We start from the raw sequence: 69656 nt of genomic DNA, 5'->3' as shown, positions 1-69656 counted from the left end.
AAAAATAACAACTAACTAACTAACCTAAATTTATTTTATTCAATTAGGGTTCCAGTAACTAAAGCTATGGACAAGAGTTGGATGATAAAGTCTAGATATACGAGGGAATACAGAGACGGGTGTAGATTATTCATGGACTTTGCAGTTATGTACTGTACAATCCCTGATAAAAAAATTCACTGCCCCTATAAGGCATGTCGTAATAAGTAGAGCCACCCGCTGGGTTTCGTACTCATCGATATATATTTTGATAAATTATTTGTGATTAATCTTCTTTACATGAGATACTAACTTGTTATTTAACTTTTGCAAATGCACGTTATCATAACAAAAAAAAAAAAAAAAACAACAACAACAACAACAAATAACAAATGCATTGGGTATGGTCGTTAATTTTTGTTTAGATTTTAAAAATTTAGAATAAGTATGTAAATGTTAAAAAAGAAAAACAAAGGAAAAAACAAAAGAAAACAAATAACATAACTAGCTGGATTTATTTTATCTACGATCCCCATATATAACAAATGAATAAATGTTATAATAAACGAAAAAAAAAAAAAAAAAAAAAAACAACAACAACAACAACAACAACAAATAACATAGCTAGCTAAATCTATTTTAGGGAAAAATCCACTTTACCCTCTTGAAGTTTCAGGAGTTTTTCAATTTGAATTAAAAAGTGGCAATGTACCCCCCCAATGTTTCAAAAATTTTCAATTTAAACTTTCTGTTAATAATTTCCGTTAAATTGGACAGAAATCTCTAAAATTACATAATTACCCTCAAGCTTTTTTAAAAAAAATTTCCATCCAATTTAACGAAAATTGTAACGGAAGGTTTAAATTGAAAATTTTTGAAATATTGGGGGGGGGGGTACATTGCCACTTTTTAAACTTTGGGGTTCAAATTGAAAAACTCCTGAAACTTCAGGGGGGTAAAGTGGATTTTCCCCTCTATTTTATCTAGGTTCCCCATATATAAAAAATGCATTTAGGTCATACAAATTTATATTATGTAAATGTCCTAAAAAAAAATTAAAAAAAAATTGCAACAAATAATCTAGCTAGATAGCTAGATCTATTTTATCTAGGGTCCCCATGTATAACAAATGCATTTAAATTTGGACCTTAATTTTGTTTAGGTTTTGTAAATTTAGATTATATAGATGTTATAATTAAAATTAAATGTATGTGTTTATTTTTTTTAAATAAACCAAAAATTGAAACGATGTAATTAAATAAATACATTAAAAAAAAAACAACTAACTAACTAACCTAAATTTATTTTATTCAATTAGGGTTCCAGTAACTAAAGCTATGGACAAGAGTTGGATGACAAAGTCTAGAGATACGAGGGAATACAAAGACGGGTGTAGATTATTCATGGACTTTGCAGTTATGAACTGTACAATCCTTGATAAAAAAATTCACTGCCTCTATAAGGCATGTCGTAATAAGTAGCGCCACCCGCCGGGTTTCGTACTCATCGATATATATTTTGATAAATTATTTGTGATTAATCTTCTTTATATGAGATACTAACTTGTTATTTAACGTACAAAAGAGGATGAAGGAATTGATACTTACTGACCCGGCATTGATGTCGAGCGTGACTGAAGGGACGGTATGGTGGGCACCGAATGACGCATTTGCTCAAGCGCACTGAAATAAGCCTGAGTACGTTGGCAGGGTCCGACAGGTGGGTCCAAATGTTCTACCGGTGCGGGGCAGCATACATTCGTACCATACACCGTCTTAGGCATGGTCTCAGAATCCTAGGAACTCCTCATTCTCACAGATGACGGATAGGATTAGAAAACTTGAAGAGGAGCGGACACAACAAAAATGTGCGATGGATGAGATGGCCAACAGATTGAAGAACAAAAAGCTCAGATAGCAAAGAAAGATGCCATCTTTGAGGCCCATTTTTGCCAGCTTGAGGTCATGCTCGCGTCGACATTTGGATCCGCGCCCGACTGAGGTAATGCTATATTTGCGTTGTTTTTGTTATTCTTCGGTTAACATGACTATAGCCCGCATCGATCACTTTAACTGTTAGAATTGTGTCTCCACAAAATTCTCAGGTAGCAACGCATTGTTCTCGTGGTTCATTTTAGAACTAACCTATATTTGTATCACTATATTTCTGTGTTTTGAATTTTTTTTTTATTGATTATCATTGGTTCACAACTCATTTGCAGGTAATGCGGGCTAGGCGTTGTGGGATGACTATGTTGACTTGGACTGAGCATGTGGTTTCTCATCGCTGTTTGTATATATATTTTGTTACTATTTGTTGATGTATTTGTTTGTATATATATTTTGCTACTATGTATAACAAGCAGATAGTTTGCTATATGTTTGTTGAGAGTAGTTGGAACAGAAATAGTTTGATTATATATTTGTTTTGTGTTGTGTTGGAACGTATTTTCGATGTAGATATTTGTAGTGTTGGAACGTATTTTCGATGTATATATTTGTTTTGTTTTGTGTTGTATTGGAACGTAGTATATGTGTTGGAATTTTGTTTAATTAATTTGTGTTGGAATTTCATAAGTATTGGATGTATATGCAAATTGAATTTGAATTTTATATGTGTATTGGGTTGGATGTATTTGATATATTTGATGTATTGGATTAATTGGATGTATTGGATATGTTTGAAATGGGTTGGATATGTTTGATGTATTGGATATGTTTGAAATGGGTTGGATATGTTTGATGTATTGGATTAATTGGATGTATTGGATATGTTTGAAATGGGGTTGTATAATATGTTTGATGTATTTGATTAATTGGATCTATTTGATATGTTTGATGTATTGGATTAATTGGATATGTTTGATGTATTTGATCTATTGGAGATGTTGGGTGTATTGGATTAATTGGATGTAAATGTAGAAATTGGATTGAATTGAATTGAATGTATTGGATAATTTAAATGTAGATATTGGATTGAATTGAATGTATTGGATAATGTAAATATAGATATTGGATTGAATTGAATTGAATGTATTGGATATTGGATATTGGATATTGAATGTATTGGATTGAATTGAATTTATTGGATATTGGATATTGAATTTAGATATTTGATTGAATGAAGATATTGGACTGAATTGAATTGAATGTATTAGATATTGGATATTTGATATTGAATATTGAATGTATTGGATATTGAATGCATTGGATATATTGGATATATATTGAATGTATTGGATATCAAGTTAATACGTAAATCTGAGTATAAATCTGAATAATTCAGAAAATATATAAATTTTAAAAAAATATATATATTTTTTACGTGTCAAACAGTGTGACACGTCAAAAATTTTTGACATGGTGAAATTCACTATGTCAAAAAAATTTTGACATGGTGAATTTACCACGTCAAAAATTTTTGACGTGGTAAAACTGGAACATCAAAAAAAATTTTTTTGACGTAGTGAAAATGCCACGTCAAAAACTTAGATTTTTTGACACCCGCCCTTTTAACCGTTGAGACACGTCAGAAATGGCTGGTAAAAAAAAATGTCGATTTTTGTAGTGAAAAAGGAATCCAAATCTTTTGTCAGGTAGACAGATAGATAAGATATTTTTCCTTGAGATAGATTTTATGGATATTGTTCTCAAGTCTCTGGCCAGAGCATTTTGGTGGGTATACCAAAATATATATATGCTTTATCGCATTATGAGAATATTATAAAATCAATGACTTCAGGAAAAGAGGTATAGAATTAAGTGACAGTATATTTGGCCTTAATTTTGCTACGGAAGTTTTCATGGATGAATCACAAGTTATTATTAAGTTAAAGCAATTAATTGTTTTTAAGCAAAAATATTTATTGGAGTGTAGTCACAATTATTTAGTGTAATTAATCATGATTAAAATATTATTGAATAACAAATGTCAGGTGACATGATTACGGAAATATTTAAGCCAATAATTATTTTTTCCTTTAGGTCCCTCACTAAGCTGATATATATGTTAACCATATAATAGGCCCTCTTATTTATATTTGGGCTAAGTGTTTAAGTGTTTTATTTAATTAAAACATGAGCTAGAGAAATTATTTAAAGTTAAGCTTGAGATAAAACTCATGCACTTTAAATAGAGCATGAAGGCATAAGGCCACAAATTAATTTATGGGCTTGTGCGTAGGACTGCAAAGAAAAGGGCCTGGGATTTAAGCTTTAGGCAATTAGGCCCATGCTCCAGGGCAAGGGGATGCACGGCCCACAGAGAGTTTCTCCCTAGGTCGTGCGGCCACATAGGTGGAGGCTAGGGTTTGCCCTAGCCGGCCACCCAGTGTCCAAGTCCGACTTGGACTCTATTTTGCATCCTGTCATACATTGCTTAGATTTTAAACTTCTCTTCCTAGCTGTGCCTATAAATAGAGAGGAGCTTAGGGCTCTCAAAATATTCAATCAAATGTTCTTGATTATAGTTTTCAGAAATTCTTTGAAAACTATATTAATTCTTTGTGTTAACTCACGAAGAACAAAATTTAAGTTTTGAGGAGCCAAGCAAAAGCCCACACTCTCTTGGTTATAATCAGTCATTGGTGAGAAGATCTAGAGGCTACGATCTTTCACATTCTTGAAGAACAAAAGAAAAGTTCTTCCGTCAAAATCCACAACACCAACTAGCTATCTAGGGTAGGAAATGAAAGGATTATTGTAATAAGTAAACAAAATGAACAATAATCAAATGCTTTGTAGCAATTCAATTAACTAAAATCCTGATTTTTAAGTAGCATAATTTGGCAGCTTTTCTTTCTTGTCTTCCGAGGTTTGATGCAGATCAAAAAACATGAAATGTATATGGAGCAACTCAGCTAATGGTGTTGGTGTGCAATAAGACGCCCAATAAGGCAGCTCTGGAGATAGTGTAACCGCAGCAAAGAGAAATTCAAAGAATGGAGATGGAAAATTGTATTACCACAAACTCATGCCCCTAACAAAAACATAGGAAAGGCATCCAAAATAAACATTGATATGACTTAGAGCTATCTGGAATTGCATGGAGAAATGAAAGCTTTTAAAGCAAAAAGTAATTTTTTAGACAAAAAAAAAAAAAAAAAAAAAAAACTTTTTGTTTAGCATGTTTGGGAATTGGGATTGTGTTTGAGAAATATAGCTTTTAAGTAAAAAAAAAAAAAAAAAAAAATTTGTTTGGGTCAAAAACTTCATTTTTAAGATTTTGTCAAAAGTGCATTTTGGCAATTTTTAAGGTAAAAAAGTCAAACAAGTATTTTTGAAATTTTTTACCTAACAAGGCAGCTTTTGTTTGACATAATTTTTGATGTAATAAAAGTAATTTTTAAGCTTTCTATCGTAATCCCAAACAAGCTGCTTTTTTTTTTTTTTTTACATGTCCACACAAGGAAAGGGGGAGGAGAGATTCAAACTAGTTACCACCGCTTCATAAGGCGTGGTCCACAGCTGATTGAGTTACCCCTTAGGGACTAACTCTTTTTTTTTTTTTCAAAAGTTAAAGAAGTACGTTTGGAGTTTTTTTTACCAACAAACTAGCTTTTTGTTCAACACATTTTTTTAGGTAATAAAAGTATTTTTTAAGTTCTCTAACGCAATTCCAAACATGCTAAGATTAGCTTTGTAAAGGAAATAGACAAAATTTTATTGATTCAATAACTCGTTCTTCCAAAAAAAAACTTCTTTTTTTTTTTTTCTTTTTTTTTGCGAAAGCTTAATTTTTTAAGTTTTTGCCAAAAATGCGTTTTGAAGCTTTTTCTGAAAAAAAAAATAAATAAAAAATAAAATAAAATAAAATAAACTATTTCTTATTTTAAAAACTCTATTTCCAAACGCAATCTCAAAGATACTTTAAACATGCTAAGATTAGAAGATACTCGGAGTTTTATTGATTGAATAACTCATTCTTCCAAAACTTTGATTCTTCAATACAATCAGGACACTTGAAAAAAAAAGGACCCACAGCCGAACCCAGGACGTGGTTGTGTGTCCGTCACAACCCACGGCTTGGCAATGGGTCATTTTTTTCCCAATCTTTTTTGCCTTCTTTTTTTTAAAAAAAAAAAAAAAATTATTTTACGAAAGAATATTTTTGTCATTTTTACTTCATTCTTGAGGATTTAATAAAGAAAATCCAAATGGATGGGAATGACCGAAAGGGGCTAATAAATTAAAACCTTGCATTACTTTTTAAAATTTAGAGGTACTTCAAAATTGGGCATAAATTTTCTACAAGCAAGATTGTAGAAAATTCATATTGAAATTCCAATAAAAAAATGTAGTCAATTATGACTTGTAGCATGGGCCAACTCTGAAAAGAAAAACAGAAGACAATTTTGTTAATATTGATTCAAGCAAAAGAACATATACATCAGTACAACGACTTTTGCGCTAGCGTGCTCATTGGTCATGTGTATAGAACCCTTTAACAAACCCGCATTTAAAGTGACATGTATAATTTAAGCTATTAATAAAGCATGTAAAAAGTATATATTATTAAAATAATAATAATAATAATAATTTTCCCGTTCTAAGGATATATATCATATTTGTAAAAAATTTCCTACCAACCAATTTATAAAAAATTCATGTTCTTTCAAATCTCTTTATAGAAAAGGAGACCCCTAAAAAGTCTCCTCTTTTTGTCTTTTGTTTTTTTTTTTTTTTTTTTTTTTTTCATTGATTGGTTCACTTTTGAGCAACCCTGCAATGCATAGCAAACGACATGTATATCTGCATTATCAAGTTGACACCCTTAATTTATTATGAATTGAAAGTGATGTAAGGCAAACAACTTCTTAATATTTTCATTTCTCTGAAAAATAAAAATAAAAAATAAAAAATAAAAAAGAAGAAAAAGTTAACTTCCTTTTAAAACTATTACTAAACAATTTTTTTCATAAAAAATTTAAAATTTATTTTTACTTTATATCATGTCAATATATATTTTTTTTTTATTAATACTCAAACAAAATATTCACGACAAAATTCTTTAACAAACGACGAGACCCTCCACATGAATATTCTATCATTTTCCTTGATATGAACATGAAAGAATCATCAAGTTTCTAGGACCATTAGCCGCAGTTGTTACCTTAATTTCCCAACAAGACAAAATAAATAAAAAACTGGGGGTTAATCATTTAATTTGTTGAATTTGGTCTCATCATTTTTTTTTCCTGAACAAATCTTCCGAATAACGAAAAGTTTTTCTTCAAAAGATTGCAAAGAGTATGATATTTAAATTCATCATTCAATTTTTTTTAATATTTTTTCTATTCTATGCAGAAAAGGAGAAAAATAGGAAAATTACAAAAAACATAAAAGACAAAGACAGACAACAGGACAGAGGGGCATTCAATTTCTGAAGTCTTTGCCTTTGCGCGCGTCCCCTACGGCTACGACCGACGACCAAGTCTCAAATGCCAATTTCTTTAGTCTTAATCCCACGTACGCTTCAAGACTCAAATAATTGGATGAATTTATTATAATCTTTTACCTCTCCAATTAAATTAAATTAAATTATATAATGAATTATATATTGATAAATTTCTAAGATTAAAAAAAAAAAAGGAATTTTGGACATACAATAATTGTAAAAGTGTGTCATGACCTTGGCACTAGCACATTAGTTAATTAGGGAAAAAAAATTTGACCTCTTCATCGGCACAACGGCACTACTCGGCCCACTCAATTTGATGGCCACAACCGCCAAATTTGAGCCATCTTAAAGTTGTCGTGGTTGGTATAACCTAGCCACCTAGGGGTGTCAATGCGGACGGTTAAAAACCGCCCACTAACCGCTAACTGCTTAACTGTATTAACCGATAACCGTTTAACCGCTAATCGCTATAACTGTTAACCGCTTAACCGCTTAACCATATTAACCGATAACCGCTTAACCGCTAATCGCTATAACCGCTAACCGCCTAACCTCTATAACCGCCTAGCGGTTAGCGGTTATTGGGTTTACTAACCGCTAACCGCCTTTTTATATAATATATTTTTATAATTATAATTATAAAAATATTTATGCATATAACACAATCACTTGATCATTAAATCACAATTTTTTAAAAAAATAATTAAATCACAATTTGAGTATTAATATATTATCACTATAATTTATATGATTATATCACATGATCAATTGATCATTAAATCATTTGATTATGTAATAACAAGTTATACATATATAATATGACATAACTCATAAGTATATCAATTCATACTAATACAACAATTAAATATCTATAGACTTATTTCTAATGTATGTTATAAACTTATAAGTCTATATATGTTATAAGTCTATATAAGTCTACATATGCATATGAATAATATAAATGTATAATACTTAATCATATGATTCAATGACAATTTAAATACTTTATTCAAGACTTCAAGTGAATCATATTATTAATGTACGATAATGATATGATTCGTATAATATCAAATTAAGTAATTGACATTGGATTAAACAATGACCAATATGTTACTTATAAACACAATTTAAGTATTAATGTATTATCATTATATGTTGTGATAGTTGTCTGAATTCTGAACTTTTTTTTATATGTTATGTTGAATTTTTTTTTTTAATATGTTTTTTTTAAAAAAAAAAAGAAAAAAAAAAAGAGTTAACTGGTTATGATTTAATATTTAAGGAAATTTTTTTAAAGTACAAATAAATGTAAATTTTGGGTCAAATATTTTTGATTTTTCAATATGGGCTATTTTTATAACAATTGGGCCCAAGAAGACACTAAAAATACCAAAAAAAAAAAAAAAAAAAGCACAAAAATTCAAAAAAAAGCCCAATTTTGAAAAAGCGGTTAGCGTGCAGTTATCTATTTCACTAACCGCTAACCGTTAACCACTAGGCGGTTAGCAGTTGCGGTTAGTGAAATCTACTAACCGCTAAGGCGGTTACGATTAGCGGTTATTGTCAATAACCACTAACCGTAACCGTCTTGACACCCCTAGTTTAACCATACTCAAAAGTTTGGTTGAGGTGATTGGACATAGGGCCGGCTCTATGTATTTTAATGTCTAAAATGAAAGGATTAAGTGAGACATTTTTCTTTATTTTTAAATATTAATTAAATAATATTTTAACAAATCTATTTAGAGCTCCTTTAATTTAATTTGAGATTCAAATAATTTTTTAGTTTCTCTCTCTCTCTCTCTTTTTTTTTTTTTTTTTTTTTTTTTTTGAAGTTTCTCATATCAATTTCTAGTAGACATCTATAATTAAAAATATTTAAAAATTAAAGAAGCACGATTTATAATATATATACTAGAATAAAAATAAATTTTAAAAATAGAACAATAAAACCTCATTTGTCAAATTAAATGAATTATTTCGAATTCACATTAATCTTTATGATAGGATTATCTATGGAGCCGGCTTTGGAGTAGTAAAAAAAAGGGCTTGTATTTAAATAATTTTCAGAAAATGAAAATTAGTAACGGTTGGGAAGAAGCAAAACATTAACCAGGAAAGCTACGAGTCAGGAAAAGCTGCAACGTACGCGTTAGACATAGGAAAACCCTTGTTGTATATATATTCAACTATCCCTGCCCGTATCTTCCCTTGAACTGAAGAGGACTCATTCAAAGTCTCTAGAGACAAGGACTGTACGGAAGTTGTCTTCTGGATTCTGTGTTCCGACGGAAAAATCAAGGTAATTTAAATGGCTCCCAAGCTATACAAATCCGCATGTTTGTTTGGAATTCTTTATATATATATAAATTATGCAGAGGTTAACAACACCCTTAATCTGGCATCATCTTCATCATTTGGCAGCAGTTCCAAAGAGGCCTACTTTTGGTATATCACATCATCCTCATCCTCATCATCAATTCATCATGCAGCTTCTCAAATATGAGTTTAGGCGGTTGCATGTTTGGGTTGTTGAACTTTATTTATTTATTTATTATTATTATTTTTTTTTTTTGCGTTGACTGATACCCAGATGGCAGATGCTGCCTGCCAGTATTTGTGTTTTTGCAAGATACTGCTGTGGTGGGTGAATTTTTTAGTGCATGATTGCTTTCTTTTTTATTATTAAGCGTACAGGTGAAAGATTCCCTTTCTTGATAAGAATTCGAAACATGTCGGCTCCAACAAGTGTCATGTCAGCAAGGAGGACTGTGATGGGGGAAAATGAGAGAGTTCAACAGGTGGAGTTGTTAAGCTCAGTTGATGATTTGTATGGAGGAGTTCGTGTAGACATGAAGCATCATCCCATGGATTCCAAGGCCTTTGATACTTTGCTCAAAGCTTCAATATCGCAATGGAAGCAACAGGTATATATATATATATATATATATTGATCAGTTCATCTTGCTCTTTTCACTATCCACGTAGAGCACGTTTTGATATATTCTTTTTGTTTGGTGAGAACACGTATGTTTTCACTTGAAATCAAAATTATAAAGAAAAAAAGAAGTATGAAAGCTCTATCGGTGGCCGACTACCTCACCCTAACAAAACATGGAGTCTATTTCCATTGGAATAAACTGTGTTTTCAAAAAACTAAAACCTTATTGTCCTTCTGTTCAAATCCAATTGTTTTTTGTTGTTAAATAAATAAATGAAATAAGGGTGGTCTGCCATCGTCTTATACCAAAACACGAGGGGTGGTGTGGTCACTCCCAATGAGCCTAAGAGGATGGCCAAAGGTACTGGCCAGGGAGTGATGCAACTACCCTTGAAACCTCTTTGGGTCCACCACAAGAGACTCTAGAAGTGGTGCAACCACTCTTGGTGTTTTGCGATGGGTGGCCAACCATCCCACCAATTGAATTCATTCAGCTTTTGTTTTGTTTTTAGTTTTCTTTGAATTCAGGTTTGAAAAAAGAACAAAAAATTAATGGTCTTTTAAATATATATATATATATATATATATAGTTTATTCCTCATTGAATAACTATCGGGGATATTCCCCGTTATCATGTAAATATCTATTTTATGGAATAATGCACAACCAAATAATAGAACGGTACTTATTCTATAGGAATAGTCAGTTCATTTGAGATTACTCGATCTTCCGCATACCTAATTTGGATTTAATGTAGAAGTAGTTGCTATATGCCCTAATATGTTATGGATTTGGAATATAATTTGCAGGGGAAGAGGGGTGTGTGGATCAAATTGCCTATCGAACAAGTAAATCTCGTTGAAGTTGCAGTTAAGGTAAAGACATTTCCAACTTAGACCATATGCTGGGCTGGCTTCAGAAAAAACATACTTTGGATGTAAAACTATGTAGTTATTGGTGTACAGTCTTTCCAAATCCTGCTTCATAATCTTGTTCTGCTAATTTTACAGGAAGGATTTAGGTATCACCATGCTGAACCAGATTACTTAATGCTTGTATATTGGATTCCTGAAACTACTGATACTCTTCCTGCAAATGCTTCACGTCGAGTGGGTATTGGTGCTTTTGTCATGAATAGTCAGAGAGAGGTATTTCCCACAGTTATCATCATTGTTGTCACTACCCAATAATACTCTAACTCTTAATTTTTAAATATGCTCATCCAAACAATACCAATTTAAATTCTAGATTATCTTAATGCTATCAATTTAAATTCTTTTTGTTTTGAAAATTCTGATAGTTCCTCAATTTCCATCCAATCATAATCTATATATATATATATGTTTGTGTGTGAGGGAGTTTTAAAGTGGCTAGGCTTGTGGCCTCCAAAGTATATAATTTTTACAAGAAAATGTAAAATAATTCATGGTTTATTAAATAAAGTTACAACTCGATCATGGATTACATATATATGCAAATTACTTAGATTGATTGGTCATTCATATGACTATAACCAAATGGACACCATAAGATTATCTCAAAGGCAAAAACACAAAAGAGGGAACTTCAAATTTTGATGATCAGAAGTTTAGTTTGGCCCCCAAAGATAAATTTCTAGCTCTGTCATGGTCTTCTGGTTTGAAAAGTTGAAAGCAGTATTGTTAAATATTGTAAAAAGAAAAAGGTACACTCTATGGATCAAACGGTAGTTTTCATTTGTTTCTCAAGTACAAATTGCTTTGTTCATATATCATATAGCTTCTCTCTGTTTCTTTTTTCCTTTTTGTCGAAAAAATCACCTGCTCCAGTGTATTTGGCTTGAAAATTTAAATTTCCCAGAAATGTGATGGCTTGATATATCTGACTACTGAAATTTTTGTTATTGTATGATAGGTGCTTGTAGTTATGGAGAATGGTGGCAGATTCAAAGGAACAGGCGTGTGGAAGTTCCCTACTGGGGTTGTTAATGAAGTGAGTACATTATGAGTGAGGTTCTTTATCCAATTCTTTAGAATGAACACTTTAGAAAAGTGTTTCACCTTGAATTGAAATTTTCCATCCACAGGGTGAGGATATAAGTACAGCTGCAGTTAGGGAAGTCAAAGAAGAGACAGGAGTAAGTCATAATTGTGCAATTGGTTGACTCAAATGAAATATACACGTGGGTTTACACATGCCAATGCAAATCTAAGACCATTCCTTATATTTTGTTTCAGATTGATGCAGAATTTGTGGAGGTTTTAGCATTCAGGTGTGAATCTTTCTCAGTATTGCATATATTGTTGTTTTAGATGGGTCTACAGAAAATCTTCCCTGTAAAAGCAAGTTTTACTAAGCTAGTGTTATTAGATTGATAAATTTCAATATAATTTGCATGTTGTTCAATCTCCTTTTTGATTTTTGGCCCTCATTACAGGGAAAGCCACAAGTCATTCTTTAGCAAATCAGATTTGTTCTTTGTTTGCATGTTGAAACCACGCTCCTTTGACATCCAGAAACAGGATCAGGAGGTTGAAGCAGCCCAGGTACTTTTTTTTTCAACAATCACACTATGCTTGTTTTGCTTTCAGTAAATTTGCATCAACTTGGATTTGGGTTTTGAGTATAAAATTGCATTAGTTTTGTTAATCAAAATGATTTTGGGCAAGTCACATTGTGGAAATAGGCATAAAATGTATCAAACTTTTGTCAATCCTACTAGCTGCTGCTACTCTTTGGATTAACTCTTCCAAAATCATACTAGATGGACGCAAGAACATGAGCCAAATTGATCAGTTTGCTATTTATTTTCTATGAAAGAAATGAATTTAAGGAACAATCACATGCTGGAGTCAGGGTCTAGTTGATAAGTCCAATTGGGGACTTTTTAACCAGGCCTTGTGGTTTGATGTTTTGCACTTATATTTAAAGTAATTGAAACGTAGGGCCTCCTAAATTACTGAAATATGAAACAAGGTTTCCTTATGTTTATTTTTTTCTTCTTTTCTATTCTCTAGTGGATGCCATTTGAGGAATATGCAGCCCAACCTTTTATCCGAGAACATGAGCAATTCAATTATGTTGCCAAGATATGCTTGGCAAAGTTAGATAAGAGCTATGCTGGTTTTTCTCCAGTATCTGCAGCTACATCTTCTGGCAAAACAAGCTGCCTTTACTGCAACAATCCGGATATACACCTATTAACTTCTGATCATCAGCAGTAGCTTTCAATATAGCAGTGTCAATAAATGATTTGATCTATGCAATTTGTCCTTATATATTTTGTATTGAAATTCAAATAAAAAAATGTAGTCAATTATGACTTTTCTATATTGATTCAAGCAAGCAAACGAATGCGCGTTAGGCTCCATTTACTTCAACATAAAATGGTTTCTAGAAATGATTTTTGCATTTTACGATGTTTCCTTCAACGTAAAATAGTAGTCAATGGAAAATATTTTCCTTTTAACTGAAAATTCTTCTTTAATTTTTGAAAAATGGTTTACAGTTTTGAAAATCGTAAACCATTTTTCGACTGTAAGCATCTCATTCTTAAATCGAAGGACCTTGCCAAGACCCACCCAGAACCTCGCCGGGACTTGACCGGGACTCGCCCAAGACCTAATCGGGATCTCACCAGGATCTGCCCAGGACTTGACTGGACATGAACGGGACCTGCCCGGACCTGCCCAAGACCCGCCCGAGACTCGCCTGGGACTTGCTCGGGACCCGCCCGGGACCTGCCTAGGACCCGCTCAGGACCCCGCCATAACTTGCCCGGAACTTGACCGGGACCCCACCAAGACCCTGCTGGGACTTGATCGGGACTTGCCCGGGACCTAACCGGGACTTGATGGACCTGCTTGGCACTTGATCGGACCAGCCCTGGACTTGCCCGAGACCTGCTTGGGACTTGACCGGGACCCGCCCGGGACTTGACTGGGACTCGCCCAGGACTTGCCCAGGACTCGTCTGGGACTTGACTGGGACCCGCCCGGGACTTGCCAAGAACACTCCCGGGACCTAACAAGGACTTTACAAGGACCCGCCCAAGACTTGCCCGTGAGGCCGCTGGGACCTGCCCGGGACTCGCCCTAGACTTGCTCGGGACCCGCCTAGGACTGGAACTTGCCTGGGACGCCGCCAGGACCTGTCCGGGAGTTGACCAAGACCCTCCCTGGATTGCCCGGGACCTTGCTGGGACCCACCCCGGACTTGCACGGGACCCCATCGGGACTTGCATGGGACTTGACCAGGACTTGCTTGGGACTTGACTGGGACCTACCCTGGACTTGATCGGGCCTGCCCGAGACCCGCTCGGGACTTGCCTGGTTGGGTATCCAGCGGGTCCAGGCCAAGTCCCATTAGGGTCCCAAGCGAGTCCCGGTCAAGTCCCAGGCGGGATCTCGGGCAGGTCTATGCGGGGTCCTGGGCAGGTCTCAGTCAAGTCCCGAGTGGGTCCCGGTCAGGTCCTAGGAGGGTCCCGGGTAAGTCCTAGGTGGGTCCTGATCAAGTCCCGGTTGGGTCTTGGACCAGTCCCGAGCAGGTCCCGAGCAAGTCCCGAGCGGGTCCCAATTAGGTCCTGGTCAAGTCCTGGGAGGGTGTCGGGCAAGTCCCGAGCAGGTCCCAATCAAGTCTCAGTGAGGTCCTGAACAAGTCCCAGTCAAGTCTCGGCGAGGTCCCGACGAGGTCCTGAACAAGTCCCGGGTAGGTCCTGACGAGGACCTTATTGGAAAAAAATATGTATATAAAAAAAAGGAAAATTACAATTTACCCCCTCAAAGTTGACAACGTTTTTCAATTCGAACACCAAAGTTTCAATTTTTGCAATCCACCCCCCCAAAGTTTCAAATTTTTGCAATTTGACCAATTTTATCCAAAACTTCACATATTGCCCCTAACTTTTATTTTTTTTATTTTTTATAAAAAAAAATTTAAAAAAAATTTGGGGTGGAATTTTTGCACCCCAGAAATTTTTTTTCGTTTTTCATAAAAAACAAAGAAATAAAAATAAAAATCAAGGGCAATATGGGAATTTTGGGATGATATTGGTCGAATTGAAAAAAATTGAAACTTTGTGGGGGTGGATTGCAAAAATTGAAACTTTGATGTTCGAATTGAAAAACGCTGTCAACTTTGAGGGGGTAAACTGTAATTTTCCCAACAAAAAAAATTAAAAAATCCGTGTGCGCGGTAAACGCTGTAAAATGTTTTCGACAGAAAACATTTTTAGGAAAAATGGCTTCCCTGAAAATATTTTCTGACGGAAACCATTTTACGTCGAAGTAAACAGAACCTTAGTGCAACGGCTTTTGCACTAGCGTGCTCTTAAGTATTGTATTTATAGAACTCCCTTGAAGGGTTGGTCTTACGACTATTCCAAAAAGCATATATGTTTGTTATGCAATGGATGTATGTTAAGATTCATTCTATGCTTTTTTTTCCACATATTTTGCAATGTTTAAAAAGGAGTACTCTATACCTTAAATTGGAGTCCATGTCTCAGATACAACACAGAGAGTTAACAAACAACTCTGCTTGGCACGACTTTAGGATCTTCGGTCAACATTACTGTTGATAAATGTTGTTCAAGGACCAACTATGCCATTTTCTCTTGTTGAGATGCTGATAAATGTCTATTATTTACCCTCATTTCACACTCGATGATGTGGTATATTTTAAATGGCTTTCTTTATATTTATTTTATTTGGTTAACGTGGAAAAACCATTTAAAGCACGCCATGTTAGACAATGATAAATATATGTGAAGAATATCACTACTCTGTTATGTAAGGTCTAACGACAAGAGAACCGGTCATAAGTCCTGTTTTTTATTAGCCGACAAATATTGAGAAATGAGTGATTAATACAAGGAAAAACTTTAAGATAGAATTGCCAAGGAATCAAATGCATCTACTTTATTTATTAGACAATATGGCTTTCTTTCTTTGCTACTAATACATATAGATAATTTCATTTCGATTAGTGGATCATTTACCCTATGTCCTAAGTGTTTTGATTCTAGAAACATTTTAGTATCACAACAAGGAATATGACAAGAGTAAGGCTTGCATCTTCTGATATGTGTGCATAAGAAGCAAGTGGAAGTGCATGCCACATCAATAATTTGAGACAAGTGACACCCTCAATAAATCTTTTGAAATAAAATCTCGAAGTAATGAAAAACCGGTTTAGTTTATCACATTTGTTGGGTCATGGATCAGTTTGAGAAGGCCCAACGGGCTTTCTGCCTAAAGCTCCATATAATACTGGGTTGTTGAGCTCTCGGTCGACTTAGCCTATGGAGGTCTCAGGCTCCTAGCTAGAGGCATTACTCATGGGCCAAGATAGTCAAAGACCGAAGGGTGAATTGGTCATTCCATCATAGAGATATGACTGGTTCTCCGCTATTCAGGTTATCCATGCCGATCAAGATATGTCAGTTGGCTTTAAAGCTAGTGTAGGTGACCGAGTCCAACTTGGGCATTCTGACTTAGCATCGCGCAAAAGCTATGATACTTATCCCTTGATCTTAGGCTACTAAGATCACGAAACAGCTAACAAACACTATCCCACTTTTCAAATGTTTGCACAGTAGATATTGAAGGATAAGATCCCTAAACGTATGGGAGATCAAACTCCTCTCATGCCCCTAAACGTATGGGAGATCAAACTCCTCTCATGCCTATAAATACAAGTCATTTATCAATACTAAGGTAATCGCAACTCTTGCTATCTAAGCTCTGTGTTGTTTACATCTTCCCTCACAGATTACTGACTTAGGCATCAGAGTATCCCCGCCGGGAAACTACCGGGGACTCTAACCCTATTGTTTGCTCTTATGTACCAGACCGACCCGTCCTTAGACACCGCAATACAACAACCGACCTGTCCTCGGACGCCACTGTGTAGCCCAGAAGTTGTGCCATGTCATCCATCGAAAAACTGTGTTCTAACAGTTTGGCACCGTCTGTGGGAAACGAGAGATTTTCATCAGTTCTTGACAACAATCCGAAATGGTAACTACGCGTGCATCACAACAGCAGCTGGAAGGCCGAGCCGGGGTGCCAGGCGTGACTACTACTCCTCCAGACCTTGCCAAGTTCATGAAGCAGATGACTGCTTCCATGGATGCTCTGAAGAAGCAAAACGATGAGCTTGCTACCAAACTCACCGAAGCTGAGGGCCGCAATGGCCAAAGAGAGCATGAACGAGAAGAAAGGCAAGAAAAGGAGCGTGAATCTAGGCGGGAGAAGGAGTGACGAGCACTTATTCGCCAAGGCAAGCAGATCGAAGGGAGTGCAAGTTACGTTCATAGCAGCTGTCATACTACGGTCCAGAGCGAAGGTAACCATGAAAAGTCCAATGCTGAGGACGAAAACAGTCACGGGGAGTCTAGTACTGATAGGTCCGAAAGACCTCATCGTAGCAGATCCCATCGGGAGAGATACCACGAAAGATCCCATGATGACCGATCTCATCATGAGAGATCCCATCGTAGTCGTTCCCATCGCGAGAGGCATCATACTCGCCACAATGAAACCAATGTAAGTGCAGAATTGTGAGACCTGAAGAGGAAGTATGCCGAGATGGCTGATAAGATAGCCAACGGGGAGAACGGAGTGATGGCAGAGGAACTCATGGATAACACCAACCTACCCTTCACAGATAGGGTGATGAGCTTCCCCAGCTTGACAAGTTCAAAATGCCTCATATAGATAAGTATGACGGCAATGGAGACCCTGGCGAGCACATGGAGGGCTTTCGAGCACACTTCATTCTTCATGGCACCCCAGATGAAATTATATGCCGGGCGTTTCTGCTAACTCTAACAAGAGCGGCTTTGGAATAGTTCGCAAGGCTTCCAGCTAAATTCGTAGATAACTTCAAATCCCTGGGCTGCCTCTTTCTTAGTCAATTCCTGGCTACTTGGAAAAGGAAGAAAAACCCGTCTTACCTCCTCACTTTGGTTCAAAGGAAGGATGAATCCCTGAAAGACTTCATGCTCCAATAAAGAGAAATTAACAGTAGAGAATCCGAATGAGCAGATGGTACTTGATGCACTGGTGCATGGGGTAAGAGCTGAGGGGCCACTGATGGCCAAATTGTCAAAGAAAACAACAATGATTGGTGTCAACCAATAAACTAAAATATTTGGAATAGTTGGAGTATCTGAGATATCTAGATCCCAATATTTTGGGATCTGTATACTTCTTATGAGAGATTTTGATAAATGCAGTTATTATCCATTCTTACGTTCAATGTAGCTGGAAAGATCGTATCTCGTTGATATCAGTCTCATAAATCTTTCGATTTATATTCCTCATTTAAGTGGATTTTGATGGATAATTGCTTGAGTGAGACCCAAGGCATGATTTATTCCCAACATTAAATAGAAAATGTAATTGATTCATTCCTAAGAATGCTCCATGCCCTGTATGTAGCCAAAGTGTTGTCTAGTTTATATATTATAATAATCCGGGAAAATCACTATTGGAATTTGCACTATTATTCGAAAGTGACTAATTAATTTGAAATTCTCTAAAATCATTTATAAAGTTCAATTTTTAATATTGAGAAAAGACAGAATAACTAATAGAAGATGAATTAGCAAGTGAAATGATGGGACCAAGTGTTTAATCTCATCATAGCATCCATGTCCCTAAATCATGTTAAAAATTACAAAATAACAATCAGATCAGTGACATTAAAAATCCGTTAAGATAGTTAAAGTATCATCATAAGGTTTTTTGAATACTTTTTGTTCATTGATTCTATTATGTATTTAATATTATTATTTTTTATTTGTGTAATGGGATTGTAAACTGGGATGTAATGGAAATTGTTGTAGCAGATGAAAAACTGAATTGAAATGAGAGATTTAGGCTATGAGAGGTGCCTGGGCCTCCAAATTAAAGTATTAATTTGAATGCATAATGGATATTTTCTTCAATTCCAACCCGCCAGCTAAACAACTAACAGGATGTCCAATAATAAATAATAATAAACTGATAAGTTTATTAATTAATAAATCTATCCTGCTTATATAGATGGAATACAAGACAGAATTATAGGCAATTTGATTCCCACGTGAAACTTTATTCAATTATAAATTCTCAAAATATGGAATTTAGGCTTTTTTAAGTATTAAAATGCTTGAAAAATGTTATCTATTAAAAATATAGCATATTATAGTTGAGAATTGAATATATTAAATTAAAAATTGTCTTTAAGTTTTCTTAAAGAAAAAACGTTTTTGTAAAAGTGAAGAAGTCATTTGAGAAGAAAACTATTTTTGATTGCTTTGATAACATTCCACTTATTTAATATGTGACATTTTAATTAATTTTCAAGTGTTTTTGTACTTAAAACAGTATAAATTTCTTTTTTTGAGAATTTGAAATTTCTTAAAATTTGTTGAAAGTCTTAATCCAGAGTGTAGACCCATAACATTAACGTTTAATTCCTCCAGACTCTTGAGATTTGCACCTTGTCAAATTGAGGGCTCTGATTCCTCTCCAGTCCATTATGAACCGAAGGGTATCCAGTTCATGGTTATGATTTCTTTATAAGACACTTGTTCTTATAATAAAATATTATTTAAAGTTTAATAAATAAATAAATAAAAGAATTAGGTGGCTGGCCACCCATTGGGGGTGGCCGGCCACCCACATTTTGGGTCAAGCCACCCCCAAGGCTATTGGGATAGTTCGGCCACCCCCATTTTTTAAGTTGGGGGTTGCCGAACCACCCCCATAGGCCATGGGGGTGGTTCGGCCACCCCTTGGCTGGCCATTGGGGGTGGCTTCCCTACCCAAAATGTGGGTGGCCGGCAACCCCTATGGGTGGCCAGCCACCCCATTTTTTTTTTCATTTATTTATTTTTTAAACTATATATATATATATATATATATATATATATATATATTATAAGGACATGTATCTTATTTGTGGCCCTACGATTTCTTTAAAAAAATCATAACCATAAACTAGATTCTCTTCAGTCCATTATGGACTAGAGAAGATCCGAATCCCAAATTGAGGGGCGGCCAATTTTATCGTTGGGGTGGCTCCTGTTCAAGCTTTTTTTATTTTGTTTATTTTAGGTTTTAGTTTTTAATTTTTAACGTTCAGTTTTTAGTCTTATATATTTGGATTATTATGGGCGACCCGTGTCTAGAATTAGAAGTGACCCGCTAGACTAACAAAATCCATCAAGATTTTGGACGAAATTTTATAATAGATATTTATTTATTATTTTTACATACCACAAGGAGCTCTCATAATATTTTAATACTACATAAAGCTTACTACAAATCAGTATAAACACATGGACTGATTTTATATTTTAAAAGGAAATGATATTTTTGATCTATGAAATACTACAATAACTTGGCCTATTTATAGCTAAGTTGTCTGATTTATATTGAGAGAACACAATAGTTGGAAAAGAGTAATGTTAGATATCATCTTTTTATCCTCCTAAAATCCTTATAAAGCTGATGTGACTTTTAAAATCACCATTGGATTTAATGGTGATTTTAGAAGCCGCATCAGCTTTAAGAGGATTTTAGGAAGATAAAAAGATGGTACTTAACATTACTCGTTGAAAAAATATGACTGTTGAGAAAGTATGACCATTGGTCAAATACGAATGCCGGAGATACGTGACTTTTTTTTAGTTGAAAAAAATATGACCATTAGAAAATATGAATGTTTAAAAATATGAGTTTTGGCTAAAATATAATAAAAACATATAAGACATAATATGTATATAAAGTATAGAAGAAAATAAAGAAGATATTGGAGTATCACTATGTATTAAAAAAATAGTTGATAAAGTAGATAATCATACATTTTGGATAGCAATTTTAAATATCGTTGTTGGAAATGTTTTAACAATATGGCCAATTTCTAATTCAGTATGTACTATCAAATATTAATACAGTTACAGGATCACCAAAAAAATAAAAGAGAGAAGAATGAAAATGTCGTGCTTAATTTGTCACAGAGTTTTATAAATATCTATAAAAAGAGATTATCCGAAAATGTATGAGAGTTCAGTGTGTCATCTGAAGTTTCTTCCATACAAATACCTCAATTCCCACAAGTAGCAAATGGAGTGTTAGTCGTCGGAATTGTCTTGTTTTGTAATCTATTTAAACCCCAAAAGTTTATTTCTCAAACCTAAAGGCTAAGGATCCTCTTAAAAATTCTATTGCTAATTTTCCAATTAGCAATGATAGGGTCAACCGGGGTCGAGAGGGGTCAAACAACTCCCCATTGCCTGCCAAAGATTTCCCTTGCTATTGGCGCCGTTGTTGATGTGAGTCATTTTTTATAGATGTCATCGCCCTTCAACTAATCACCTATTTTGTAACCAGCATTTCTATGTTAAAAAAATTTCAATATATATGTTTTGTGAATGTTTTAAATGAAATGTATTAAAAAGGTTTGAATGAAAAGAGTTCTACACTAAAAAAAGAGGAAGTCAAGTATTTAGGTATATGCAATTGTATGTATGTTCTTGTACGGTGCAAAGCACTCGTGTGTGTGGTTGTTGATTGTTGTAGCCTTGTAGGCTGCTTTTGTGACGCCTTGATGGTTTGGCAATGGGCTATAGGGCACTAATGGCACTTTACACTAGACTGTTACTAAAGTCAAGTTCAATCCATCAGTTAATGACCATTCATTTTAGGACAGTTTGTATCAATCGATTTGATCATAACCATTCATTTTTGGATTGTCAAGATCAATCGATTTGATGGTTTGATCTGGACCATAGGATACTTCTTAGTTAGATATGGTGGACCATAGGATACTTCTTAGTTAGATATGGTGGTTTGATTTTAACCATATTATACTTCTTAAGTAGATCTGGTGGTTAGATTTACTGGATCCTTACTAAAGTCAACTATAAGATCAAATCAACTTAGATCTAAGGGTTGAGATTAAGTGATCGTTACTAACAATTACGATCTAACAGTTATAATTAAATAATCATTGATAATTATTTAATTTAATGATTAGAATTAAGTGTCTGTTTAGATCGAATGGTTAGATTTAATGACCGTACATGTTTGTTATTATTAGATTAGCAGTTTATGATTGTTGGACTAACAGTTTATAAGTTTATTACTTCGAGAATTTTGTTGCCATTAGATTAACAATTTATGACGGTTGGATTAGCCTGTTTGGGATTGTATTCGAGAAATATAGCTTTTAAGTCAAAAAGAGCTTTTAGGCAAAAGTTTCATTTTTAAGAGATTTAGCTTAGGTGCGGCAATGCAAAACTATCGCACCATGCAGTAGCCCAAAACGACCCAGTTTGGGGTCGTTTTGGGCAGTAAAAAACTATTTTTTTTAAAGTAATAATATAATATTTATTAAATATTAAAAAAAATCAATAATTAAAAACTAAAAATATTAAAAAAGTAAAAGAAAGAAAAAAAAAAAAATGAAAGGGGTGGCTCCAGCCACTCCCTTGGCCGAAACCACCCCCAGGCCCTTTGGGGGTGGTCCGGCCACCCCCAAAGGGCCAAAACCCAGAACTTTTTTTTTTTTTTAATTTTTTTCCTTTTGGCCTTTTGGGGGTGGCCCGACCACCCCCTTGGCCATGGGGGTGGTTCGTCTACCCCCAGACTGGCCATGGGGGTGGCTCCAGCCACCCCCTTGGCCAAAATGGGGTGGTCCAGCCAACTCATTTTGGCCCTCAGCCACTCCTTTCATTTTTTTTTTCTTTCTCTTTTATTTATTTTTAATATTTTTATTTTTCTTTAAAAAAAATAGTTTTTTATTGCCCAAAACGACCCGGTTTGGGGTCGTTTTGGGCTACTGCATGGTGCGGTAGTTTTGCACTACCGCACCTAAGCCAGATCCATTTTCAAGTTATTGTTAAAAGTGCGTTTTAGCCATTTTTAGGCTTTTTGGACTCTTAAAAGCAGTTTTAATTTTTTTTACCAAACAAGTACTTTTTTTTTTTTTTTTTAAATAGACTTTTTTAGTGTTAAAAACACTTTTAGGCCTCTCAAACGTAATCTCAAACAGGCTCTTGGACTTTTAGTAAACGGACAAAAATAACTGTTATTTTAACACTATAAATAGTCCACTACAATCCAGTTTTCAAATACAGAAAAATTATCTCTTCTTTTGTTTCTCTCAAACACCTTCTTTACTTTAAATTTCAAGTTCCTATCTCTTGATAGAATAGAAAAATATAAGGGTGTTTATGTTTGGTTTCGTTTGTTCAAAACTCTTTATATATATAATCTGTCCCACATATCTAGTTAAATTTGAATACAAAACATGACTAATTCTTTATCCCCAGAATTAGTAATGGATGCAATTTGAAATATATATATATATATATATATATATATATATATATATATATATATATATATATTGTGAAGAGTAAAATTCAAGAAGCCTAGAATCGACACAACACACACATGCACATTTATAGCTCTTCATCAAACGGTGAAGCGCGGTAAACCTTTAAAATTAAACCAATTTGATTCAATATATATATATATATATATATATATAATCCATTTATCAACTACAAAATATTAATATAGTTATGGGATCACCATTCACCAAAGCGAATAAAAAGGAATGAAAATGTCATGATTTGTCACCAAGTGATACTCTAGGTTTATAATTAAACATCAATAAAGTAAAGAAAATTCAGCATCCGTCAAATTTGTATGTGCAGCACGTTACATGCAAAATAGCATGAATATTGCCAAAATAATAATAGCATGAATATTGTCATATATAATAATAGGTCAAAAGAGAATGTTATCGTATGTTGATCATTCGAATAAACTTTTAAGAAAATAAAATATTGGAGGAAATTAAACAAAAATAAAGCAACGGATCTTGCACGTGGAACACAAAAGCGACGAATCTAAGCAAAAGGTAACGATCTCTACTCTTTTTTCTGTCACGTTTTTCTCTGTTATCTCTAGTATCTATATGGTTTTTCTTGATCCCTAATCAATGGCAGAGATAGGATCTTTTCTTTGGAGGGGTGGGACTATAATTTAGGTGAGGGCAACAAAATGCAGTTGTTGAAATAGAGAAGAGGTAATTAAAAAAAATTACATAGAATGTTTAATTTTTTTAAAAAAAACTTTGCTACAATAACTTGATATTCATTTTAAGCCCAAATTCAATGAAATTAATTGCATTTTTCCTTATGAACCTGAAAACACAAAATCAAATAGATAATTGTGTTAAGGAATTAACATATACGAGTTAAGTGGCTTGAATGTGGAGCATTCGGCGCTTATCGGTATGTAAAGAGAAGTATAAAGATTTTTGTGACATGGATTCTCGAAAGATAAATTGGTTTGTCGCCACGTTATCTCCAAGTTCAGCGAATTCTCCAGCAATGCAAGTAAGATTTGGTTTTGCATTCTGGTATCATTTCAATTCATTCTCTAATGAGTGAGATCATTTATGTTTTAATTCTCTTCTAGTGCTAGTTGGTTATTGGAGCTTCCAAATCCATAGACAGAGAGCTTCCAAATCCATGGAGTTGTAACTTATTTGTTCAATGATTTCAACATCATTGAAGATGAGCAAGAAGAAACTAGCTCTTTATGTATCAAATCAGCATGTGCAAATAATTGCAAGCAATTTCAAATCATGGTGTATATAGAAATTGAAACATGCAAGAAAGGGTGAAATTTTATAAGCATTCTTACCACATAGTTTGACGATGAAGCAACCATCAATTACCAAAATTTTTACAAATTCATTTGTACTATAATCAATTGGTTGGAGATATGTTATTGTAAAACATAATGTTACTGTAATAAATAATGTCTTGTTCGTGTGATTCCAGCAAACAGTCTCCAACCTCCAAATATGTGAATCCATTTACTATCAGTCCCTCATCTAAACAAAAATCTGAACTAGGGGCAAAATGGTCTTTAACATACTATAGAATACTGGAAAAGTAAAATGAAAAAAGAAAGAGGTAGACCTTAGCATACTTGTTCGAAGGCTTTTGGTTAAAAAATGTGAGTGGCCAGGTAGAGATCGTTCTTCCTAAAAGCATACTTAAAGGTGTAGATGATGATACAACAAAAAGAGTACAATTTAAGACTACTGGAATTGACACATTACACAAAATAAGTTCTTCATTAAGATTGAAGAGTGATAATTAAACAGTTAAAACTAAACCAATTTAATTCAATATAAATATACTGGAATTGACACATGGCATAATATACATCACTAGATAAGTGAAACAAAATTTTGACCAAAAGTATCCATATCACTTGAAAATGAAGAGAATCTTATTCAGGGAGACACCAAATGGTTAATTAGCCAATTGAATCTGTAGCACCCCAGATTTTTAAAGTCTTATTTTAGAGATATTAAATTGATGCTATGATTATATCAATATTCATATTAGGTAATGGCATTTACTTTGAGGTTGAGATATTTATTGATGATATTAGGTAATAATATTTATTCTTGAGGAATTTATTAGATCTTATGAATATTATTGGAATGAATATTGATTTGAGGTTATTATATCATGATGATGATTTTATATTGATTATTTTATTGGGAGATTTAAGAGATATGATAATTGATGATTGATTGGTATAATTTGGAGTATGATTGTAATAATTGGTGAAATAATAGGATAGTAAATGGTAGGTATAAGGATGGTAGAATGAGAAGGTAGAATAGTATAGGTAGAATAGTATAGGGTTGGTAGAATAGTATAGGGTTGGTGAAATAGTATAGGGTTGGTAGAATAGTATAGGGTTGGTGAAATAGTATAGGGTTGGTGAAATAGTATTTGATTTTCTCCTATAAATAGAGCTCTTCTTCTTCAGTATTTTCACCACTCATCTTGTAGTGTCCCAGAATTTTCAAAGCTATTTAAATAGATTATTTTGATAATGATGTTATTTTAATATCCATTGTAGCTAAGGATTTTTAATTCTTGGAAAATTTATGAGAGTGGTAATTAGAGAATGGTAATTGGTGAAATAGTAAAATGAGGGTATAATTGTAAATTGAAGATAGAATGAGGGTATAATTGTAAATTGAAGGTAGAATAGTATAGGGTTGGTGAAATAGTATAGGGTTGGTGAAATAGTAAAATGAGGGTATAATTGTAAATTGAAGATAGAATGAGGGTATAATTGTAAATTGAAGGTAGAATAATATAGGGTTGGTGAAATAGTATAGGGTTGGTGAAATAGTAAAATGAGGGTATAATTGTAAATTGAAGATAGAATGAGGGTATAATTGTAAATTGAAGGTAGAATAGTATAAGGTTGGTGAAATAGTATAGGGTTGGTGAAATAGTATAGGGTTGGTGAAATAGTAAAATGAGGGTATAATTGTAAATTGACGGTAGAATAGTGTTTGATTTTCTCCTATAAATAGAGCTCTTCTCCTTCAGAATTTTCACCACTCATCTCCTCTCCCATCTCTTGCATATATTCTTCCTTCTTCCGCTTTTTACTCGGTCTTTCTTCTTTCTAAGAGTGTTTACTCAGAACAGAGAGAGAAAGGGCGAGACCAAGCGCTACAAGAAAGAAAGAACACAAGAGATAGCGGACTTTAGAAATTAGTTTCAAAAGATATACTAGTGGTGTTAGTCATATTGGAGCAACTAGATTCCTTCATACCACTTTTAGCTTCAGTCTAGAGGTAAGTAAATTCACTACCCCTTCTAAAGTTACTTCATGTCATGCTATTTATTCATTCTTTAGTAAATTGTAAATGATTATTTTATTTACGTATTATGAAGTTATGTTGCATGCATGAATGATTTCTAAATGAATTATCTAGAAAGTTTCTAGTTCTTTAAATGCTTTTTAAGCACAACAAGTTTATATTTGGAAAAGTTTCCATTTTAAGAAAAGAAAGTTGAGAAATGATGATGATTATAAGAAAGAAAAATGATGATAAACCCTCCTACATGTTGCCCTAAGATGCATCAAAAGAAGTACAAAGAAAAGTACAAGAGATGAGATAAATGTTTATGAAATGAGGGCACATGTATGGAGGAGAGTATTTTTGGCCCCAAGATAAGTAAAGATGAGAGTTCGGTACCGATACTCGGATGGAGGCGAAACCACTGAAGGAGGCTATGCCAGAAGGTGGTATTCCATCAACAGACCGTTGAGTGCACCAAGAAAAAGAGTTAATTGACGGTCGGGCATGGCTGAGGCCACAGTTCAGTGCCATGGTCACAAGGACCCGCAACCCTCGTGCACAGGGGTAATAGTGTACATGAGCCCTATTATGAGAAAATGATACTATATTTTCAACGATGATATGCTATGATGATTTACAAAGATTATTTATAATGATGCATTATGATGATGATTTATAAAAATGATTTACAACGATGATCTATTACTAGATGTAATAGTATGTATATGTTACGGGAGATGCAACCGTACATACAGATATTATTATGGCTAGAATTATATTTATTTGCGAAAATGATTTTCAAAACTGAGAACAAGGAGTAAAACTATTTATGGTCGTGGATGTTACTTGCTGGGCCCCCTTTGGGCTCATTCAGTTTTATTTCTTGTTTTCAAGTAGAAAGGATGCTGGAATATGAGGCCGGAATGGGGACGGGAATAATTACTAATTTTCAAAGTCTTTTCATATCAGTGATTATAATAATATGATATTCCGCACTAAAGTTTAATGTTTTCTAATTTCGCTTGTAATAAAATCTCTTGAATAATGTTTTATACATTTTTTGTATCCTTTAAAATCAAGTACTCTGATAGACCTTATAGATCTTTGCAAGAACTTTTGTTGTAAAAGAAGAAAAGTGGCAAACTTAGCCTTAACGGGCTGGGGATGTTACAATTTTGGTATCAGAGCAAAGGTTATAAGGTTCTGGCAGACTTTTCAAAAAAAACAAAAAAAACAAAAAAAAACAAAACAAAAAAAAAAAATTTGGGGGGTTAATGAGAAGCCACATTCCGGCCAAGTAGAGTGTGCATTGTTGTGTGGTCTCTAATAAATGATGCATGAGCATTTTTCTAATGGTTAATTTTTTTGTTAAAAAAAAAAAAAAAAATCATCTTAGTGTGATTAATTTGGAGGATTTTATTATTGTGATCAAGTTAATGACGGAGATGAATTTTTATTTTATAGATAGGTTGTGATCTATAGTATCTACCTATTTGGATTTGCGGCAGTTTTCTAGAGTATCGATTGATAAGGGTATATTTTAAGGTGTCTCGAGGATTTAGAAAAGATTATTGATCATGATTTAAAAATCGTATGATGATTTTATAGATTTGGGTTGCGAGCTAATTTGTGAAATTAATTTGGTGACAAAATGGTTTTATTGATTTAGGTTGTGAGACAAATGGTGTAAGTGACTTAGTAACGAATGGTTTTATGGATGTCGATTGTGAAATGATTCTTGAACTGAATTAATGATATAAGAGTTTATATGAGTTTTTGGTAATGGCTAAGGTTTGGTCGATGACAATAATGATACTATGATTAATGTTATAATATATGGATTGATGAATAAGAATTACGTAGTGGCATGAAGTGAATGCCTAAGTATTGCAGGGATAAATGCAAATGAGGTATACCCTAGAATCTATAAGATATTTTGATATATAAAGTTGTGGTTTAAGGATTTTGATATTTTCAAATGATTGTGATGACTTTAAGGTACAATTCATGAAATCTTTGAGGTGATTCTTAGAATTTGAGGTGCTAGGTTTTCTGTAATTGAGGTAAATTATATTGAAGTGATGCTTAAAGTTTTGAGGATGAATTAGTGCTCCTAGGTTGTGGATAATATTTAAATTTTGAGGCATTAGTGGATATGAAATTATGAGAAATTTTAGTTACATGCCAAAGCTTTTGATATAATTTTCTTTTACTAAGTAAAGATAATGGATTATTATTCTTGAGGTAAATTGAAGCATAAAGGTAAGAGTTGAAAGACAATATGATACAGTGATATAATATAGTGACATGATCTAAATTTCTCTTATAAGATATATGTTCAATGATATTAAAGTATTTTAGAGGTTGATAACATGTGATGGTGCATACTTAGATGTTTTATTGAGTGATTAACTTGTTAAACAGATTGTTTGTTTAAAGGAAGTTATTACAATGACAGAATGATTTCATAATGAATATTGAATGAGCACTGAATGATTACGAAAAGAAATGTTTGGAGAACAAGCTCCTTATAATATTACATACCAGTGTCCATAAAAAAAAAAAAAAAAAAAAGGGAATTTGTTGCATAAAGAGACACGTGATAATGAGATGAGCAGATGATTCCTCAGAGCTGCTCCAGGAAAATTATTTCTGCATAGAGAAAACCTAGTATGAGCAGAATCGTATATATTTATATAATTGAATTATCAAAGAGAATATTTATTTCTAATGAGGTACCTGACTAGAGCGTGTGCGGAGAGACTTGCAACACCCCTGAACATCGACCCGGAGTTTTTCGTGCTGTCGCTGGAGACGTTCGGTATTCTTCTCCATTTCTAGCATCTTTGGTCCCAAGTATTCTGCGTAAGATAACATCATCTTTTTCAGCTGAGTATTCTCCTGCTTCAAATCCACGTGTTTTCGTTTGTAGTATTTGAGCAGTCGCTGTAAGACCCCGATTTGGTTTCTTGAGACTTTCAGCTCAACATTTCTGGCACTCAAACGTTGTGCCATGTCAGAAACTGAAGCAGCACCTTGGATACTGAATGCCAATGAGTTATTAATAGCATCAGTATCCGACCTATCAGCTAAGAACGTTTGATCCCGTGGAATTACGAAACCTTTGGCCACTGCTACAGCAGTAGAATCATGGAGCATGACAGAATCGTGAATAGTGATAGGACGATTGTCAAAGACAAAAGTTGGCTGCCATACGTTAGGATATGCAGCAGGTTCATTAGGGTGTGTAACAGGTACGACGGGATGAATAGCAGACACTTCAGGAGGAACAACAGGCACCTCCGGTTGCACGTCAGGCATAACAATGGGTTGTGCTGCAGGAGCAACATTCAAATCGAGGTTGTTAACGGATGATGATGATACTCCCATATTTAGGAGAGTAAGGAAAAATAGTTGAGAATACGAAGAAATTGGGAGAGATGAAGTACTGAGAAGAGACTAAGCGTTAGGAACTGAAGAAATTTTTGTGAAGTTTCTGGAAGCAGCAGATGAGTGGCTTTAAAGGAATTTTTCACTTCAGGTAAAATAAACAGTAAACAACAAAGCGTTAGGCGACCTCGGGCCGCGATGGAAATTTTGTCAAAAGATCCCGTGGAAGTAGGATCTTGTCTCCTGTCATAAATTCGACTGAGCTCATTTTTCAAACCCACTGTTCAATCAACGACTTCGAATACCATGCGTGGGCAACTGAATGAATTGTCATGCCAACGCGCACCACGCGCTCGTTCATTACCAGAAATCTTTCCTATAAATTCCCACCTCTTTCTCCATTGCAACACATGCCTTCTGATCATACCCCTTCGCCTGAAATCTTCTGTTAATAGCCTTCCATACAATGAAAGCTCGACTTTTCTCCCAGTTGAGCATATCCTCAAGAGAGAGAGAAATGCAAGCATCACGATTTGATTCACAAACCCAACACCTTATACTCTCAGTAGTAAACCATTGAAGCAAGATTATCGTTGATCATGTCCTGAGGAAGCAAGATTATCCTTGATCATGCTTCTCAGGCTAAATATCTCCCTTTTCTTCTCAGTCTCCATAAATGACAGAAGAGAGAGAGCATCCGATGTGGGTATTTTGAAAGTCTCACATACATGCCATGTCCTGAAATGCTTTTCAAATCTTCATTTCTAGAAAGCAACAGGACTATCTTTCTCTCTTTTCTCTTCTTGACCTTGCAAGACCCAAGGGAGAGAAATTATAACATGAGTGTTTTGGGACATCCAGCTTGGAAACTTACCCATATCCTACTTTGCTTGCTTATCAATTTCATCTCTAGAACGCAGCAAAACACAGCATGTATTAGTCAAGAATGGATGAGAATCTTACATTTGATGTAATCGTGTATTTCGTTTGAGTTGAAATCTTAATTACGAGTTTCTTTTGTTGAGTTATGATTTATCAAGTAAAGATGTAGTACTGAAAGATTTTCGCTGATATTGTAGCATCAACACAAAAGTTGGGATGAGAAAATAGAAACGGTTGTGTATTTAGAATGAATCGAATTATGATGTCACTTCTGAGGTATATTCACGTAATGATGTTTGAATGTTGGTGCTATTTACTTTTACAGGTTTATGATGGTGAGAAGTTAATAATTATTAGAGCATCATATTAAAATTTCGTATGCATGATTTGGAATACTGAGATACTAAAGAGAATATAGGCAGGAATGATTTTTACACCTTTTTGATAAATTGATTAAATTAGATCGAGAAAATTTTTGCAGGCTTGAAAAGAGGACTATGATGTTTGGAGGTATAAACTATTGATCACATGATTTATTAATTTGATGTTTAAACCTTGATTGTAGACTGTTGATGAATAACTCGATTGTTGTTATTGAGGTTGGAAAGAAACAATGGAAAAGATTTTGAGGTAAGATTTTAGTGTGAATTGATGAATGATTGCAGAAATTGAGACTTTAGACTGTGAATAAGATTTACTCATAGAAGAAGAAGATGGAATTTCAATATGATAAAAGAGAGTAAGCTTTGATGAAGGATTGAAAGGAATATTATCTGAATCCCTCAACTTGAAGATTGGACGATAATATTATAGGTTTTAATTTCGAGGACGAAATTCTAATAAGGAGGGAAGATTGTAGTGTCCCAGAATTTTCAAAGCTATTTAAATAGATTATTTTGATAATGATGTTATTTTAATATCCATTGTAGCTAAGGATTTTTAATTCTTAGAAAATTTATGAGAGTGGTAATTAGAGAATGGTAATTGGTGAAATAGTAAAATGAGGGTATAATTGTAAATTGAAGATAGAATGAGGGTATAATTGTAAATTGAAGGTAGAATAGTATAGGGTTGGTGAAATAGTATAGGGTTGGTGAAATAGTAAAATGAGGGTATAATTGTAAATTGAAGATAGAATGAGGGTATAATTGTAAATTGAAGGTAGAATAGTATAGGGTTGGTGAAATAGTATAGGGTTGGTGAAATAGTAAAATGAGGGTATAATTGTAAATTGAAGATAGAATGAGGGTATAATTGTAAATTGAAGGTAGAATAGTATAGGGTTAGTGAAATAGTATAGGGTTGGTGAAATAGTAAAATGAGGGTATAATTGTAAATTGACGGTAGAATAGTGTTTGATTTTCTCCTATAAATAGAGCTCTTCTCCTTCAGAATTTTCACCACTCATCTCCTCTCCTATCTCTTGCATATATTCTTCCTTCTTCCGCTTTTTACTCGGTCTTTCTTCTTTCTAAGAGTGTTTACTCAGAACAGAAAGAGAAAGGGCGAGACCAAGCGCTACAAGAAAGAAAGAACACAAGAGATAGCGGACTTTAGAAATTAGTTTCAAAAGATATACTAGTGGTGTTAGTCATATTGGAGCAACTAGATTCCTTCATACCACTTTTAGCTTCAGTCTAGAGGTAAGTAAATTCACTACCCCTTCTAAAGTTACTTCATGTCATGCTATTTATTCATTCTTTAGTAAATTGTAAATGATTATTTTATTTACGTATTATGAAGTTATGTTGCATGCATGAAGGATTTCTAAATGAATTATCTAGAAAGTTTCTAGTTCTTTAAATGCTTTTTAAGCACAACAAGTTTATATTTGGAAAAGTTTCCATTTTAAGAAAAGAAAGTTGAGAAATGATGATGATTATAAGAAAGAAAAATGATGATAAACCCTCCTACATGTTGCCCTAAGATGCATCAAAAGAAGTACAAAGAAAAGTACAAGAGATGAGATAAATGTTTATGAAATGAGGGCACATGTATGAAGGAGAGTATTTTTGGCCCCAAGATAAGTAAAGATGAGAGTTCGGTACCGATACTCGGATGGAGGCGAAACCACTGAAGGAGGCTATGCCAGAAGGTGGTATTCCATCAACAGACCGTTGAGTGCACCAAGAAAAAGAGTTAATTGACGGTCGGGCATGGCTGAGGCCACAGTTCAGTGCCATGGTCACAAGGACCCGCAACCCTCGTGCACAGGGGTAATAGTGTACATGGGCCCTATTATGAGAAAATGATACTATATTTTCAACGATGATATGCTATGATGATTTACAAAGATTATTTATAATGATGCATTATGATGATGATTTATAAAAATAATTTACAACGATGATCTATTACTAGATGTAATAGTATGTATATGTTACGGGAGATGCAACCGTACATACAGATATTATTATGGCTAGAATTATATTTATTTGCGAAAATGATTTTCAAAACTGAGAACAAGGAGTAAAACTATTTATGGTCGTGGATGTTACTTGCTGGGCCCCCTTTGGGCTCATTCAGTTTTATTTCTTGTTTTCAAGTAGAAAGGATGCTGGAATAGGAGGCCGGAATGGGGACGGGAATAATTACTAATTTTCAAAGTCTTTTCATATCAGTGATTATAATAATATGATATTCCGCACTAAAGTTTAATGTTTTCTAATTTCGCTTGTAATAAAATCTCTTGAATAATGTTTTATACATTTTTTGTATCCTTTAAAATCAAGTACTCTGATAGACCTTATAGATCTTTGCAAGAACTTTTGTTGTAAAAGAAGAAAAGTGGCAAACTCAGCCTTAACGGGCTGGGGATGTTACACATCTCCTCTCCCATCTCTTGCATATATTTCCTTCTTCCGCTTTTTACTCGGTCTTTCTTCTTTCTAAGAGTGTTTACTCAGAACAGAGAGAGAAAGGGCGAGACCAAGCGCTACAAGAAAGAAAGAACACAAGAGAAACCGAGAGTGAGATGGGAAATTTAAGACAGAGAGCTGAAGAGGAAGAAAGAGAGTTTAGGCGAGAGAGAGAGAGAGAGAAAGTCAGTGAAGGGATTGTTATGGGTATGGACCAACTGCAGCAGAACGGGTTTCAAGTAATTACCTTTGATGATCCATTCATGTAATCCACTGTAAGTATTCTTACTTACTGAGTATGATATTGATATCCAATAATACGGATTTTTGTGGTTTTATAACTTGTCTAGCATTTTGCTATATATGATTCAACAATGATTTATATTGTCGGAAATCAATTGACTCACTACTTCACAGTTTTTTGTAGTGCTTGCAGGAATGGAAAATCAAGGTAATTATGCAGTTGTGATTAGAGATTCATATTGAGATGTACAGAGATTCCAAGTTGGTTAAGTTTTGTCTAGAGTTTAGATTGTCGGATAGATTTGTATAAATGCCTTGTACGACATAGCTTTGGGTATTTTTGTATAAAGAAAAGTATTTTAACAGTATTTTTTTTTGTATTGATAATTACAGTTTTTCCGCTATATGAGATTGTTACAAATGGTATCAGAGCCACCTAGTAACGCCAGGTCATGTGGTATTGAAGCACTGCATGGTAACACCCCGGTCCCATATTGGGAAGATGAGAAGAAGCCCACATTGAGTGGGTAGTTTATAGAGATAGTCATGGGTGCTAAGTCCCACATTGCCTAGTTACTAGGTGAAACTGGGCTTTATAATGAATTCTAGGGAAGCTCCAAATTGACTAGTCCTTTTGGGGTAATAGCGCAGATGTGGCTAGCGCTTTTCCCTGGGATGTTACAAAATGGTATCAAAGCATTACCTAGCCTGAGATGGTGGGAGTGTGCACAAGCCTATGAGGGTCGCTAGTGGACACACGTTGGTGATGCCAAAAGTGGGTTATATTATAATGGTGTCAGTTAAGACACAATGAAATGTATAAGGGCCAAAAGTTAAGGGCCGAGAATGATGAAATTCCCTGAGGATTGCCAACGGTGACACTGGTGCCCAAGAAGAGTGCTTGTAGAGTCTCACATCGCCTGGGTATGGAATATGTTATGATATTTATTTATGAACAGATTTAATTTAAAAATTTTTATAGTAACTTGAGTAAGTTATGGTTCAAGTATGATTTGTTTTTAATTTGGGTTGCTCAATTTGAAGATAGGTGGTAATTTATGGGCTTTAATTTCGAGGACGAAATTCTAATAAGGAGGGAAGATTGTAGCACCACAGATTTTTAAAGTCTTATTTTAGAGATATTAAATTGATGCTATGATTATATCAATATTCATATTAGGTAATGGCATTTACTTTGAGGTTGAGATATTTATTGATGATATTAGGTAATAATATTTATTCTTGAGGAATTTATTAGATCTTATGAATATTATTGGAATGAATATTGATTTGAGGTTATTATATCATGATGATGATTTTATATTGATTATTTTATTGGGAGATTTAAGAGATATGATAATTGATGATTGATTGGTATAATTTGGAGTATGATTGTAATAATTGGTGAAATAATAGGATAGTAAATGGTAGGTATAAGGATGGTAGAATGAGAAGGTAGAATAGTATAGGTAGAATAGTATAGGGTTGGTAGAATAGTATAGGGTTGGTAGAATAGTATAGGGTTGGTGAAATAGTATAGGGTTGGTAGAATAGTATAGGGTTGGTGAAATAGTATAGGGTTGGTGAAATAGTATTTGATTTTCTCCTATAAATAGAGCTCTTCTTCTTCAGTATTTTCACCACTCATCTCCTCTCCCATCTCTTGCATATATTCTTCCTTCTTCCGCTTTTTACTCGGTCTTTCTTCTTTCTAAGAGTGTTTACTCAGAACAGAGAGAGAAAGGGCGAGACCAAGCGCTACAAGAAAGAAAGAACACAAGAGAAACCGAGAGTGAGATGGGAAATTTAAGACAGAGAGCTGAAGAGGAAGAAAGAGAGTTTAGGCGAGAGAGAGAGAGAGAAAGTCAGTGAAGGGATTGTTATGGGTATGGACCAACTGCAGCAGAACGGGTTTCAAGTAATTACCTTTGATGATCCATTCATGTAATCCACTGTAAGTATTCTTACTTACTGAGTATGATATTTGTAACAATCTCATATAGCGGAAAAACTGTAATTATCAATACAAAAATAATACTGTTAAAATACTTTTCTTTATACAAAAATACCCAAAGCTATGTCGTACAAGGCATTTATACAAATCTATCCGACAGTCTAAACTCTAGACAAAACTTAACCAACTTGGAATCTCTATACATCTCAATATGAATCTCTAATCACAACTGCATAATTACCTTGATTTTCCATTCCTGCAAGCACTACAAAAACTGTGAAGTAGTGAGTCAATTGATTTCCGACAATATAAATCATTGTTGAATCATATATAGCAAAATGCTAGACAAGTTATAAAACCACAAAAATCCGTATTATTGGATATCAATATCATACTCAGTAAGTAAGAATACTTACAGTGGATTACATGAATGGATCATCAAAGGTAATTACTTGAAACCCGTTCTGCTGCAATTGGTCCATACCCATAACAATCCCTTCACTGACTTTCTCTCTCTCTCTCTCTCTCTCTCTCTCTCTCTCTCTCTCTCTCGCCTAAACTCTCTTTCTTCCTCTTCAGCTCTCTGTCTTAAATTTCCCGTCTCACTCTCGGTTTCTCTTGTGTTCTTTCTTTCTTGTAGCGCTTGGTCTCGCCCTTTCTCTCTCTGTTCTGAGTAAACACTCTTAGAAAGAAGAAAGACCGAGTAAAAAGCGGAAGAAGGAAGAATATATGCAAGAGATGGGAGAGGAGATGAGTGGTGAAAATACTGAAGGAGAAGAGCTCTATTTATAGGAGAAAATCAAATACTATTTCACCAACCCTATACTATTTCACCAACCCTATACTATTCTACCAACCCTATACTATTTCACCAACCCTATACTATTCTACCAACCCTATACTATTCTACCAACCCTATACTATTCTACCTATACTATTCTACCTTCTCATTCTACCATCCTTATACCTACCATTTACTATCCTATTATTTCACCAATTATTACAATCATACTCCAAATTATACCAATCAATCATCAATTATCATATCTCTTAAATCTCCCAATAAAATAATCAATATAAAATCATCATCATGATATAATAACCTCAAATCAATATTCATTCCAATAATATTCATAAGATCTAATAAATTCCTCAAGAATAAATATTATTACCTAATATCATCAATAAATATCTCAACCTCAAAGTAAATGCCATTACCTAATATGAATATTGATATAATCATAGCATCAATTTAATATCTCTAAAATAAGACTTTAAAAATCTGAGGTGCTACAATATTGATATCCAATAATACGGATTTTTGTGGTTTTATAACTTGTCTAGCATTTTGCTATATATGATTCAACAATGATTTATATTGTCGGAAATCAATTGACTCACTACTTCACAGTTTTTTGTAGTGCTTGCAGGAATGAAAAATCAAGGTAATTATGCAGTTGTGATTAGAGATTCATATTGAGATGTACAGAGATTCCAAGTTGGTTAAGTTTTGTCTAGAGTTTAGACTGTCGGATAGATTTGTATAAATGCCTTGTACGACATAGCTTTGGGTATTTTTGTATAAAGAAAAGTATTTTAACAGTATTTTTTTTTGTATTGATAATTACAGTTTTTCCGCTATATGAGATTGTTACAGAATCCCTAGTGTTCGACGATTTATTGCTCCTCTCGCAACTCCATCAGGGCAAAATGTTATAAATTTTCCTATTAAATAAATTCAGGCCTAGTTCTTTAACCAGCTACTCAAAATTAATTATCAACTTATTTATTTAAATAGATAAAAATAGCATACAAAAAATAATTTATACAAAGAATCAGAGATGGAGAGCAACGGAGAGTCTAAAAGAAAGTAGGTTATCAAACAAAATTTACCATAAATTTTATTAAATATTCAAATTTCAAATGGGTAGTGACAAGTAATCCTCATATTGGTGATAGCTGTTTTGATTTATCACTATAACTTATAAAAGCAAGAATAGACAGATTTTAAGATTTCATTGTGCTGTTTTCAGGGCGGTGAATAGCACCTCAAAATACTAATACTAATGTGTGTCTCAAATCTTTCAATGAACAAGAGCATTGGGGAAGAGGAGGAGCCAGCTCTTGGAGGCCAATTCCATGTCCAGCCTTTCCTGGATCAAACTATTGCCACTTCTTTTATCGCACCAAGTAAAGGGTTTACCATCAAAACCCAGATCAATCATACCGTTAGAGCGGACGAAATGAGCAAAAATATGGTGGGAAGGGGAGTTGAAGTCACAACCACCAAATTTTTCTTGGGGAGAGAGGATAGTATTGAAATTCCCTAAGTTCAGCCAAGGACCACTTAAAGAGTTAACAATGCTCGAGAGAAGGTCCTATATAATATGATCCAATAACAAATCAATACTTAATCATATGATTAACTGATAATTTAAATACTTAATCTTATGATTCAATGACAATTTAAATATTTACTCATATTATTCATGTACAATGACAATGTGATTCATATAATATCAAATTAAATGGGCATTGAATTGAACAATGTATTACTTATAACCACAGTTGAAGTATTATCATTAGAATTTATATGATTATATATCAATTGATAATTAATTCATATGATTATATAATAACAAATTAAGCTATAAGTATTAATTATACATATATAATATCACATAAGTATACAAAGTCATACTAAGAGCATTCCCAATGGAGGAGCCAAATTTTTATGCAAAATGGCTTCTCAAAACGCACATGAATTTTTAAAGGTCTCCTACATCCGATTAATTATATTTTTATCTATATCATTTAAATATTATTAAAAATAAGAAAAGTTTTGGGAATAAGAGAACATGCAAGAGAAAAAGTAAGAAAATATTTGGGAAAAAGAGAAAACAAATGAGAAAAATAATAAAAAAGAAAATGGCTCTCTTAAAAAGTACCGCTACATTTAACCCTTTTTTTTTTTTTTTTTAGCTATTCCAATCAAATATTAATTTTACATTTTTTTTTTTGGATAATCCAATGTAGAGTTTTTTTAAATATTTGAAGAGTCATTTTAGATAAAATTAATATTTGACTTTTCCATTGGGAATGCTCTAATACAATAATTAAGTATCTAGAGACTTAATTCCAAATTTTCAATTTATATTATAAATTATATATATATTGAACCTGATTGATCAAAGTCGCTTCATTTTATGAGAAAATCATCTAACACTCTTAATATATATATATATATATATATATATATATATATATATATAATAATAATAAAAAGAAAAAAGATAATTTTTCTTAATAATTAGTGAATAATTATATAATGAAATAATTAATTTTATTAATTTAAGTTTTTTGTTGAAAAAAGAAAAAGAAAAAAGAAAAAAAGAGATTGTTTTATAAAGAAGGGTGTGAGTGTAATTGACATCAAAACCACGTCGTTTTGCATATAGATATATTCATCTCTTTCGGCCCTAAACCTAAACCTAAAGGAAATTCACCTGCCCCTCTCTCGTCTCTCTCGTGTCTCTGTGTCTCTCGCTCGCTGCTCTCAGTCTCACCTCGTCTCTGCAGTCAAAAATGAGTCGAGGGAGTGCACCAGGCCCCAAGGGGAAGAAGAAGGGAGTGACATTTACCATTGACTGTGCGAAGCCAGTCGAGGACAAGATTATGGACATTGCATCTCTGGAGAAGTTCCTCCAGGACAGAATCAAGGTCGGAGGCAAGGCTGGTGCTCTTGGTGACATTGTAGCCGTCACCCGCGAGAAGAACAAGATCATTGTTACTTCTGATAGTAACTTCTCTAAGAGGTAATTTGGTTTTGCTGGAATATCTAATCTGTGTGTTAATTTATAGTTCACTCTTGATTTTCTTAATTGTTGGGTATGAGTCTGATGTTAATGGTATGGTATTGTTTGGTATCTGAAATTTGTATACTTATATGATTTGTTCGTTGTAAAATTTAGCAATCTGATGTTACCCAGTTAGTAGTCTGGTGATTTGTAATTGGCATTGCCATTAGTGGAATTTTTTGTTGTTGCAAGATTGACATAAAATGAGACCTTTTATCTTTGGTGATTGTTTGGTGCATCTCTTAGGTAAATTATCTACCTTTTCCATTTTGTACAATATTATTCTGATTTAGAAATTTGAGTAGTTTCCATTCAGTTGGTAATTTTTGTGCATCACTGTGTAATAGTGCAAGGAAATGAATCAATGTACCCAACCCCTAAGAAAAACTTGGATTATTTACCTGAGACAGGTGAGCAAGAGGTGCTCCTGAATAGAGAATTGCAATCGCCGTTGGATTATTGAATTTAACCAATTTGGTTTGCATAGCACTGAATAAACTTGATAAGTGTGTTTGTTTTGCTAGTAAACAGCATGGGATGTAATCCTGAGTAGGAGCTAATATACATCCATCTTAATTTTTATTTAATTTGTTCAGAAGCTTGCTTGTGTATTAATTGTTTCCTTGGATCTTTGGCCTGTATTGAAATAGTCACCTTTGAGTTTTAATCAGGCTGCGGTCTTTGTATGAGCACTAATCAAAGATTCATCTACATTGTCTCATATTTTGTTCTGTCCATTGCTGTCAAAACCCGTTTATACCCGCACAACCCGCCCACCCCTGCCCGCCTAATTTTTCCTTTAAAAAACGTGGATCCAGGTTAGGTTTTGAGTTATCTGGGCAGGGTGGGGCGGGTTGTGGTAATAATTTTTTAAAACTCCCGGGTACCCGCGCTGCCCCAACCCGCATTTAACCCTAAAAACTAAGTAACCCTGCCCTTACCCATGCACCGTACGCCTCGTCAATCTCCATTTTCTTCACTTTCATCAATCTCCAGTTTCTTCACTTTCAGAATTCATACCCAAAAAACCTGGTGTTGGATTTACTCATAATGGGGTGCAACCATTTTCTGCCAGAGATTGATTAAAACCTTTAAGTTACCAACTTTTCTTCTCTTTTTTTCCACTCATTTTATGAACAATATGTTCAACTTCCTTGAAACCTTGAATAGCAGAAGCATACAAAAAAGACCTGTTTGTTCTTTTTCCACTCATTTAATTTATTCTTTGCTCTGTTTGTTTGATCATAAAAAACCAAATTCATCAAGCTGGAGATATTTTCCAAGAACTCAAAAACAATAGAACAACAATTTCATCAACAAAACCTGCCCCTCCCCGCCCCGAAAAACCCGAGGTCCAGTGGGTACTGTTCATTAAAGGCGGGTCTCGGATGCCTTTTTTAATACCCGCAGACTGTGGGTCGGGTATCCAAAGCCACCCAAACCCAGCCCGATCCGACCCATGCCCACCCCTAGCTGTCAGTTGTTTAACACCTGTTCTCTGGATTTCAATTTAATCATGTATGAGCACTAATCAAAGATTCTTCTATATTGTCTCATATTTTGTCCTGTCCATTGGTGTCAGTTGTTTAACATCTGTTCTCCGGATTTCAATTGAATCATGTGTTTCTTCACAGTTTAACATCTGTTCGATCTGCTTCTCTGTTCAGGTATCTCAAGTACCTGACCAAAAAGTACCTGAAGAAACACAATGTGCGTGATTGGCTCCGTGTGATAGCTTCCAACAAAGATAGAAATGTCTATGAACTTAGGTACTTCAACATTGCCGAGAACGAAGGAGAGGAAGAAGACTGATAAGTTTCAATGAGCTTAGTTTTTAAGAAACCTCATTGTAATGATCTGTGTCCTTTTTACTTATCAAAAAAAAAAAACCTCATTTTACCGTTTTCTTGTTTTCTGTTGCCTTTGTGATGCTGCTTCTTGTTTGAACTGATGCGGTTTTAACAATTTTGTTGCTTAAATTGGAGATCTTGATTATTCCCACTGTCGGATTGGTAATATTGAAAGTCTTTATTCGTGGGTGAATCCAAATTTCTTTAATATGTCAAAGAATATATTATTATTTCTTATTAATTTTTATTATATGTTAAAGATGATAAAATAGTTAGAATTTTAAAAACCCCATTACATGTTGGGGATAATAATTTGCGGTTTGCAATTACCAATTAGTATAGCTTTTAAGGAAAATATTTCATAACCCTCTTGTACTTTTTGACATTTTGCCTTTTTAGACTTCAATTTTCAATTTGACCAATTTAAATTGGAGGTTTCAAAGATATTAAAATATAGGGTTAAATACTTTTTGGCTCGTGTGGTTTAAAAACTTTATTTTTATCTATTTGATTTTATTTTGTATCATAGATGGTATTTCGATAATGACTAAAAACGAAAATGGTTTCAACCATTTAAAAACTTAACGGAAATTTACGTGGCCATACGATGGAGTGACACATGGCCGTATGCTTATTAAAAAGAGAAATGTTAGATTTGTGAGGTCTATTATTGATTTTTGTGAGATCTACATAAGTTTATAAATATAGGTTAAATATGAAAAACTTATTGACCTATAGTATTTCTCTATTAAAAATTAAAAAATAAAATTAAAAATTAAAAATTTAATGAATCAAAAACATTTAAAAAAAAAAAAAAAAATTGTCTATTGTTTGTTCATCTTCAACCACGACGACGATTTCTTCGAGGATTTGCCTGCCACCCCAAACTCCTCTCATTCTGAGCCTAAGATGTGCTAGGGTTTTCAAGAACCTTGCTGACAGTAACAATTCCCCCACCCCCCATCCCCCTTCAATCCAGAACTCGACGATCCACCCAACTCCTTGCACCCATCGGCTTGCCCTCTCCCTAAAGCAGCACTTTCGACTCCGGCTTCGCAGCAGCAGCTTCCATTGAGAACGGCTAGTCTCCCACTTTCTCTTTTTCCTTCTTACTTACCTCTCTCCCCTCTGTTTCTCAAGTAACCCATTTCATTTTTGGTTTGAATCATCCAACGACCCAGGCAACAATCTTTTTTCCCAAAAACTCAAAAAATTCAAAGACTCACATAGAGGAATTGAGAGAGATAAGAGTCCTTGGAAGATATAAACTAATTATTACCTGAGAGAATTTCAAGATAGAGAGAGAGAGAGAAAGAGAGACAAAATAGGTAATTTTTTTTTTTTTTGGAAAGAGAAGAAATTTTCTGAGAGCTGTTTTCTCTATGGAACCCGCATCTGCATAACTCTCTTGATCCTCTACCACTACTACCCTCTGGTTTCTGAATATCTGCTCTATGTTTTCTCGTGGCCCAAATTTTTCTCTCTTCGTCATACCCATTCGGGCAAGGCAGCAAGGAAATACCTAAAAAAATCATCTGCTTCATTTATGTTTGAGGGGGGTTTTGATACATGGTAAGTGCAGGGTGCAGCCTAGATTGTATGAGGAATTTAAGAGTCCGTCGAAGGCTCGGCAATATTGATTACAGATCACGTGGATTAAGTACAACACCATGAACTGTAAAATGAGATAACATTTCATAAATAATTCCACGAGCTTTTGATTAAGTGCATTAAAGCAAGTAGACGACCAAAAAAATAACCAAGCAGAACTTGGAACCTAAGAACCCTGAGACAGAACCAAATCAAACAAATCTCGATTCACCCACGAATAAAGACTTTCTATATTACCAATCCATCAGTTGGAATAATCAAGATCTCTAATTTAAGCAACAAAATTGTTAAAACCGCATGAGTTTAAACAAGAAGCAGCATCACAAAGGCAACAGAAAACAAAAAAGGTAAAATGAGGTTCTTAACAACTAAGCTGATTTAAACTTATCAGTCTTCTTCCTCTCCTTCGTTCTCAGCAATGTTGAAGTACCTAAGTTCATAGACATTTCTATCTTTGTTGGAAGCTATCACACGGAGCCAATCACGCACATTGTGTTTCTTCAGGTACTTTTTGGTCAGGTACTTGAGATACCTGAACAGAGAAGCAGATCGAACAGATGTTAAACTGTGAAGAAACACATGATTCAATTGAAATCCGGAGAACAGATGTTAAACAACTGACACCAATGGACTGGACAAAATATGAGACAATATAGAAGAATCTTTGATTAGTGCTCATACATGATTAAATTAAAATCCGGAGAACAGATGTTAAACAACTGACAGCTAGGGGTGGGCACGGGTCAAATCGGGCCGGGTTTGGGTGTTTTGGATACCCAACCTGTAGTATGCGTGTATTAAAAAAGGCATCCGAGACCCGGCTTTAATGAACAGCACCTGCTGGACCTTGGGTTTTTGGGGGCAGGGCAGAGCTGGTTTTGTGGATGAAATCGTTGTTCTATTGTTTTTGAGTTCTTGGAAAATATCTCCAGCTTGATGAATTTGGTTTTTTATGATTAAACAAATAGAGCAAAGAATAAATTAAATGAGTGGAAAAAGAACAAACAAATTGAACCAACAGGTCTTTTTTGCATGCTTCTGCCATTCAAGGTTTCAAGGAAGTTGAACATATTGTTCATAAAATGAGTGGAAAAAAAGAGAAGAAAAGTTGGTACCTTAAAGCTTTTAATCAATCTATGGCAGAAAATGGTTGCACCCCATTATCAGTAAATCCAACACCAGGTTTTTTTGGGTATGAATTCTGGAAGTGAAGAAACTGGAGATTGATGAAAGTGAAGAACCTGGAGATTGAAGAGGCGAGCGGCGCATGGGTAAGGGCAGGGTTACTTAGTTTTTTGGGTTAAATGCGGGTTGGGGCGGGTACCCAGGAGTTTTAAAAAATTACTACCGCAACCCGCCCCGTCAGGATAACTCAAAATCTAACCTGGATCCGCATTTTTTAAAGGAAAAATTAGGCGGGCCGGGGTGGGCAGGAATAAACCGGTTTTGCCCACTCCTACTGACAGAAATGGACAGAACAAAATATGAGACAATATAGAAGAATCTTTGATTAGTGCTCATACAAAGACCGCAGCCTGATTAGAACTCAAAGGTGGCTATTCCCATACAGGCCAAAGATCCAAGGAAACAATTAATACACAAGCAAGCTTCTGACCAAAATAAATAAAAATTAAGATGGATGTATATTAGCTCGTCACAACTACTCAGGATTACATCCCATGCTGTTTACCAGCAAAACAAACACACTAATCAAGTTTATTCAGTGCTATGCAAACCAAATTGGTTAAGCTGAATAATCCAAGGGGGGATTGCAATTCTCTATTCAGGAGCACCTCTTGCTAACCTGTCTCAGGTAAATAATCCAAGTTTTTCTTAGGGGTGGGGTACATTGATTCATTTCCTTGCACTATTACATAGTGATGCACAAAAATTACCAACTGAATGGCAACTACTCAAATTTCTAAATCAAAATAATTTTGTACAAAATGTAAAAAGTAGATAATTTACCTAAGAGATGCCCCAAACAATCACAAAAGATAAAAGGTCTCATTTTATGTCAATCTTGCAACAACAAACACAAATGGCAATGCCAATTACAAATCACCAGACTATTAACTGGGTAACATCAGATTGCTAAATTTTATAACGAACAAATCATATAAGTGTACAAATTTCAGATACCAAACAATACCATACCATTAACCTCATACTCATACCCAAGAATTAAGAAAATCAAGAGTGAATTATAAATTAAAACACAGATTAGATATTCCAACAAAACCAAATTACCTCTTAGAGAAGTTACTATCAGAAGTAACAGTGATCTTGTTCTTCTCGCGGGTGACGGCTACAATGTCACCAAGAGCACCAGCCTTGCCTCCGACCTTGATTCTGTCCTGGAGGAACTTCTCCAGAGATGCAATGTCCATAATCTTGTCTTCCACTGGCTTCGCACAGTCAATGGTAAATGCCACTCCCTTCTTCTTCCCCTTGGGGCCTGGTGCACTCCCTCGACTCATTTTTGATTATTCTCTGCAATCAACGCAAAAGAAGATCAACCAGCAAGCGAGAGATAGACGAGAGACGGCGGGAGACGAGAGAGGCGGGCGAATTTGTAGGTTTAGGGTTAGGGCTGAAAGAGATGAATATATATATTAGATGTGCAAAACGACGTAGTTTTGATTTTGCCAGAAAAAAAAACAAAACAAAACAAAACAAAATTAATTACAAAACAAAACAAAATTGTCAGAAAAAAAAAAAAAATTAAATTAAATCAATTACACTCGCACCATTCTGTATAAAGCAGTGTTTTTTTTTTTCAACAAAAAACTGAAATTAATAAAATTAATTATTACATTATATAATTATTCACTAATTATTAAGAAAATTTATCTTTGTTTTTGCAGATTAAGAGTGTTAGCTGACTTTCTTATAAAATGAAGCGACTTTGATCAATCAGGTTCATTTATTCATTTTATGTAAATTTAAAATATATATATATATATATAAGTAATGTTAGGTACCATCTTTTTATCTTCATAAAATCCTTCTAAGTGGCTTTCAAAACTACCATTAGATCAAAATTCAAGTATAATTCATCTAACATTTAATGATGATTTTAAAAGCCACATCAGCTTTAGGAGGATAAAAATATGGTACCTAACATTACTATATATATATGTGTGTGTGTGTGTGTGTGTGTGTTAGAAATATGAGTAATGCTATAAGTTTATCTTGTGTCATTTCAAGAATGATGTAACTCTTAAAATTACTATTGGGCTTGTAATTGATCATTATTAGATTTTGATTAAATAAAAATTTTAAGAGCCACATCATTCTTGGAGGGACACAAGAGTGACATAAGAGGGACTTCTAAAATTACAGATATGTCTTGGATATGAAAAACTTTAAAAATTGAAGAATAAAAAATTAATTAAATCTTAAAACCATTTTCTAGACAAATTTCTTACTAAGAATATAATGTTGAATTTTAAAAGTGATGAAAATAATTTTCAAATCAACAATAATATTTATTTAATATTTAGATATATAGAATAATAAAAAAAAAAAAAAGGCCTTATCTAAAATTTTCCTGCATGGACTTATATATATATATATTTTTCAAAAAGACATATTAGGGATCAAGAAACACCATATAGACACTAGAGATGTTAGAGAAAAACGTGAGAGAAAAAAGATATATGTTCTTCCTTTATTATTATTATTATTTTTAAATATTTTTTCTTGTTACCAACTATAGATTTACTATAAGCTAAACATTAAATAATGAATGTGATGAAAATTTATTGGCAAAATGATTAGAAAGTGTGATATAAATAATAATGTTCAGGTATAAATAATGTTTTTTTTTTTTTTGTATCTACTAGAAGCAATAATTAGTGAATTACAATTTTAAGGTCTAAAATGCCCATTACCTCAAATGCGAATAGCGGATAATATTTACATTAACCACACGAATACGGGTAATAATCGCATAATACAGATATCAAAAATCATTATCCGCATTTTACGGATGCGGATGCGAATATTGCTATTATTCGCATCCGTATCCGCATTTTCACCCCTAATAGCTGCTTTATATCACAACCCCATTTTTGTTAACACCAGAGTTTCTTATTCCAACCTCCCTAAGCCTTTTCGGTTTGATAGTTTTTGGGTTAGAGAGCCTTCTTGCTTTCCGGTTATTGCTGAAGCTTGGGACTCTAGTTGTTGGGGTTCGGATGCTTCAATTCTCAAACAAAAGTTGAAATTTACCAAGTTGGCTCTTAAGCATTGGAACATTAATCACTTTGGCATAATCCAGGCTAATTTAAAAGCCATCATCCTCAAAGCTTTGGACGAAGTCCAAAAAGAAGCCCTGTGCCCTCAAGCTCAGGTCGGAGAAGATAATCTCCAGTTGGGCCTCCAAGAAGAGCTTAATTCTATCTCTTGTATTAAATTAGATAACGGCTCTTTTTTTGCATAACATGAATGATATTGGTTCGCATTTGGCGAACCATTTCATCTCCCTTTTTTCTACCTCATCTCCGGAGCTCTCTGGTCTGGAGGATCTGTTTGAGCCTATCATTTCCTCATTTGAAAATGATTTGTTATGTCTCATCCCTGATGAGCATGAAATTTGGAGGGCTGTTTCGGAATTAGGTAGTGAGAAATCTCCTGGTCCTGATGGTGTGACAAGACTCTTTTACAAATTATTTTGGAAAATTGTAAAGGTTAATGTCATCCGTTTTGTCCAATCTTTCTTCCGGAATGCTCATCTTCTCCGCTCTTTCAATCATACTCATTTGGTTCTGATTCCTAAAATCAATAATCCCACCAAGGTGTCTCAGTACCGTCCCGCTTTCCTTCAAGGAAGATCTATCCATGACAACTTCATTCTTGTTCATCAGTGGCTAAGAACACTGCTGTGTAAACCATGTCCTTGTTTCTTGTTTCTGCTACCCAAAGTCTTTTTTGCATGATATAAATTCCTCTCTAAGGAAACTCTGGTGGAGTTATCCTCTGTACAACAAGCACTGCCTCTCTCTTATTAGGTGGAAAATCTGGGTGCCTAAGTTTCTGGGTGGTCTGGATAATGTGTAATAGACGCAAAGAGTAGCATTTTTTATTCTTTACTATGTCACTTTCTCTTGGCTACAGTGGATTGGATGTTGTTATTCATGTATTCTTTACTATGACATTTCCTCTTAGCATTGTCGATTCTTTACAAGTCCTTAATGGGATTTCCATTGCATTATAAGTTTAACCGTCTTTGTTTATTGGATTGTTGTGATATTCAATTCAGTTACAAAATCAAACAAAAGGTGCAAAACCCAAAAATTAAAAACAAAAAAGACGCCTTAAAAACTCGATCATTGTTTTATGCTTTCAGAAATTGTTTGCCAAGCTTTTCTCAACAAAAAAAAATAGGAGAGTAGACATACTAGGCTTGGTTCTAGTACTGAAACTTGATTTCCTCAATCTCTGTTTTGGTTTTACGGAAAGAAAAAGAAATCCTTTTGGCACAAAGTAAAACCCCGCATGTGGTTGTGTGCAATAAACCAAACAAAGGACCCAAAGTTCAAACATCACTTCAACAAAGTCCATACAACTTATTCTTTCAAACAAGAATTGAAATGTGTGAGGTGTTTCCGGGATAAAATGGCATTGAAATAGCCACTCATCAGGATAGCCACACTGATAAATATGGCGCCCATGCCATTACACCGAGAGGAACTATTTATCCCCCAGAATTGGTAATGGGCGCAAGCTTTAACTTCAATCAAATTCCAGATAATTTCCATCCAAATTATTTTCTAATTTAAAAAACAAAAGAAAGACAGGTAAGAGTAACTAATAGAAAATGAAATAACAAGTGATTTGATTGGGACCAAATGCTCAGTGGAAGGAGAAGTCGTTTATGAATTAGGCTCACGGCGAGACTTTTTAGGGTCTCGTCCACTGCCCACAACACATCCAAGTGTTTTAATCTCATCACAGCAGAAATGTCCCTAAAAAATTTTAACAAATACAGTAAATAAAAACAATCCAAGTAAAATAACTATTGAAATTGGTAAATTAGAGCCTCAGTGTGTGTAACAATCAGATCATTGACGTTAAAATCTCACTGAAATCCGCTAAGATAATTGAAAATTATCATCATAAGCCCTCCAATATTCAACTCATACACCAACATGCACAAACACAAAATTACCCAACAAACTAGAAACAAAATCAATCAAAAAAAAATATTAGACTTTTAATAGCTTATAAAAGAGAAAAAGGAATATGGGTAGGTTGGAAAAAGCCTTTCTCCTTCCTCTAAATCCATTGCTAGAGAGAAATAAAAGAAGAAAAAAGGGGTTTTACCCCCCAAAACAAAAAACCCAAATACTTTGCTGCAATCAATAGCTCAAAACCCTAGAATAACAATCAAACAAGAAGGTGAAAAGGGGATTAGAGTGATTGAGAAGGATAAGTGCTCAGACAGCCAAGGGTTTGTCAATCAGATTCAGGGAGTAAAACCCAGATCAGAAACTCTAGTCCACAAAATAGCATCATCACCGCACCCTCCATTTGGAGACAATATTCACAGAGACAGCAAGAGAAGAACATAAATACCAAGCGAGAAACAGAGACCCAAAACTTAGAAAATCCTAGGGATCATGAGATGGGATGTGAAAGAGGCAGAGCATGAGAAAGATGACGATGGTTGTGCATCTTCGTGTCGTATTTATAGGGAGCGGCAGTTGTTTGGTTGGTGTGGAAATTAGGGTTTCAGAAAGTTTTTTTGGGTTAGGGTTTTGATTCTAGCCGCGTTGGGTTTTCGGCTGTGGTTCCTAACTTCCTAGGCGGCTGAGCCTGTTGGAGATTGATATGGGGCTCCCATGTGTATGGGCTGGGCCTAGGAATTAAGGGGTTGTGAACCCTACCAAACACAGCCCTTTTCAGCCCAAGTAATCTAAGAATATATCGTCATGTGAAAAAGTGACTATTCTAAGGGCTAGAGACTCTCATCTTTTTTTTTTTTAATTGAATAAGGGAAAAAGTTATAGGGGAGGATATTTCTAATTTTTTATTCGAATGAAAGAGAGAATGAGAGATCCTGTGGGAATATTTCCAAAAACACAATTGGAAGTAGTCCATTTAGCTAAAGCTTGTGCCCTAAAATTAGCACATCGAGATACTTTCAAAGCATTTGAGCTTTGAAAAGAAGAAAGAGTTAAACTAATATCCAAAATACAGTTTACAAAAGACCAAGAAAAAAAAGAGTATGGCTATTAATAGCTAAAATAACAAGGAGAATATTCCCTTCCATCGAGAGAGGACCCAAACCCAAAGAAGTAACCAAATGAACCACCAAAAAGGCTGCATGAGCTTCACCTTGCAAAACATCTATGGAAACATAAACTCTTGTCTTATTACACATATATATTGCAAACTATCATTATATTGTTAATGGCCTTCTAAATTACTACTTGTATTAATGTTTATCCTATAGAAATGTCAATGTCCTCCAATAACAAAAAATAATTTTCATAAAATTATGAAAATTCTTAAAATTATATGTATGAACAAACTAAAAACTAAAATAATAAACTATTTTTCTAAAAAAAAAATGAAAAAATGAAAAACCAAGCCACGCCCTGAGTTTTTGTTTTTTTTTTTTTAAAAAAAAAAAAAAATTCCCCTTTTTTTTTTCTATTTTTTAAAATTTATAAGAAGACATTTTGTCTTATTGACGATATTTAAGGTTATTTTTATCTTTTTGTTTGCCTCAGAAAACATTGATAATGAAGTGATAGTTTGAGGAGAGTATATACACTTTTCCTAATTCTAAAAAACAAAAATAAAAATCAAACAAATAATTAATAACTACTAAGAGAGGAATCACATAAGATCCACCTAATTTATGTAGAAAAACCATGGACTATATATTTATCAAGGATTAATGTGAGCCATCCTCCACATGTCACACCTCAAGATTTTTGTCGTCTTGAGCTGATTAATGTGTTCTTTCTTTTTTTCTTGGCCTAAACTAATAACGTAACATGCACCCAATTTGGCCCAAATTGTTAGGCTTAGATGTGCAGGCCAATAAAAGTGGGCCTAATTAGCTCTAGGGTTATAAACCGAGCCTTGTCTAAAGCTTGGGGTGTTGCAAATAATTTGAGTAATCAATTTCAATCCTTAGCGTGCATTCACAAGGAAAATTTGGTCTTAACACGTACGGATGACTTTTTTTATTTTATTTTTTATTTTTAAGGAATATTATGAATATTTATTATCTCAAAAGATCCATTAAAAGATTACGAAAGATTGTCCCCTCCTTACAATATCACTTACACCAAGTGGGGCATCTCCCAACCAAATAGACATAGGGCCTGTTTGGGAGTGCGATTTCAATAAGTGCGATTTTAAAAATTGCGTTTTTAAAATCGCTACTTTTTAAAATCGTATAGGCGTTTGGTAAAACATACTAAAAAGTACTTTTTTTTATCAATTGAGTGTTTGGATAACATTAACATATAATTGCGGTTTCATGACCAAATTACCAATAAGGATAAACAAGACAAAGAGGATGAAGAAAAAAAAAAAAGGGTTTTAATATATTTTAGGTGGGTATTCTTGGTATTTTTTTCATTCCCGTTTTAAAAAAGGTAACTATTGCGCCAAATATCTTTTTAATAGAAATCGTGATTTTGTTTTAAATTCGCACTTTTTCAAATAAGCACCCTCTAATCAACTTATGGAAATCGCAAATTTTTTTGCGATTTTAAAATTTGCGTTTTTAAAATCGCAATCCCAAACACCCTAAAATTGCGATTTGGTTTAAAATAGCAGATTATTTTTTAAAAAACGCACTCCCAAACGCACCCATAGTGACATGGGTGGTAGCCAATTGTGCTAGAGTATGCGCACAATGGCGGAGCTACTTGAGGCTTTGGAATTTTTTGTTTTTTTTGTTGCTATTTTCCTACTCAAGTTCCACATAGCACCCTAATCCTTGCAGAAAATAATAGCATTCACCACTACTAGAGCTTCGGCCACTATTGGCTCAGTTTGAAAATCAAGAGACAGACTGCGTACAGCAAGAAAATTACCATTTGAGTCTCGGGTTGTAAGTCCCAGCTCCACACGTCCTTCTTCCGAATTTAGCCCAGCGTCCCAATTCATCTTGATCATATCATGTGGTGGAGGTTGCTACACTACAACTGCTGAATCATGGTCAGAAGCTGCTTCACATTGAACATTTTGATTCACACTTTGAAATTCTTCCAACGAGGTCTGAGCTTCATGTACTAACCGGGTTGGATGCATAAAAAATTCTACATGTAGTACTAAGTTTCTCCCCAACCAGATTTTCCTTGCCATGACAACAAACAGTTCAGTTTCCCTTGTGTCACATCGTTCAAGAACAGACTCAAAAACATCTGGAAAAGCTTCTCCCCATTCCTCCACATTTTTGTAATTTAATCGACCCCCCACCCCACACGTCATTTGATGACGGGCAAGACCATAAAATGTGCACCACTGTCTCATCTTCAAGTCCGCATATGGGCTTAAAGTGTCTTGAACTACTCCCTTCCTGACCAAATTCATCCTAGTCGATAGCAAATTATGTAGGGCCTTCCAAGGGAACAGCTTTGCCACATTTGGTATGTTCAAATTCCAGCACTCTTTCCAGGCTATGCTGCAAGTAGATTTTGATGTTCCACAACCTCTATTTGCTATATTATCCATTTCCAAAAAATATGAACTTCGGACAGAGAAAAAACCATTTTTTGTACCTCGCCAAATAAGCCTGTCCTTTGACGATAGAGGGCTAATAAGCATACTTCTAATCACCTCAGCTTCGTCCCCTAGAAAAACTTGTGCAATGAGGTCAACTCTCAATGTTCTCGTGTCTAGATCAATAAGTTCTGCCACACGAACATTTTGGTCGAGTGTAGTCCTTGGTGACTATATCATATAAGTGGTTGATTTCGGGATCCATTTGTCACCCCACACATGAACGTCCTCCCCATGTCCAATCCCCCAGAATAGACCACTTTTGAGGAACGGTTGGGTTGCCATAAAGCTCTGCCATACAAGTCGCCATAGCTGTTTTGCTAGTAGGGCTTTGTTAAAAATCTCCAAATCACGAAACCCCAAACTCCCCTGGGCCTTGGAAAATCCCATCTTTTTCCAACTTATCCAATGTATTCTGGATGTGTTCTCCTTGTGCCCTCACCAGAATCGTTGCATTATCCCTTGTATCTCCTTGCACAAAGTGAGAGGCAATAGGAGCACACTCATACAATATGTGGGAATGGCATGTGCCACAGCTTTAATTAAAATCTCCTTCCTTGCTTGAGTCAAGAATTTTGTTTTCCAATTATTGAGACAGTTCCATACTCGATCCTTGATGCTTGAGAAAGCCTATGTCTGCGACTTCCCCACCAGAGTTGGCAAACCTAAATATTTGTCATAGCTTTGAGTGGCATGGAGGCCTGAAAGTTGAGTGATTTCCTGTATCTTTTCCGGACTCGTGTTGTGGCTGAAAAAAATAAAAGTCTTTTCCTTGTTTAGTTTTTGTCCCGATGCTGCTTGATATTTTTCTAGAAGTTTCGTTAGCTGTCGCCATTTTACTGAATTCACCTTGCAAAAAATCAAGCTATCATCAGCAAAGAATAGGTGAATCAATCTAGGGCCTTTTCTGGATGTAGTTGTTGTGCAAATTTTCGCAAGTGCACGAATCATTTACAATATAATGGATTGCAAGTGCGAGGTCGAACCCACAGAGAATTGTATTTTTGAAAGAACAATTTAAATCTAAAATAATTAAATCGTAACCTAGTTCCAAAAAAAGTTTGAATTTTGAGTTTTGAAAATTAAAGGATAAACAATAACTAAATAAAATAAAACAAAAGGTAAAGACTAAGGTTTATGAATCCACACTTACCGAACCATAACAACATACTCCATGTTTATCAATATTTATTCGAAGTTCTCACAATTTAAATCTTATGTATGTTTTACTATGCTTCAAAGAATTAATCAAAATCATCCCATGTATCCATTCATTGACCAAATCACAAAAGGATTCCAAATTCAATTGAAACACCAGATGTATCCGTAGAACAAATCACAAGGGATATTCAATTTTTATGAGTTAAAAACTAAGCAATCAATCATATGAGATTATCTCAAATCATCATATGTATCCGTGAATCACAAGAGATATCCAAGAATCACTTCACACATTGATTAGAAGTAAAACAATTGAAATATAAAACTCAATAAAATCGAATAAATAAAGACTTACATAAAAGTGATGTCGTTCTTTATCGGTGAGGCTTTATCCCCAACCTTAGTTGGGAATTTAGCTCCACATAAAAATAAAATATAAACCTAAACCTAAACCGAAAGAAAAACTAAACTAAAGAGAAAAGTTGTAGAATTTTGCTCTTTGGACTTGTGTATCTTTTCTTGAATGCAAAGTGGTCTATTTATAGGCTTAGAAAAGTCCTAAAAGCCCTATTAAACCTAGATAATTCGGAGGTCTGTCTCCCAGTCAAAATAAAAGTCTGAAATCGGAATAGGATTCGTTTAGATTTGTGTCCTTTAATTGCGAGGCGATTTTGGCATAGTAACCGTCCGAATTAGGAAAATCCTATTTCACAAAAAATTATAGTATTTTGAGTTAGCTTTCCAATTTTTCTTAAATCACTTCAATCAGATATTTGAGCAAAAAGTTACGGTCAAAATACTGAGACATATACAGAATCTGAATTTGAATCCGATCCGAAATCTTATCCAATTTGATCTTTTATCAAATTTAATCTAATTTAACATTTTTCTTAGATTTGGTTAGACTTAACCACATCATCTAGGTCTTCTCAAAGTATGCTTTCTTTCAAACTTTTCATTTTTCTCTTTAAAGCTGTAGTTTTTCTTCAACGACCTACAAAACATTAAAAACACAAAACTAACACAAAACATTAAATAACGACACAACTAAATGATTAACTAATGTAAATAAAGGGGGTCCAAATATGCAATATTTGACATTTATCAGTAATCACTCTCATTAGCACTCCATTCTTCTCTGCTTGATTCAATAGAGCGCTAAGTGACTCCGCTCACTATTGAGAGTGTGATTAGATCTTGAAATCGGCATTTTGTAACGAATCATACACAATTTTATAACTTCATGCTAAGCAGTGTGCAAAATAATTTAAAAGTTTTTTTAAAAACCTTTTTTAGAACAAAAAGTTAGAAGAAGTATTAAAATTACTTTTTAAAACTTTTTATGTATTCAAATTACTTTTTAAGCTGATTAACGTAATCTTAAACATGCATTAAGATACATGGTTCCTAGGGCCAGACTCAAAACTTATTAGGAGGGGGACCAATTGGCAAAAAAAACATTAATTTTTTTTTTTTTGCCTAATTTTTTTTTTCTTGTGATTTTGGGGGGAACCAAGGTCACTCTAGGTTCCCCTTGGGTCCGTCATTGATGGCTCCACCACATGTGAGTATGCTATATATGCTAATGGAACTTTTAAGATATGTCACCATGTGATTAAAGGGTATTAAACGCTTATAAATTTTTTGCTCCAATCACATACTGACACGTGTCAAAATTGTAAAAGAGTTGTATGTATAAATAAAATCCAGAGTGATAGAGAACAAAGTCATGTTTATTAGAAGAGTAATGCTATAAACTACATTTTTATATCACAAGTATCTTAGAATGCAGATGTAGTAACCTCAACTAACCCTTAGATTATTTATTATTATTTTTTTTAATAATGATTGATCCAACGGTTGGGTGGGGCTGCGAGGTTAGAATTGTGGGATAATTGTGAAATAAAAATTATGTTTATAGCTAACATTACTCTTGTTAGAATATTAATTTAAATAATATATTGTCCACCATTTCTTATCCATTTAAACTTTTTTGGATAATTAATTATTTATTATTTGGGCCAATCAGATGAAGTTGAATTTTTACAACTAGGACCAAAGCCTGTGAACTTAACAAATGCTCTGATAGAGATACGTACAACCTGGGATCATTTGACATGAAAAACGAGCATCGAGCGACAACTTTTTCTGGAAGTTCAGTGGCCTCGATTCCACTCGAACAACTCTAATCTTTGCGTGCCAACGAAATATAGTATAAAAGTAGGGGTCAACATTTGAACCATAACTCCATTGTTTATTCCATTTCAGTTACATATTATGGTTCTTAATTAACTAAAATAAGGCTCAAGTATACATATAAAAGAAAGAAATAACACACAAGATGGACAATTCGAGATTTCACAGATAACCATTTTTCTCTAAATTAATTTGGTTTCATTGCAAGAAACAGCTGAAGAAAGGGCCTAGAACGAAGCCCATTTATTCACACAACACATAAATTAAAACCACGCCGAATTTGATGCTAGCTAGGATGATACATAACCAAGAAATTTAACCCACCAAAAAACAGCAAGAAAAAAACAATCAACTATTCACCACTGCACAGTGCTTTCTAATTTCACCCGTTGATCCAGTCTTAACATTGACCCGACCCATTTTCTCCATAGACGTTGCAAATTGAGCAAGGAAATTTTGAAGTGGTCCTTGGAGCAGTTGGGTGATGAAAGACTTTGTTGTCGGGTTGGTAGTCAAGGCAGCATCTGATTGGAACAGACCCCGTCTCTTTAGCAAAAGAGAGTAATAGCTGAGGTCAAATGTCCTGTGGCTTCCTGGGTCCATTTCAACATGGGTTGTATTATCAGTTGGAGTTTTGCACTTTCTTGCCTTGAGATTTGCAGCATATTCACTGTCAAGAGCTGGGTCCTCATCACCGACACCAGTGAAATTATACAGTCTGGTTGAAAAGGAAGTACAATGAGCTACACCAATGGTGTGTGCACCTGCAATAATTGCCTAAATGTATCAGTACTACTGCAATGATTAGAAAAAATGCTAGTTATATTTTCACCTTTTTAGTTTTCAAGAATGAGTTCCCTCGCCCAAACTACAAGAAAAAAAAATTTTAAGGTAAAAAATTAATAATTTAAGGTTTTTTTTTTTTTAATTGGTCACTCTTTAAAATTTTTTTGGCTCTAGATCCCCAAAATTCAAAGCTAGCTTCATCCCTGCTAGTACGTTAGAAATTTCAGAGGAGAAATTGTAACACCTGAATTTCATATTGCGAAGATGAGTAGCTCATATACATTAAGTAGTTTATAATGACGTACATTATTGATATGTGCTTTATAAAGATATATATGAGTTTTTATAACTAATTCTAGAGAAATTTCAAATTAAATCATCTTTTTAAAGTGACAGTACAAAGGTGAGTAGCGCTTTTTGATGCAAGTATGCAGTAGCATCCAAACTTGTAGAAAAAGCATTAGTAGCATTCAATTGAGTACGTCAAGAAGGTGCGAGGAAATGATGACGTTGAGCTTACCAGAGAGTAAAACCAAATCTGTCAAATCAAGACCATTGTTGGCAAATAGTGTTTGGAGAGTGGTGAAGTTGCTGGTTGGAGCTGGGATGTCATTCAAGGCTTCTGAGGAATTGGAGATTGTCCCATCTCTTCGACCAGTTGGAACTTTCCAAAATGGACCTCCCTGTGGCAAAACAGGACATAGAACAAGTAAATAGTTAAGATATATTTCTTTGCTCATAAGAAAACGAAAGATTAAAATGGGTTTGTTCTTATTTGTTTGAGGATCCTTACTGTTGCAACAATGGAATCTCTTGCAACCAAAGCAAGAGTATCTGCACAAGAGACTATTCCTGGGCATTCGGCCTCAAGAAGGCTCTTAACTCTGTCAATGAAGTCAAAACCTCTGAGTGTTAGATTTGGTGTAGCAGCCTTTTCTGCTTGGTTGTTCGATGTTGAGTTCACAAGCACAGATCCATCACAACCCTGCATTATGCAAAACATTAATTTATATATGTTTTTCAACTAAGAATGGAAATGGGATTGTAAAGTGTTTTCTGCAGAATTGTTTCTGCAGAGTTGTTTTTGCAGACTTGTCTTCTGCATTCTTGTTCCCCAAAAAGAGGAAAAAAGAAAAAAAGAAAAAAAAAGGGAAATAAAGAAACACAGAAAAGCAGAATGGACATGAACAAACCCTGACAAAGCAGTCATGGAAGTGCATTCTGATGAGGGCAGCAGCCAATGAAGGAGCATTATGGATGTGCTGGTGAACAAAGTCTTGAACAATCTTCTCAGCTTTCGGGCAGCTCTTAGAATAAAAACCCAACTCCAATTGAGCAGCTGCTGACCCTACAAATCCTAAAACACCAAGGATTATGATAGTGAAACAACTTATCCCCCCCATTTTCAAGCCTGATGAGTTTCTGCACAGGGGAATTCGATGTTCTGACAGTAGAGTACTGTAGTGCCACTTCTTTGGAGGACCGTTAGGGAAGATTTATAGCCTTAACTTTATGAGACAGAGAAGAAGAAAAATGAAGAAAAAATGGATCTAAATCTAGTTACCTAACATGTGCTAGGTGGTAATATTTTATCCCGGTATATGTAAGCAAAGGGTATTAGAAAAATGATTAGTTGGGCAAGGGACAAATGCAGTAAGCTCCAAACATGACGGTCCTTCTGTTGCAAGTATCATCAACATAGATACGCATCTCCTTAATTAAGGAATATTTCTCTTTAATGTTTCATGTAAAATGGAAATCATAGGTATTAGTATATAGGCAGAAATTTCTTTCAAACCAGTCTGGAGGAAATATTTTCAAACCCATTTAAAATAGTGTCATGTGTCTATAATATAAACATTTAAAAAACACATTAAATTTAGTCTAAGTTAGTAAATTGCTATTAATAACGTTAAAAATTTAATGTGTCTTTTAAATGTTTATAGACACGTGACACTACTTTAAATAGATTTGAAAATATTTCCTTCAGACTAGTTTAAAGAAAATTTTTGTCCTTAATATATATAACATCATGTTGACTGTTTCAACAATACGTGGCAGCTTAATATTTGTACATGAATTTGATGGATATAGAATTATGTAGAGGAAGACAATAATAAGCAGAATATATGAAATCAGTTGGTCACCTGCTCCTATAATGGAAATTAATGGTGTCATACTGCTGAACTGTCCGATAACTTTTGTCATGTGTTATTGGGTACTGCTGCCGCCCCTGGCAGTGGCATGATATATAAACAAAACTAAGAAACAAAAAATGTGAAGAGTCGTGGAGAATAAAGTAGATAAGTAATTGATATATGACCTACCATATAGTTTAGAGAATTGGGCGTGCTGAGTAAATGTTCAAATTTCTACGAATCTAGATCTGTTTTATAAATTGTTAAGACTCAAGAGAGCATCAAGGAATATTTCAGAGCATCCTTTTAATGCATTGGGGCAAGAACACATGTTATTTGGTCAATTGTCCCATCTGATTTGCTCTCCGGCCTTATTCTTTGTTTTAGTTTGCACAATGGAAAACTCATGTGAGATCTGTCTGCAGTCCCTTTGTGCATAAACCAAACTACAATTAATGAAGCCTGTAAAAAACTTGAGGATTTATGAACAGCAGAAATTGCAAAGAAGACCACAACAAGAGTTAATAGTAATCTGAGCCATCTCCTTGAGGGGGAGAAAAAGAACCCTTAAGACACATTCTTTATGATGACTTGGGTCGTACCATGTTTTACTGAGTTCAAGACAAGAGAACTTTATTTTTTATTTTTTGAAGTGATGATGCAGACTTGACATACGCCAGCTCAGATTCATTTTCAATGTGGCTCGCTTACGGCATACGGTGTTCAATCCGTGGCCTTGAATATATTCCTTACGTATCAAATTAAAGGTGTTCTTTTTTGCTTTGTGGGAGAATAATAGGCTAGCGTTAGAAGGGAAAGGATATATAGGGGAAGAGTACTAGATTTGAAAGCATACTATTCATATTTATGAAAAGAAGTTCCAATGGAATTGCTTGCAAAAGAAGGACGGTCCAGCTAGCTAGCAGCTTGAAAATTCCTGAGCGCGAGCAGCACTCAAATAAAAAACAGAAAGATGTATTGCAACAAAGAAGAAAAGAACACAAAAGGAAATTAAAATCATTATATCTTCTTTGTAAATAATTAATGGTGGTTATCCACAAAGCTTGCTTTAGTCAGTGTCGGTCTGTCTGTCGTTTAGTACTTTCTATTAACCTTTTAAGCAAATTTAGATGGATCCTGAGGATAGGATGGTTTGGAAGGAAGAATTGCTTTTCTTTCTTCTTTTCTTTTTTGTTCTTCGTCTCATTTTGAAGGTAGAATCAGTACTACTTTTGTAAGATCTCCCATTGTTAGCTGTAAAGTAAGCAAATTTCCCATCATTCTATGTGCATGTATAGCTGCATGGCATGCACATGTGCATGTGCGTGTGCATGCCATATATAAAATATATATATATAGTCACATCTAATTAATTAAGGGCAATAATCAGTGACTATAAAGTATATATATATAACTATATATATATATATATATATAGTCACATCTAATAAACTCAAACAGTCTAACAGGAAAAAGGGGGTTGGACTATATCAAAATTGTCTCTTACTCTGCCTCTGGGCTCTAGCTACCTGCTTCGAGATCAGAAAGATCTTTGTATATATGGAAAAAAAAATATATTATAATTGAACGTGCAATATAGTGCTATTGTTGACAAAGTTTTCTTCTAAATTTAGGTGGAAGAATTTTTTTTTTTTTTTGTTTAGTCTATAAAAATAACATATGTTTTTTTTTTTTTTTAATAACATGTGAGATGCACATGAGTTTTTAATAAAATTTATTCTAACTTTGTTCCTACTACTAAAATAGCATGTGCATATCACATTTTAAAAAACACATGTTATTTTTGTAAACGAAGTAAGAGAAAATTCCTCCAACCCAATTTAGAGAAAAACTTTATCCTATAAATAAACCCTCCACGATGATCTTTCTTTCGGAAAATATTATTGAATTTGGATGCAAGATGAATTAAGTCTTCTACGCCAAACACAAATTAAGGAACTCCAATGCACATAATTTTGCACAATTTCATCCATTAATTCTGCTGCAAAATTTAGTCGGCAGCTGACACGGATTCCAAGAAAATACTTTCCGTTAATTAACAAAAGCACAATGCTTCATTATTTTGCCTGTGAGTAATCCAATTTCTCCCATTTTCACCTCAAGTCACGTCAAGATTTTTAATAATTTGTTGTTATAGCTAATTCGAATTATAAACATGAGTGGGCTCTTATAAAACTCATTTGTCTAATCAAAATCTATTGACAAAATTGCCAGTAAAATTGTACAAGCTATTTGAGAATTGAAAATGCTGTGAGCATTTTCGTTGGTATGATTTTGTTTAGGTGTAACAGTATTCTTCTACTCGCGTGGACTGGTCTTAGAACATGTTTTACTCAGTGCAATTTCAAATGTTATAAGATTTTGACTTCTCTTATTGAATACTAATTAATTTTTAAATGAGATAATCAAATGCCCGATATAACAAATGGTATATATCAGAGTCAAGATTATGAATTCTAGTCGTGAGAGCGTCATGTTGAGAAAAGTCGGGATTATTGAGGTGTAATAGTGTCGATCTATTTACGTAGATGACTCTTAAAACATGTATTATAGAGTGCAATTTCGAATAACATCAAATATTATTTTGACCCTCTCTCTCTCTGTAAACGTCAATTACAGCCTAATCGATAACATACCTATCGACAAAAATTAACATCACTTCTTCGAACTTCGTAACAAAATTTGAAATACAAATTAAAGGTTATCTGATGGAGAACCTGAAGGCTTGTGCTCAAATTTGCTTTCTAGTGTCGTTATGTTGGAAGTAGGAGCTGGTCTATCTGTAAAGTCCTCGACATAATCATCACTCCAGCTTCCACGTCGTCATCCTGCGGCGGCCTCGTAAACTGGTCCACCAATCTGAAGTAAAGTTCACCAAATCATTGGCATTTTGATTCAGGCGAATACAATTTACATACGTAGAACAATTTATTACTAAAAGCTATCTTATATGCCCAAGATATTTTTAAAATATTAATTAAACGATTAAATCAACAAATTTTTATTAATTTAAATTTTTAAGATTAATGATAAATTAAGAATGTAATATTGAAGAAAATGTGTTGAGTTCAAGTATTGTTTCTGTTAGAATATATGAAAAATATAGTAATTTATTTTAAACTTTGATTTGATTACAATCATAATATTTGATTGCAATCAACCTATAAATAGAGAATATTTGATATTAGACTAATTATGGAATATACAAAAAATTTTATATTTTTTCCATATATTCGAAAATCCCCTCAAACTCAAAGTGAAATATTCTGAAACCTTAAATTTGAAATCCGAAACAATGATGATAGTGGTGGCGAAAGCCAAGAACGAGCCGTAGATGGTGGAGACTGCCAGAGGAGATAGAGGCTGGCGGGCGGCAAGCAATGGTAGTAGGTGGCGGTTGGTGAATGCAGATTCAAAAGGGTCGACAACTGGCCAAACTTTAAACCGGACCGACAACGAGTCAAACTTCAAAAGGGCCGACTTGGTCCAAAAATAAAAAGAAAATGGGCTCACTTGGGCGGTTATCAAATCGGCGCACCGAACTTGACCGTCGCATAGCGCGCGTGGTAACGCATGGAGAAGCGTGGCAGGTGGACGTAGCGGAACAATGAGATTGTTGGAGAGAACACCCAAAAACGTCAATGACGTTGAAGGCCACAAGAAAGTGACTTTAATACCATGTTAAAATAATGATGATGTAGGAATATTGAACAGAAGCAAGAGAGAAAATGAACATAAAGAATTTACGAGTAGTTCGGCGTTAGACACCTACGTCCACCACTTGAATGCCCCTTAGGGTTACATTGTGCTCATTAACTTTATTTGTCTACAATACAAAGGTTCCTATTTATAGGAAAATGTCTAAATATAAGTATAGTAATCAAATTTCCTTGATTTGATTACAATCCCAATATTTAATTACAATCAACCCATAAATAGAGAATATTTGATATCAACATAATTATGGAATCTATGAAAAATATAATATATTTTCTATATATTCTAACAGTTTTCATCATTAACTTCTAATTTTAATTAAATATTTAACATATTAAGTCTAATAGTTTAAGCCTATACGCGAGAAAAAGTGTTAAAAGCATGAATTAAAAAATTAGGGAAAACTTCACTAAGAACCTCCAAACTTTCACCTGTTTGGAAATATCCCTCCTGAACTTCAAAATCTCTTAATTTAGTCTCTTAAACTTTCAATTGTTCTCAATTTGGACCATTCCGTTAATTTTATCCGTTAAAAATTCAAAAAAAGACCAAAATATCCCTGATTTTTGTTTTTTTAAAAATAAAAAAACGTTTTAGAAGTTGAAATTTTATACAAATGTCAGGGGTATAAATGTCATGTGACGTTTAAAATCTGACGGAATTGTCCAAATTGAAAGCAATTGAAAATTCAAGGGACTAAATTAAGAGATTTTGAAGTTCAGGGAAGGTATTTCAAAACGAGTGAAAGTTTGGAGGTCCTTAGTAAAATTTCTCCTAAAAAATTAAATCAAGCTTTTCCTTTCATATTTAACATGAGAAACAACGTTCTTTAAAAAAAGAAAAAGAAAAACATGGGAAACAACACTAGCACCAATAAGTTCAAATCCTTGTATTATTTGGTTCAATAATTCAATCGCACTGAACCATCGGTCCATCACATCCCTGGAAACAGAACTTGACAGGAACTTCTAAGAAATTGCCGACAGCATTTATGACGATTATTGTTCATTTGGTTATCATTGACTATCAAAAATGATATAATGTGGCATATGTTGTTTGAATAGGAAACTGATATAATGTCTGAAATACCATATAATGATAATGCAATTTCTTATCTTGAAAGCAATGGAACCATGATTGTTATTAATTAATGAGTAAAATGAGTTGTAATATGCAAAATTTAACGAGTTATTTAAGAAAGCAATGCAGAAACAATCATGAAATTGTTATCCCAATGAAGAAGCAGCAAGATTTCTAGTGCCTCCCCATCACTATCAGGGCTTGTACTACAAAGTCTACCATAGAACTCAAGTTTGTTTAGAATTGTATCAAGGAATTTAAAAAGTAAGTTTATTACATAAAAAAGTTCAAAACTTTTTTTTTTTTAACTCTTTTGCACTAAAAAGGTCCAAAATTGCATTTTGGGAAGCTTGAAAATGAGGCATGTTCTATAAACATAAGATGTATTTCTCAACTCAATCTCAAGAGGCTCAAGTCTACCTTTTCCCATCATCTTAATTTTTTAGGATAAGTTATAATTTACCATGATATTAGAGCAGGAGTCTCTAGTTCGAATATTATCTTCTTCATTCACTCCCATTTCAATTAAAAATTCAATGTATTATAAAAATGTTAAGTTCCGCGTTTGATAGATGCATGTCACAAAAGTTAATGGCTAATATGACATAATCAACAGCTTAAACTTTTGGGTTGACTTGTGTTTTAACATGTTATATTATGGTCTTATTAACTAGACTTTTCAAGACGTTAATTTCCTCTGGCAAGTATTGGATCCACTTCGCAGTGGAAGCAAAAACATAGCACATGCATGGACAGTGAATCTCTCATACAGTTGGAGTTGAGCGAAGGTGCATAACACAAATAAAAGCTCATATAGCTCGTACAAGTGATCCTAGATACAATCCATAAGGTTGAGTGGTTGATAACACTATACTAAGGCTATATTTGGTATGCAGAATGACTATTCTATTAAAAAAAAATTAGTATTTATCAAGAATTGAATGATGTGGAATGGAATGGCCATGGGAATGGCTATTTCAAGTGTTAACGTTTATGATTACTTTAACACTAAGCCTATTTTATTCGAGAAGTGCTAAAGAGTCAAATAAATGAATCCAGCCAAATTTTTAAACTGATGTGGCAAACCATGAGTGGCAGACAAGGAAGAGAGAATTGTTTTTTGTTTGTTTGTTTTTTTTTTTTTTTTAATTTAAAAACCATTGCCACGTCAATTTGAAAATTTTTCTGGGTTCATTTATTTGGCTCTCTAGCACTTCTCATTTTATTCTACATTCCTTCATTCTTAATAAAAGCTAGTTATTCGTTTCTTTTTTTTTTTTTTTTTTAATGAAAAAGTTATTCCGCATACCATAAGTATTTAGGGTGCGTTTTTAAAAAAATAACCTGTGATTTTAAACCAAATCGCAATTTTAGGGTGTTTGGGATTGGGATTTTAAAAACGCAAATTTTAAAATCGCAAAAAAATCTGCGATTTCCATAAGCTGATTAGAGGGTGCTTATTTGAAAAGGTGCGAATTTAAAACAAAATCATGATTTCTATTAAAAAGATATTTAGCGCAATAGTTACCTTTTTTTTTTTAGCGGGAATGAAAAAAATACCAAGAAATACCCACCTAAAATATATTAAAACCCTTCTTTTCTCTTTTTTTTTTTTCTTCATCCTTTCTGTCTCGTTCATCATTTCTCCACCCTATAGCAGTGTGTGTCGCTGTTGTCCATCTCTCCTCCCCTCTATCAGGTAATAATCTCACCTTAATATTTTATTTCTCTCCATATAACTCCTTTGCTTTTGTAAAACTTTTCACTGTTTATTGTTATTTTATGTGGTTTGTATGATTACTATGCTTTTTTTATATATGCATTTATGTTCTTCGACCATTTCTACAGAGTAAAGTTGTGATTTTTTTTTTTTTTTTCAAAATTTTATTTAGATTACTGTGCATGCATAGTGATCTGCAATCCATCATAGTATGCAGTATTACTGTGCGTGTACAGTAACCGTGTGAGGTTTTTTCTTAAAAAACAAACTGTACAATAACCAAGATGATGATTTTTCTCAGGTCACTGTGCACTGCATAGTGATGTGCATAGTGACGATTTTTTATGCCTTTTTTTTTTTTTTTTTTTTAAAGGTACTATACAGTAACAATTTGTGATGAATTTTTATTTTTTAATGGGTATTGCACTCTAACAGTTTGTGATATATTTTTTTTATGGGTAATAAACAGTGATAATTTGTGATTTTTTTTTAAAAAATTTTAATTTTTTCTCATTATTAGTTTAATTTGATGGATTGTTCTTTTATTTTTTTATTATATGTCTGTTTGGAATATGTTTCAAGAAAAAAAAAAATACAAAAACAAAAAAGCATATAGAAACAAGTAATATAGCAATACATAATTGCCCAAGTAGAAAACTCAAAATTAATGTCAAATTATAAGTCATACTTTTGTTTGCATAGGTGTTAAAAATGGAAGCTTATAGACAATGTTAGTTATTTTACTATTATAAAGAAATGTCCTTATTGATAATTTGGTCATGAAGCCGCAATTATATGCTAATATTATCAAAACACTTAATTGATAAAAAAAATATTTTTTAGCATGTTTTACCAATCACCTGTGCGATTTTAAAAAGTAGTGATTTTGAAAACGCAATTTTTAAAAACGCAATTTTTTAAATTGCACTCCCAAACGGACACTAGTATTTAATTTCAAACAAAGGAGTTGATGGTTGGATATGAAGAATGAAGTTCCACCAACTCTGTAGTTGCCCTTTTCTATTTCTGTGTTCATAAACCCTATAAGTGATATTTTGACAGGTTATTTACTTAACTCTTTTCAACCTGAAGGAAAATGATCAGCTTAATTTTCTCCATTAATTGCTTGGTTGGCAATGACAGCTCCTCGTTGGGAAGGGCAACTCACATGTGATGGGGGACATGTTGGTGATTATTTATTACGCACATTCTGCAGAGTATGTATCTACGGGTCCTCATTCCCAGCCCTACTTCATTGCTCGGTTGGCAATGACACGTTCTCATGGGGATCATATGCAAATCACATGGGCACATGTTACTGATTGTTTTGGATAATATACTGTAGAGCATCTCCTAAATGTAGGGGTTGACTCAAGCGCTAACGACATTAATCTTGGTGTCATTTTTATCGGGTTTAAGATTTGAATACCCTTAAGTGCAATTGTGCAAACAATTTTTTTAGGGACACGCCCGCCGGCGAAACCGGAGTCTTACCCAATCCGTGTCGAATGAGTACTTTACACGGGTTCAAGATTCAAAAAGGGATAGGTACACAAATTGGTCCTACCTTGAAAGGAAAGGGATTGATATACAAAGTCATCATTGTTAAATTACCAGTTATCCCAAAAGCTTAAGTTGACAGGAAGAAGTAAATTTAATCACTTAATCATTACTTTAACACTCTCCCTCACGTGTGAGCTTAAATTCCTTTTTAATAGGTGAAGCCCAACACGTTAAATATTTAATTTAAATGAGAGGTAATTTGATGGAGTCAAGGTTCGATCCCATGACCTTTGGTTCTGATACCATGTTAAATTACTAGTTAAACTTTTGGGATAAGTGATAATTTAACAATCTTGCCAATTTCCATCATTAAAAATAAAAAAAAATAAAAAATTAAATAAAAAGAAAGAAATAAAGGAAGAAATAACATCTTGATTGCAGCTTCTCAAGAGAACTTGCAGGTTGATAGCCCGACCAGATAGATATCTTCCTCTGCCCAGAAATCTCTCAAACCTCCTCTTTACCTCCCCTGTGCAGGGGGATTAGGTATAGTTTTCTGCATATATAAATACTTAAACCCAATAATGTCATTAAGTATAGATTAATATAAACTCTCTCTTCTTATCAACGTGAGAATCAATTTTTTTTTTTTTGTTTAAAAAAAAAATAGGATTCCCTGTCTAACAGTAACACCTCATTGGCACCATGAAGAATTCATTTATTATGATAAATACTTTAGTCAATAAATATTTAGGGGAAAAATCCACTTTATCCTCTGAAGTTTCAGGAATTTTTCAATTTGAACCCCAAAGTTTAAAAATTGGCAATGTATCTCCTAATGTTTCAAAAATTTTCAATTTAAACCTCCTGTTACTAATTTCCGTTAAATTGGATGGAAATCTATGAAATTACGTAATTACCTTCAGGCTTTTTTAAAAAAAATTTTGTCCAATTTAACGGAAATTAGTAACAGAAAGTTTAAATTGAAATTTTTTTAAGCATTGGGGGATACATTGCCAATTTTTAAACTTTTGGGTTCAAATTGAAAAATCCCTTAAACTTCATAGGTAAAGTGAATTTTTCTCAAATATTTATTTATTTTTATATAAACATGCACAAACAGTTCCAAACATGTGAACTAGCAGTCTAGCACATGTTTGGATAGTTCATTTAACGTACTTCATTTACAACACGCCAAACGCTGAAGCAATGTCAAGTTGCCTCCCACTTGGGCTTTGGTAGCCGGCCTGTTGTATGGACTAGAATTGCTGTGTCAGGTTTTGTTATCACACACGTTCTGGACATTGAGCTGTAATCAAGCCAAGTATTGAATGTTCAAGTTCAGTTCGTTCAATTTTTTAGATAATTCATTAAAACTTTGTTTCATTTATTTTTCGAGTGAGCTCAAACTTGTTCACAAGCTACTCAATTAACTTATTCATTCTATATGTAGAGTAAATGTCATGATTATATTTTTTACGACTTCGACTTGTTTAATAAACGAGTTAAATTTTTTTTGTTCAAGCTCTATTCGTTTAATACCTAAGCTTGACCATGAACGATGATCTATTCATTTACAGTCCTAGTTGCACACGGGTGTACTTGGAGTGAGCACCTATATGTGTTTTTGTGAGTGTGTGAGAGTGAGAGAGAGAGAGAGAGAGAGAGAGATAGACAGAAGCTTTGCAGCTAATTTTGCAAGTGGATTCTGCATGAAATCAAGGTCATGGCAAACGATAATTAATGCTATGAGAATGAATTTAGCATACAAATGGGAACACTCATTCTCCTGACATGACTCTAAAACATAAAAATCCCTTCATATATATAGCCAGGAAGCAACAAAAGCTTATTAAGTTCAATAGAGCTAACTTTCCCTAAAAAGACTCTGCTCTTACTTCTTCTTTTCTCTGTGATTCCCACAGACTTAGCAACATCTCA

General features: G+C 34.0%; 4 protein-coding genes and 4 non-coding genes across 11 annotated transcripts; 2 read left to right on the top strand and 6 right to left on the bottom strand.

Annotated features, from left to right (window-relative positions):
• Positions 1-9600: 9600 nt before the first annotated feature.
• LOC132182333 (nudix hydrolase 2) lies at positions 9601-13671 on the top strand. 4 transcript variants are annotated; one of them, XM_059595547.2, is made up of 10 exons: positions 9610-9679; positions 9756-9825; positions 10075-10304; positions 11128-11193; positions 11329-11466; positions 12212-12289; positions 12384-12434; positions 12535-12569; positions 12735-12843; positions 13315-13671. In XM_059595547.2, exons 3-10 carry the CDS (start codon positions 10110-10112, stop codon positions 13519-13521), a joined length of 879 nt encoding a protein of 292 aa, XP_059451530.2. In that variant the 5' UTR covers positions 9610-9679; positions 9756-9825; positions 10075-10109; the 3' UTR covers positions 13522-13671. The 4 variants fall into 4 exon arrangements, with proteins under 4 accessions (XP_059451529.2, XP_059451530.2, XP_059451531.2 ...); XM_059595546.2 differs by lacking the exon at positions 9756-9825 and having other exon boundaries at positions 9601-9679; XM_059595548.2 differs by lacking the exon at positions 9756-9825 and having other exon boundaries at positions 10068-10304.
• A 26144-nt stretch (positions 13672-39815) lies between these two features.
• Positions 39816-42239, top strand: LOC132182275 (large ribosomal subunit protein eL22y-like). Its single transcript, XM_059595469.2, has 2 exons — positions 39816-40137; positions 41847-42239. The coding sequence occupies exons 1-2, from the start codon at positions 39908-39910 to the stop codon at positions 41989-41991; spliced, it is 375 nt and encodes a 124-aa protein (XP_059451452.1). The 5' UTR covers positions 39816-39907; the 3' UTR covers positions 41992-42239.
• Positions 42240-43846: 1607 nt separating this feature from the next.
• Positions 43847-46217, bottom strand: LOC132181219 (large ribosomal subunit protein eL22y). Its single transcript, XM_059594335.1, has 2 exons — positions 45891-46217; positions 43847-44172 (listed from the first exon to the last, which is right to left on the bottom strand). The coding sequence occupies exons 1-2, from the start codon at positions 46118-46120 to the stop codon at positions 44028-44030; spliced, it is 375 nt and encodes a 124-aa protein (XP_059450318.1). The 5' UTR covers positions 46121-46217; the 3' UTR covers positions 43847-44027.
• Positions 46218-49235: 3018 nt separating this feature from the next.
• LOC132183514 (small nucleolar RNA snoR80) lies at positions 49236-49359 on the bottom strand. The gene has a single exon (XR_009440473.1). It is a non-coding gene; the product is annotated as a small nucleolar RNA snoR80 (small nucleolar RNA).
• Positions 49360-49494: 135 nt separating this feature from the next.
• On the bottom strand, positions 49495-49605 carry LOC132183506 (small nucleolar RNA Z152/R70/R12). Its single transcript, XR_009440467.1, has one exon. It is a non-coding gene; the product is annotated as a small nucleolar RNA Z152/R70/R12 (small nucleolar RNA).
• Positions 49606-49682: 77 nt separating this feature from the next.
• Positions 49683-49770, bottom strand: LOC132183505 (small nucleolar RNA R11/Z151). The gene has a single exon (XR_009440466.1). It is a non-coding gene; the product is annotated as a small nucleolar RNA R11/Z151 (small nucleolar RNA).
• A 305-nt stretch (positions 49771-50075) lies between these two features.
• Positions 50076-50174, bottom strand: LOC132183502 (small nucleolar RNA Z157/R69/R10). Its single transcript, XR_009440464.1, has one exon. It is a non-coding gene; the product is annotated as a small nucleolar RNA Z157/R69/R10 (small nucleolar RNA).
• Positions 50175-56860: 6686 nt separating this feature from the next.
• On the bottom strand, positions 56861-59183 carry LOC132181412 (Peroxidase superfamily protein). Its single transcript, XM_059594619.2, has 4 exons — positions 58730-59183; positions 58330-58521; positions 58057-58219; positions 56861-57514 (listed from the first exon to the last, which is right to left on the bottom strand). The coding sequence occupies exons 1-4, from the start codon at positions 58937-58939 to the stop codon at positions 57099-57101; spliced, it is 981 nt and encodes a 326-aa protein (XP_059450602.2). The 5' UTR covers positions 58940-59183; the 3' UTR covers positions 56861-57098.
• Between the last annotated feature and the right edge of the window lie 10473 nt (positions 59184-69656).

Source organism: Corylus avellana, chromosome 5, assembly GCF_965113065.1.
Source record: "Corylus avellana chromosome 5, dhCorAvel1.hap1.2, whole genome shotgun sequence".
NCBI lineage: Eukaryota > Viridiplantae > Streptophyta > Magnoliopsida > Fagales > Betulaceae > Corylus > Corylus avellana.
The sequence above is the reverse complement of the archived record's forward strand: the minus strand, read 5'-3'. Positions and strand labels throughout refer to the sequence as shown.

Bases quoted from the DNA above. Each gene is read 5' to 3' on its own strand.
- LOC132182275 (XM_059595469.2), top strand. From the start codon at position 39,908: ATGAGTCGAGGGAGTGCACCAGGCCCCAAGGGGAAGAAGAAGGGAGTG. The intron at 40,138-41,846 runs GTAATTTGGTTT...TTCTCTGTTCAG, and splicing joins GATAGTAACTTCTCTAAGAG to GTATCTCAAGTACCTGACCA.
- LOC132181219 (XM_059594335.1), bottom strand. From the start codon at position 46,120: ATGAGTCGAGGGAGTGCACCAGGCCCCAAGGGGAAGAAGAAGGGAGTG. The intron at 44,173-45,890 runs GTAATTTGGTTT...TTCTCTGTTCAG, and splicing joins GATAGTAACTTCTCTAAGAG to GTATCTCAAGTACCTGACCA.
- LOC132182333 (XM_059595546.2), top strand. From the start codon at position 10,110: ATGTCGGCTCCAACAAGTGTCATGTCAGCAAGGAGGACTGTGATGGGG. The intron at 10,305-11,127 runs GTATATATATAT...TATAATTTGCAG, and splicing joins TATCGCAATGGAAGCAACAG to GGGAAGAGGGGTGTGTGGAT. The intron at 12,570-12,734 runs GTGTGAATCTTT...CCCTCATTACAG, and splicing joins GTGGAGGTTTTAGCATTCAG to GGAAAGCCACAAGTCATTCT.
- LOC132181412 (XM_059594619.2), bottom strand. From the start codon at position 58,939: ATGGGGGGGATAAGTTGTTTCACTATCATAATCCTTGGTGTTTTAGGA. The intron at 58,522-58,729 runs GTTTGTTCATGT...TGCATAATGCAG, and splicing joins TCCATGACTGCTTTGTCAGG to GGTTGTGATGGATCTGTGCT. The intron at 58,220-58,329 runs GTAAGGATCCTC...GTTTTGCCACAG, and splicing joins GAGATTCCATTGTTGCAACA to GGAGGTCCATTTTGGAAAGT.